General features: G+C 38.7%; 1 protein-coding gene across 1 annotated transcript; it reads right to left on the minus strand.

Moving 5' to 3' along the window:
- Positions 1 to 38,088: 38,088 nt before the first annotated feature.
- On the minus strand, positions 38,089 to 59,149 carry LOC102972402 (guanylate-binding protein 6). Its single transcript, XM_007073769.3, has 11 exons — positions 58,990 to 59,149; positions 50,897 to 51,113; positions 49,542 to 49,669; positions 46,953 to 47,062; positions 46,555 to 46,751; positions 44,454 to 44,699; positions 43,286 to 43,566; positions 42,370 to 42,582; positions 40,275 to 40,377; positions 39,760 to 39,953; positions 38,089 to 38,765 (listed from the first exon to the last, which is right to left on the minus strand). Exons 2-11 carry the CDS (start codon positions 51,084 to 51,086, stop codon positions 38,538 to 38,540), a joined length of 1,890 nt encoding a protein of 629 aa, XP_007073831.1. The 5' UTR covers positions 51,087 to 51,113; positions 58,990 to 59,149; the 3' UTR covers positions 38,089 to 38,537.
- Between the last annotated feature and the right edge of the window lie 12,940 nt (positions 59,150 to 72,089).

The raw sequence follows: 72,089 nt of genomic DNA on the forward strand, positions 1-72,089 counted from the left end.
AGAAAAGAGTTGACCAGCACCATTTCCCTCTCCCACCCCATAGCATAAACACATGGCCACCTGCATGAACCAGCGTGGCACCAACACTCACTACCTAACTGGCTAATACCATCACCCAGTCCATATTTATGTGATCTGCCTACTTCAGCCAGGCCTGCCTCAGTCCCAGCACTGCAGGTCCCCACCCCAAGGACCAAGGAAGCTTTGATAATTCCACATTTCCCTACCTACACGCATTGCTGATCCATGATTTCTAACCTGCCGTCTTGGTCCTGGCATCAGTGGCATATCTCTCAGAGAACCAGCATGCAAACTTTGCTAAAATTACACATCATCCCCCCTTAAATCTTGTGGATCTGCCTCCTCCAATATTCTCTTGGCCAGAGCCCATCCAAACTGGGGCTACAAGCCTGGCGGTTTGCAAGCAGTTGCAACAGAGGCCAGCATTGCCCTGCAGGACTCCTAACCCAAGAAAAGAGAAAGATAATCACACACACATCAATCAGACTGTAGCCCCAGCAGTGGGCTGGGGGAAGACAGCTGATCTGACTGCAGACTCTACCTACCACAGGAAGCTTCTCAGTGGACAACACAGGGAAAGCTCCTTGCAGTTTGGTACAACTGCATCACTGGCAAACTCCTGGTCTGACTCAACTCAAGCCCAAGGGAGCCTAAGATTGGTCCATTAACACCACAAGGACAAAAAACTGCCCCCAACAGGCAAAGAGAGTCACTGGAGACAACGGGACTGAAGGAAACAGTGGCTCAGCCACAATAGTAGGGCACCCAAAACACACATAGGAGATATCCCTGAAGTGCTAAATTCCAATAAATGAGAGACCTTGCATGGCATGGCACTACAGGACCTCCTCCTCATAAGGGCACTACTTTCAAGAACAGGAGACATAGCCAACTTTCTTAATACACAGAAACACACATAAAGAGTTACATAAAACGAGGAGACAGACTAATGTGTCCCAAATGAAAGAATAGGACAAAATCAGAGCAAGAGACCTAAGTCAAATGGAGATAAACAATATGCCTGATAGGAAATTTAAAGTAATCATCATAAAGATACCCACTGGACTTGAGAAAGTAGTGGAGGACATCAATGAGACCCTTAAAAAAGAGATTAAAAAGAATCAGAGATGAAGAACACAATGAATGAAATTAAAAATATGTTAGATGGAATAAATAACAGACTAGAGGAAGCAGAATAACAAATCAGCAACCTGGAGGACAAAGTAATGGAAAGTAGGCAAGCTGAGTAGGTGAGAGAAAAAAACTATGCAAAATGAGAACAGATTTAGGGAACTCAGCAACACTATTAGCCTAATAACATTTGCATTATAGGGATCCCAGAGGGAGAAGAGTGAGTAAAGGGACAGAATCTTTATTTGAAGAAATAGTAGCTGAAAACTTCCTGCATCTGGGGAAGGAAACAGATATCCATATCCAGGAGGCACAGAGACCCCTCAAAAAAATTAACGAAAGGAAGTCCACACCAAACACAGAGTAATTAAAATGGTAAAAAGTAGTGATAAAGAATTTTAAAAGCAGCAAGAAAAGAAGAAAACAGTTACATACAAGGGACCTTGTAAGGCTATCAGCAGATTTTTCAGTAGAAACTTTTCAGGTAAGGGATGTCATGACATAGTCAAAGTGTTGACAAGAAAAAAATTCTGCATCCAAGAATACTCTATCTAGTAGGGTATCATTTCAGAATATAAGGAGAAATAGAGTTTTCCAGACCAAAAAAAGTCAAAGGAATTCATGACCACTAAACCAGCCCTACAAGAAATGTTAAAGGGACTCTTTGAGTGGAAAGGAAAGATCATAAGTAAGAGTAAGAAAAGTAGGAAGCACAAGAGCAGAAAAAATAAGTATATCTGTAAAAAATAAGTAAATCTGTAAAAAGGGACTCATAAAATAAAAGGATGTAAAGTTTGACACCATATACCTATAACATAGGTGGGGAGGGGAGAGAAGTAGCAAATGGGTCCAAGCTTAAGCAATTATCAACTTAATATAGAGTCTATGTGCAGAAGATGTTATATACAAACCTAATGGTAACCAAAAATGAAAAACCAGTAAAAGATGTGCAAAAATAAAGGGAAAGGAATCCAAATATCTCATTAAAGATAGCCAATCTATGAGAAAAGAAAGCAAGAAAAGAAAGGAACAGAGAAGAACTACAAAAACAACCATAAGACAAGTAACAACATGGCAATAATTATGTACCTATCAACAATTATTTTGACTATAAATGGACTCAGCTCTCCAATCAAAAGATATAGGATGACAGAATGGATAAAAAAACAGGACCCATCTAAATACTGCCAACAAGAGACTCATTTCAGACCTAAAAACACATGCAGATTGAAAGGGAGGGGTTGGAGAAACATTTTTCATGCAAATGAATATAGGAAGAAAGCCAGGGTAGCAACACTGATAGACAAAATAGACTTTAAAATGAAGACTGTAACAAGAGACAGAGAAGGACACTATATAATCATAAAGGGGATACTCCAGTAAGAAGATATAGCAATTATAAGTATTTATGCACCCCAAATGGAAACACCCAAATACATAAAGCAGTTAATAACAAACATAAAAGAACTAATTAATAGTAATATAATAATAGTAGGGGACTTTAACACCCCACTTATATCAATGGACAGATCATCCAAACAGAAAATCAACAAGGAAATGGTAGCTTTGTATAATACATTGGATCAGGTGGGTTTAACAGGTATATTCAGAACATTCCATCCTAAAACAGCAGAATACATATTCTTTTCAAGTGCACATGGAACTTTCTCCAGAATAGATCACATATTAGTCCATAAAATAAATCTCAAAAAATTCAAAAAGATTGAAATCATATGATGCATCTTTTCTGACCACAAAACTAAGAAACTAGAAATTAACCACAAGAAAAAAAAATCTACAAAGAGCACAACTACATGGAGGTTAAATAACAGGCTACTTAACGATGACTGGGTCACCTACAACATACATGAAAGGGGAAATAAAAAATACATGGACAGAAGTGAAAGTGAAAACACAGTCCAAAATCTTTGGGATGCAGCAAAAGTGGTTCTAAAAGAGAAATTTACAGCAATACAGGCCTACCTCAAGAAGCAAGAAAAATCTCAAATAAACAACCTAATCTTATACCTAACAGAACTAGAAGAAGAATAAACAAAACCCAAAACCAATAGAAGGAAGGAAATAATAAAGATTAGAGCAGAGATAAAGAAAATAGAAACAAAGCAAAACAAAAAACAAACAAAAAAACCCAATAGAACATATCAATGAAACTAGGAACTGGTGCTTGAAAAGATCAGCAAAATTGATAAGCCTATAGCCAAAATCATCAAAAAACAAAAGAGGACTCAAACAAAATCAGGAATGAAAGATCAGAAATAATAAATGACACCACAGAAATACAAAGGATTATGAGAAAATATTATGAAAAACTATATGCCAACAAATTGGACAACCTAGACAAAATGGCTACATTTCTGGAAACATGTAACATCCCACAACTAAATCTGAAAAAAATAGAAAATTTGAACAGACCAGTTATCTGCAATGAAATTGAATCTGTAATCAAAAAACTCCTGACAAACAAAGTTTAGGACCACGTGGCTTCACAAGTGAATTCTACCAAACATTCAAAGAAGAGGTAATACCTATTCTTCTCAAACTATTCCAAAAAATAGAAAAGGAAGGAAAAACTTCCAAATTCATTCTATGAGGCCAGCATTATCCTGATACCAAATATATATATATATACATATACACACACATACACATACACGTACATACACACACATATGGAAAGGTAAAGGGGAAAGGAAAGGAAAGGAAAGGAAAAGAAAGGAAAAACTGTTGCCTCCTTTATGTCACAGTTAACAAATATAATTTGAACACTTTTGTGGTAAATATGAATGACTTAATGGCTCATCTAAAATTCAGATTCTTGAGATGATTAGGAAGATGGTGGCGCAGAAGGATGCTGGGCTCACCGCGTCCTACTGATCACTTAGATTCCACCTACACCTGCCTAAATAACCCAGAAAAATGCCAGAAGACAAGCAGAACGGAGTCTCCCGAGCCAAGTGCAGATGAGAGGCCCACAGAAGAGGGTAGGAAGGGTGGCGAGGCGGTGTGCACTCCACAGGACTGGCAGGAGGGAGCCGGGGCGGAGGGGGGGCCTGCCAGCCAAGCAGAGCCCCCGAGTCTGGCTGGCAAAAGCAGAGGGGCTGGACGGAGTGTGTTCTGACAGCAAGCGGGACTTGATATCTGGAAGGTTATAAGCTAACAGCTCTGCTCGGAGAATGGGAGGGCTGGAGGACAACGGGAGGGAGAGTTGTTGAGCCCCGGACGACAGGGCACAGCTTGGCGGGGAACAAAGGGGCTTGCCAGTGCCATCTCCCTCGCCCATCCCCCAGCCAAAATCCCAAAGGGAACCAGTTCCTGCCAGGGAACTTGCTTGCACCGTGCAAACACCCAACGCTGTGCTTCTGCGGATCCATCCCTCCTGCGGGTCTGACTCCCTCCCAGTGCCACAGGGCCCCTCCTGAAGCGGATCTCCGAAGGAAAAGCGAGCTGAGCCTGCCCCTCCCGCCCCCGTGTACCTTGCCGATCCACCCCAGATAATACGCCAGATCCCCAGCACCACAAGTCTGGCAGTGTGCAAGTAGCCCAGATGGGCCATGCCACACCACAGTGATTCCCGCCCCTAGGAGAGGGGAAGAGAAGGCGCACACCAGTCTGCCTGTGGCCCCAGCGGTGGGCTGGGGGCAGGCATCAGGTCTGACTGCGGCCCTGCCCACCAACACAAGTTATTCAAGACAGCACAGGGGAAGTGCCCCGCAGTTCCGCACCACTCCAGGGACTATCCAAAATGACAAAACGGAAGAATTCCCCTCAAAAAAACGTCCAGGAAATAACGACAGCTAACGAACTGATCAAAAATGATTTAAACAATATAACAGAAAGTGAATTTAGAATAATAGTCATAAAATTAATCGCTGGGCTTGAAAACAGTATAAAGGACAGTAGAGAATCTGTTGCTACAGAGATCAAGGGACTAAGGAACAGCCAGGAGGAGCTAAAAAATACCATTAATGAGCTGCAAAATAAAATGGAGATGACCACGGCTCGGATTGAAGAGGCAGAGGAGAGAATAGGTGAACTAGAAGATAAAATTATGGAAAAAGAAGAAGCTGAGAAAAAGAGAGATAAAAAAATCCAGGAGTATGAGGGGAAAATTAGAGAACTAAGTGATGCACTAAAGAGAAATAATCTATGCATAATTCGTATTCCAGAGGAGGAAGAGAGAGGGAAAGGTGCTGAAGGTGTACTTGAAGAAATAATAGCTGAGAACTTCCCTGATCTGGGGAAGGAAAAAGGTATTGAAATCCAAGAGGCACAGAGAACTCCCTTCAGACATAACTTGAATCGATCTTCTGCACGACATATCATAGTGAAACTGGCAAAATACAAGGATAAAGAGAAAATTCTGAAAGCAGCGAGGGATAAATGTGCTCTAACATATAAAGGGAGACCTATAAGACTCATGACCGATCTCTCTACTGAAACTTGGCAGGCCAGAAAGGAATGGCAGGAGATCTTCAATGTGATGAACAGAAAAAAAAAATATGCAGTCGAGAATCCTTTATCCAGCAAGTCTGTCATTTAGAATAGAAGGAGAGATAAAGGTCTTCCCAAACAAACAAAAACTGAAGGAATTTGTCACCACTAACCCAGCCCTACACGAGATCCTAAGGGGGATCCTGTGATATAAACTACCAGAGACATCACTACAAGCATGAAATCTACGGACATCACAATGACTCTAAACGCATATCTTTCTATAATAACACTGAATGTAAATGGATTAAATGTGCCAACCAAAAGACATAGGGTATCAGAATGGATAAAAAAACAAGACCCATCTATTTGCTGTCTACAAGAGACTCATTTTAGACCTGAGGACACCTTCAGATTGAGAGTGAGGGGATGGAGAACTATTTATCATGACTGGAAGTCAAAAGAAAGCTGGAGTAGCCATACTTATATCAGACAAACTAGACTTTAAATTAAAGGCTGTAACAAGAGATGAAGAAGGGCATTATATAATAATCACAGGGTCTATCCATCAGGAAGCGCTAACAATTATAAATGTCTATGTGCCAAATACAAGAGCCCCCAGATATATAAAACAATTACTCACAAACATAAGCAACCTTATTGATAAGAATGTGGTAATTGCAGGGGACTTTAACACTCCACTTACAGAAATGGATAGATCATCTAGGCACATAGTCAATAAAGAAACAAGGGCCCTGAATGATACATTGGATCAGATGGACTTGACAGATATCTTTAGAACTCTGCATCCCAAAGCAACAGAATATACTTTCTTCTCGAGTGCACATGGAACATTCTCCAAGATAGATCACATACTGGGTCACAAAACAGCCCTTCATAAGTATACAAGAATTGAAATCATACCATGCATACTTTCAGACCACAATGCTATGAAGCTTGAAATCAACCACAGGAAAACATCTAGAAAACCTCCAAAAGCATGGAGGTTAAAGAACACCCTACTAACGAATGAGTGGGTCAACCAGGCAATTAGAGAAGAAATTAAAAAATATATGGAAACAAACGAAAATGAAAATACAACAATCCAAATGCTTTGGGATGCAGCAAAGGCAGTCCTGAGAGGAAAATACATTGCAATCCAGTCCTATCTCAAGAAACAAGAAAAATCCCAGATACAAAATCTAACAGCACACCCAAAGGAAATAGAAGCAGAACAGCAAAGGCAGCCTAAACCCAGCAGAAGAAGAGAATAATAAAGATCAGAGCAGAAATAAACAATATAGAATCTAAAAAAACTGTAGAGCAAATCAACGAAACCAAGAGTTGGTTTTTTGAAAAAATAAACAAAATTGACAAACCTCTAGCCAGGCTTCTCAAAAAGAAAAGGGAGATGACCCAAATAGATAAAATCATGAATGAAAATGGAATTATTACAACCAATCCCTCAGAGATACAAACAATTATCAGGGAATACTATGAAAAATTATATGCCAACAAACTGGACAACCTGGAAGTAATGGACAAATTCCTAAACACCCACACTCTTCCAAAACTCAATCAGGAGGAAATAGAAAACTTGAACAGACCCATAACCAGCGAAGAAATTGAATCGGTTATCAAAAATCTCCCAACAAATAAGAGTCCAGGACCAGATGGCTTCCTAGGGGAGTTCTACCAGACATTTAAAGCAGAGATAATACCTATCCTTCTCAAGCTATTCCAAAAAATAGAAAGGGAAGGAAAACTTCCAGACTCATTCTATGAAGCCAGTATTACTTTGATTCCTAAACCAGACAGAGACCCAGTAAAAAAAGAGAACTACAGGCCAATATCCCTGATGAATATGGATGCAAAAATTCTCAATAAGATACTAGCAAATCGAATTCAACAGCATATAAAAAGAATTATTTACCATGGTCAAGTGGGATTCATTTCTGGGATGCAGGGCTGGTTCAACATTCGCAAATCAATCAACGTGATACATCACATTAATAAAAGAAAAGATAAGAACCATATGATCCTGTCAATCGATGCAGAAAAGGCCTTTGACAAAATCCAGCACCCTTTCTTAATAAAAACCCTTGAGAAAGTCGGGATAGAAGGAACATACTTAAAGATCATAAAAGCCTTTTATGAAAAGCCCACAGCTAACATCATCCTCAATGGGGAAAAACTGAGAGCTTTTTCCCTGAGATCAGGAACACGACAGGGATGTCCACTCTCACCACTGTTGTTTAACATCGTGTTGGAAGTTCTAGCATCAGCAATCAGACAACAAAAGGAAATCAAAGGCATCAAAATTGGCAAAGATGAAGTTAAGCTTTCACTTTATGCAGATGACATGATATTATACATGGAAAATCTGATAGACTCCACCAAAAGTCTGCTAGAACTGATACATGAATTCAGCAAAGTTGCAGGATACAAAATCAATGTACAGAAATCAGTTGCATTGTTATACACTAATAATGAAGCAACAGAAAGACAAATAAAGACACTGATCCCATTCACAATTGCACCAAGAAGTATAAAATACCTAGGGATAAATCTAACCAAAGATGTAAAAGATCTGTATGCTGAAAACTATAGAAAGTTTATGAAGGAAATTGAAGAAGATATAAAGAAATGGAAAAACATTCCGTGCTCATGGATTGGAAGAATAAATATTGTCAAAATGTCAATACTACCCAAAGCTATCTACACATTCGATGCAATCCCAATCAAAATTGCACGAGCATTCTTCTTGAAACTAGAAGAAGCAATGCTAAAATTCATATGGAACCACAAAAGGCCCCGAATAGCCAAAGTAATTTTGAAGAAGAAGACCAAAGCAGGAGGCATCACAATCCCAGACTTTAGGCTCTACTACAAAGCTGTCATCATCAAGACAGCATGGTATTGGCACAAAACAGACACATAGACCAATGGAATAGAATAGAAACCCCAGACCTAGACCCACAAACGTATGGCCAACTCATCTTTGACAAAGCAGGAAAGAACATCCAATGGAAAAAAGACAGTCTCTTTAACAAATGGTGCTGGGAGAACTGGACAGCAACATGCAGAAGGTTGAAACTAGACCACTTTCTCACACCATTCACAAAAATAAACTCAAAATGGATAAAGGACCTGAATGTGAGACAGGAAACCATCAAAACCTTAGAGGAGAAAGCAGGAAAAGACCTCTCTGACCTCAGCCGTAGCAATCTCTTACTCGACACATCCCCGAAGGCAAGGGAATTAAAAGCAAAAATGAACTACTGGGACCTTATGAAGATAAAAAGCTTCTACACAGCAAAGGAAACAACCAACAAAACTAAAAGGCAACCAACAGAATGGGAAAAGATATTTGCAAATGACATATCGGACAAAAGGCTAGTATCCAAAATCTATAAAGAGCTCACCAAACTCCACACCCGAAAAACAGATAACCCAGTGAAGAAATGGGCAGAAAACATGAATAGACACTTCTCTAAAGAAGACATCCGGATGGCCAACAGGCACATGAAAAGATGCTCAACGTCGCTCCTCATCAGGGAAATACAAATCAAAACCACACTCAGATATCACCCCACGCCAGTCAGAGTTGCCAAAATGAACAAATCAGGAGACTATAGATGCTGGAGAGGATGTGGAGAAACGGGAACCCTCGTGCACTGTTGGTGGGAATGCAAATTGGTGCAGCCACTCTGGAAAACAGTGTGGAGGTTCCTCAAAAAATTAAAAATAGACCTACCCTATGACCCAGCAATAGCACTGCTAGGAATTTACCCAAGGGATACAGGAGTACTGATGCATAGGGGCACTTGTACCCCAATGTTTATAGCAGCACTCTCAACAATAGCCAAATTATGGAAAGAGCCTAAATGTCCATCAACTGATGAATGGATAAAGAAATTGTGTTTTATATACACAATGGAGTACTACGTGGCAATGAGAAAGAATGAAATATGACCCTTTGTAGCAACGTGGATGGAAATGGACAGTGTTATGCTAAGTGAAATAAGCCATACAGAGAGGGACAGATACCATATGTTTTCACTCTTATGTGAATCCTGAGAAACTTGGCGGAAACCCATGAGGGAGGGGAAGGAAAAAAAAAAGGAGGTTAGAGTGGGAGAGAGCCAAAGCATAAGAGACTCTTAAAAACTGAGAACAAACTGAGGGTTGATGGGGGGTGAGAGGGAGAGGAGGGTTGGTGATGGGTATTGAGGAGGGCACCTTTTCGGATGAGCACTTGGTGTTGTATGGAAACCAATTTGACAATAAATTTGATATATTGAAAAAAATTCAGATTCTTATCCAAACTATCAGGAATACGGGCTAAGAAAATGACCAGCCTGTCAATAGAGTTTGAGGCTCAATGGAACTTTCAGAGAAACTGTGTGAGAACTCACCAATTCCCCCTGTCTCCTGACTTCCTGTTGGCCCGATTCATATTTAGTAAGTGATAAGGTCTAAAGTTTATCCTTCCCTTCTTTATGGATGTAAAATTCTGGTTCTGGTGTCAATTTCAGGACAAAATCTAATAGTTTATTTTCTATTAATATAAGTGACCTAAAAGGCAGTGTAGGGCAGGATTACTTTGAAATCAGACTAATGCAGAGAAATGAGCTGCTTTTTCTGGTGACCAATAAAGTCTATGTTGTCCCGAAACCAAAAGAGTTCTAGGAACAACTGAATGTTTTTGTGAACTTTGCAAACTGAATTTCTTGCCCATCCTGTAAACCCCTTTCCAGATAAATTAAAATTATTCATTGCATGCAGATGAACTTGGAAAAGTTGGTTAGAATAATTTAATTTGTAGTATGTACTTTTTGATTTTATTTTTTAAATATACTTAAAAAGCAATAAAGATAGATAAAACCCTAGAAGAATATGTATGCTAAAATTAACATGATTTCTAGGACATTGAAGAGATTGAAGTTTATTTTCATAGTTTTGTGTGCTTTATAAATTTATCTTGAATGAATGTCAATTATTTTTATCACAGAAGTACCTATGTATAATAATAAAATATCTTCCATTTTGAAAAATTATGTCATTGCAAGTATTATTTTCTGAGTAATTTCCATGTATCATGTATTACAAATCAATCAGTCATATGTTTTTTAGAGAAGTATCTAATAAACACTGACTACATCCCAAATCTCACACATTAGCACTCAACTGGGCACATTGAAGTTATTTATATTAAACTGGGTCAGACAGGAAAAGTCACCTGGAGCAAGAGATTGTAGTGGCCTCCATGGTTTAGATAGAACCTGGGTATTTGATACACTTGCAGAGACAAAAGAAAAGATACTTTATCCTTGCAAGCCAAGAAGGAGGCAAAACTTCATAACAATAGCAGTTCCGGACTGGAACAAATTATTCTTTTATCCATGTGATAAGTGAAATCGCACAGTTTCTGTATCATTCTTTTTTTAACTTTATGATAAATCTTGGATATTATTTCACAATCATTAAATAGTGTTTCTCTTTTTATTTTAGCGACTGAGGAGTGTTCTGTTCTACCCATGTCCCATAATTTACATTACCAGTACCTGATAGACGGATTTCAGAGTTCTTTTAGTCTTCTGCCATTACAATAGTGCTGCCACAAATATCCTAGTACATCTGTCATTTTCCACCAGGGCAGATTGTCTATGAGATAGAGTCCTTAAAAATGAATGGGTAAGAGGCACTAAGGAATCTACTCCTGAAATCAGTGTTGCACTATATGCTAACTAATTTGACTGTAAATTAAAATAAATAAATAAAAAACACTGAATTACACATTTTAAAAAAAGGAACTCTCTGCGTCAGAGGTTTTGTGCATTTAAAATTTTGATATGTGCTTGTACCAGCTTACACCATTGCTAACAAATATGAGAGATTGCCTGTTTCCCCAAACCCTTGACAACCTGATGTCCCAACGAATGTGTTATTTATTGCTGCTTTTAGAAGTAAAACAGATAACTCATAGTTTTAATTTGCACATTTCCTTATGACCCTTACATCTTTATTTTCTTCTACTATTTTTGCCCAGTTTTTCATGGGGTTGTTCTTTTTCTCACTGTTATCTGAAGGGCTCCCTTATAGCATGAAGAAATTATCTCCTTGTCTGATATAAATTGCGATTTTTTTTCCATCTTGCCGTTTGTCTTTTTGTTTGGCTTATATATTTTAATAAATAATTTCATTATTTTTATGTAGGTGGATTTATTAATTTTTTATTTTATGTCTTTCATGTGACATTTTAAAAGGGACTCCTTATTATAGTACTATTTTCTTTTAAGTTCAGATATATTATCTAAGTTTTTAGTTGAATTTTTCATGTTTCACTTTGATCCTTCTGAAATATATTTTGTAAAAGGAATATGGAAAGCTCTAACTTTATATTTTTTCATATTTTTTTCATAGTCCAAATACCATTTACTGAAAAATCCATATTCTTTCACTAATGTAAAACACCAAATTCATCATATACTGAATTTCAGTATGAATTTGAGTCTATTTTTAAGCTTTCAAGTCTGTTCTATTGATGCTTAATGTTTATTTATTTTTGAGAGAGACAGAGAGAGAGACAGAGTGTGAGCAGGGGAGGGACACAGAATCTGAAGCAGGCCCCAGGCTCCAAGCTGTCAGCACAGAGCCCAACACAGGGCTCAGTATCACAAACTGTGAGATCATGAACCTGAGCTTAACTGACTGAGCCACTCAGGCGCCCCTATTGATGTTTAAAATTAAATACCAATGTGGTAATGGTTGGGATGTTTTACTGTATGATTACAGTGAGTGCCCCCCACCCCCATTTTTTCCCCAGAATTTCATTGGATATTCTTGCTTTAAGTTTTTTTTTTCTTTGTGTGTGTGTGTGTGTGTGTGTGTGTGTGTGTGTGTGTGTGTTTAAGTGTGGTTAAGTAGGCTTCACACTCAGCACTAAGCCCAATGTGGGGCTAGAACTCACGACCATGAGATCAAGACCTGAGCTGAGATCAAGAGTCAGACACTTAACCCACTGAGCCGCTCAGGCACACCGCTTGCTTTTAGTTTATATATGTCTGCCTTAAAACAAATTTTTCTGCTTCCCAAAGTATCTTTCTGCCAGATTTATCTGAATCATATTAAATATATACATTGACTGTAAGGATTGACATTTTAATTTCTAACCCTCTTTTACAAATTTTTGTCTCTTTCAGTAACATTTTAATACTTCTTTATATGAACGCCTTATACTTGTTGATTTTATTCTACAGCACTTTGTTTTGATGATATTGCAAACTAGGCCTTTCTTTCATTACATCTTATAACTTGTTTCCCATTTATGTAAGTTAATTTTTTCAAAAAACATGCATTTTGTTTTCTGTATTACAGGTTCTGATATTCTTTAGAAATTACTTTTTATTTTTAAAACTTGTATTGAATGAAAGAGGCATAATATATGGTGTCAAAAGTGAGTCGCAGCATTATGCTGGGAAAGCAAAAAGAAGACTCATTTTATAATTTCCTTAACAGGAATTCCAAGCCTCTTTCGTTTATGGCCTGAGAATTCCCTTCCCTATTCCAAATAGCCTCCTGCTCCCACAGTGCCAGCTGCACCATGAACTGTGTAACTCTGGGCTTCCATTGCCTTGAATTGTTTCAGTGTCTTCTCTTTTAGTTGATTTATTTCCTTATTTACTCCTCAGATTTCATTTTAAATCCTACATTAAGCAGTTCTTCTTGGACTTATCAAAGAAGAAAAAGAATTCACTTCTGAAAACCCCTAATTATCAGGAGCATGGGTTTTGTATTTACCAGAGTCAACAACTAAGTATGTATGTCTATTTCTCTACACCTCAGAGTATTCTTTGATGAGTTTGTCTAATGTTTCCATACATTTGGACCTAGATAGTTAGAGTATCTGTGGTGTGACCCTTCCGAAGTTACCCTCAGCACCATCTCACAGCAGGTAGGGAGAGGTTGACCCAAGGCCAGTCCTGAGAACTAGCCTTATAAAGTGTTCCAGTCCAAATGATGCCCTTTGAGAGGTAATATAGATTCAGTGCTAATTAATTCTCAGTTCCGACTGAGGTACATCTCACATCTGAAAAATAATGGAATGCTGACCCTGTATGAAAAACCGGTTATCAAGCTTCCTGTTGAGCCAAAAAAGGATTTTTCCCTCCGTGCTATAATAGGAGACCCAGGCACAAATCTAGAAACAAATGCAGTAAATTTTAGAGCTGTCAGCATCTCAAATTTCATATCAGGTGAAATTTGATTCTTTCAATATTGGATGGATCTATTTTAGATCTCTTTGATGATTGTTAGCAAGAATGATATTCATGGTTTTCTAAAGATTATAGATAGAGAAAGCTAAGGCTCTATTTAACTGGGACAAAATGAGACCATCTTATAATACACCCCTACTCATTCTTCCTTTTTCCAAACCATGCTTTTTCTATGTTTCAGTGAGTCAGGATCATTCTAGAAAATCCCAGTTTGAAGATCAACTGGGCACAGGAGTCCCCAGTGCCATTCCTTAAGTTCAAAGATTCACTAGAAGGGCAGGGAACTCAGAAAAGTTACATGCTCAAAGTGACAGTTTATTACAGCAAAAGGCTATGAATTGAAACCAGCAAAAGCAAAAAGTGCATAGACTAGAGTCCAAGACAGAAACAGGCACAGATTTCTAATTGTCGTCTCACAGTAGCATTGTATAGACAGTATGCAATTCTCCCAGAAACATGCGAAAACCCAAGCCTTGGTGTTTAGTATTTTTGTTGTTGTGAGGGACAGTCATGTGTAGACGTGGGGAGCTCATGTAGCTGCTCTCAGTTACTCAGACTGAGGCCCCTTCAGAAGTCAAACTGATTCAGTGTAGCCTAGGACCCTTATCATAAATCACATTGTCAGCATAAGTTATCTGGTGGTTTATATGGGAGCCCAACATATGTACAAAACATTTTAATCAGGCAGAATATTCCAAGGGCTTTCATTTATTTTCTTCCAGGAGCCAGATAATGGCTACACCTTTCTTTGGAATGTGAGGGTCTCCCAGACCTACTGAGTTAACCTTCACTAGACAGGCTATAAGAATGAAGGCAATGTCGGGGCACCTGGGTAGCTCAGTCGGTTAGGTGTCCAACTTCAGCTCAGGTCGTGATCTCACAGTTAGTGGGTTTGAGCCCTGCGTTGGGCTCTGTGCAGACATCTCAGAGCCTGGAGTCTGCTTCAGATTCTGTGTCTCCCTCTGTCTCTACCCTATCCCACTCATTCTCTCTCTCTCTCAAAAATAAAGAAACATTAAAAAAAATTTTTTTAATGAAAGCAATGTCATGAGAAAGGTAAAATGAAGAATTTGATCATCTTATTGGAAGGACATGTCAATGTTTTATTATTGGCTTTTTAAAGTATAAATATTATTCTTTCTCTGAAATACCTGACTATCTAGGTATTAGTAAAATATGTAGTATATGTTTTTAAAATTAGGTCATTTGGGGTGCCTGGGTGGCTCAGTCAGTTAGGCGACCGACTTCAGCCCAGGTCATGATCTCACAGTTCATGAGTTCGAGCCCCGCATCCGCCTCTGTGCTGACAGCTTGGACCCTGGAGCCTGCTTCCGGTTCTGTGTCTCCCTCTCTCTGCACCTCCCCTGCTCATGCTCTGTCTCTCTCTGTCTCTCAAAAAATAAATAAATGTTAAAAAAATTTTTAAAAATAAAATAAAATTAGGTCATTTTAGGGGCACCTGGGGTGCTCACTCACTTGAGCATCCAACTCTTGATTTCAGCTCAGGTCATGATCCCAGGGTTGTGGGATCAAGCCCTGTATCACACTCCGTGCTGAGCATGGAGCCTGCTTAAGCTTCTCTCTTTCTCTCCCTCTGCTTCTCCCCTGCTTGTGTGTTCTCTCTCTCTCTCTCTCTCTCTCTCTCTCTCTCTCAAATTAACAAAATTAAAATTAAATTAGGTCATTTTATTTCATTGTGATGTTGTAGTTAATAACTTCCAATCTGATTAGCTATTTTTCTTGACATATAACAGGGGGAACATTTGATAGGGAAAAGAAATAGTAAACCTTGGGAAGTTATAGCACTGATTGTAATCTGGACTTTTTTTTCATGGCATAAATTGGTCCAAAATCATTTGGTCCAATGTTGGGTGTACTGAGATCATTATTAAAAATGTTTAAACTTTTGGATGTAATGGAAGCCAAAAATATACTTTTGCTAATTTCAGTTTATTTAGAGTAATGTAAAATAAGGAGAAATGACTCATCTCACCTAATACTATAAAAACAAAAGACCAAAAATGACCTCATTTACAGTGTTTTCCATGAGTCAATTTCATGCTTTATAGAAGTCAGTGACAGGTTAATCTCAAAAGCCCAGAGATTTGGACTAAAATTTTTGTGAATGTTCCTGGCGTAACTGAAGTTTTTCTGTAGATTATTTAAATAGGTTACTTCACTGAGACCCTATACTTAGGATTCCTACTTCCAACCCTACCACTCTTGTATGCTCCAACAGGCAGTTCTCATTGATCCCAAGGTTACAGTTTAGATGCCTTTTCCTCTAGGATGCTCGTTCTAGCCTGGACCCTAGTGGGACAGGAGTATGGGGAGAAGTGAATAGGTTTTTTTAAATTATAGGTTTTGTTGGTTGGTTTTATTTTAGAGAGAGAGAGAGAGCACACATATGCATGAGCAGGGAAGGGGCAGAAGGAGAGAGAGAGAGAGATTGAGATCTCAGGCAGGCTCCAAGCTCAGCATGGATCCTGACACAAGGCTCGATCCCACAACCCTGGGATCATGACCTGAGCCCAAAATCAAGAGCTGGACACTCAACTGACTGAATCACCCAGGCGCTCCTAAATGATAGTTTTATGAGCCTCATAAAAAGGCCATGGCTCTTGCACCTGACTTCTTATTTCTTCCGAAGATGCTTAAATCACAACTAATTCAAGTAATTTCAACAGCAGTTAAATATGTTCTAAGAGGAACATTAACTTTACAATTTGTCAATCTCATCTATATTGAGGTAAAACCGTTTGAGAACCCTGCCTTAGGATCAACATAGGAAGAGTGTTCTTAGGTGTTGATGCCACTTCTATATTCACATTTTCTGCCCATCAGACCCAGTAAACTGTTTCTATTTTTCTTAATTTTTTAAAAAGTTTATTTATTTATTTTGAGAGAGAGAGAGAGAAAGTTGGGGAGGGGCAGAGAGAGAGAATCCCAAGCAATCTCCACACTGTCAGTGCGAAACCTGTTGCAGGGCTCAAACCCATGAACCATGAGATCATGACCTGAGCCAAAATCAAGAGTTGGACACTGAACCAACTGAGCCACCCAACACACTCCTCTTAATATGTTTTTTTTTAACGTTTATTTATTTTTAAGAGAGAGAGAGAAACAGAGTACAAGTGGGGGAGGGGCAGAGAGAGAGGGAGACACAGAATCCGAAGCAGGCTCCAAGCTCTGAGCTGTTAGCACAGAGCCCAAAGCGAGGTTCCAACTCATGAACCGTGAGATCATGACCTGAGCCGAAGTTGGAAGTTTAACCGACTGAGCCACCCAGGTGCCCCTCTCAATATGTTTTATATGCATGGTGGCACCCTTTTTATCCCAAATTTTACTCATGGGCTTGGTAATATTCAGATATGCCAACCTGCAACACAAGCAGCAACACCAAGGCACAGTGCCCTAATCAGAATTTTCATGAAGGTTAGCTAACACCACATTTTGATAACAGTGGGCCGAGATATAAGCATCATGGTTATTTTTTTTCTGTTAATGAAGTTGAGAAGAATTTATTGAGTGCCTACTATGTTTCACATCTGTTCTTGTTGGTAGAAATCTAGCAGATGAAAAGCCAGATAAGCATTCTTATCCTACAGGTTTATATCTTAATATAAGAAGACAATAAATAAGTAAAGATATAGATGAACAAAATATTTAATATTGTGTTCAGGAATGAAAAAAAAGGTGGGATAAAAAGAGGAGGAACAAGATAAAAAAGTGAGATAAAAAGAGGAATACAGTATTTAATATTGCATTCAGGAATGAAACAAAAAAGGTGAGATTAAAAAGAGATAGGATAGTCAAGGAAGACCTCTTGGAGAACTACATTTGTGCAGAGCCTTGAAGAGAAGAAGCAGCAGGAAGCATTGCAGGCATAGGAGCAGGATTTATCAGTTCTTTTATTGAGAACCTGATAACTCTCAAAAGAAAAATTCAGGTGTTGTATGATTTATGAGCCTGAATTTCAGAAGAGTATTAAGGCAGGAAATATCAATGTTGAGAGGTATCACAATAAAACTGGCATTAAAAGTCCTAGGATTAGGAGCGCCTGGGTGGCTCAGTCAGTTAAGCATCTGACTTTTGATCTGACCTCAGGTCATGATCTCTAGGTTTATGAGTTCAAGCCCCACATCGAGCTCTGTGCTGATGGTGTGGAGCCTGCTTTGGATTCTGTCTCTCCTCCTCTCTAACCCTCCCTAACTTGTGTGTGTATTCCCTCTGTCTCTCAAACTAAATAAATAAACTAAAAAAATGTTTTTTAAAAAGTCCTAGGATTAGATGAGATCACTTCAAAGAGGATATAAACAGAGGAGAATAAAGATCCTGGGGCCAAGTCCCAGAAGAGTTTATAATTTAGATGCCTAGAAGAAAATTTAGAGCCTGGTAAAGAGACTGAAAAGAATATGGGAAGAAACCCTGAAGAATGTGGTACCACAGAAGCCAAGAAAGGAAAAGTAGTTGAGAGTAGCAGGGGTAAGTCACCTATGAAATATGATGCCAAGCAGGGGACCGAGATGGATGCAAAGAAACATCCATTTAATCAAAATGGAGGTCGTCGGTAAATATAACAAGAGCAGTATCATAGAGTGTTGGGGTTTAAAACCAGAGACCAGCCAACTAAAATAACTAGTGGGGGAAAAAAGTGAAAAGAGGAAATTGAGACAATATACTTTTGCCTCAAAGAGGAGTAAAAAGAAAAAAAAAGGATGGTAGTCATTCTATCTGGGGACAGAAGAAGCTAAGGTTGCAATTTTGCTGGTGAGAATTAGAATGAAAAGATTTGTTAAATAAGAAATTTAGAGTCTCTTACCTTAGGATTTCACCATCAAGGATTTTCCAAGAAGTTCATCAAGCAGGATTATCCAATATGATACAGTCTTACAATAAACACAGCCACCACAGGCTGAGAAATCTTGTAAAGAATCTTTTCGGCTTTCTAGTTCACAACAAACAGGTACTCAGTCTTCTTTTCCATCAGACACAGGGAGTCCAAATAGTGGATTTAGATATCACGGTAACCTGCACACTCAGAACAACCTCTCAGGAGAAATAAAATCACACATCCATTTTATGTCTCAAGGTTATATACACCAAAGCATATTTTATGTATTCAAAGCAGATGTACACCAGCTGAGGTCTGGTGGAACTTCTCTACTTTTCTATGGCACAAAACGTAGGCTAGTTGGTAAACAGCAGACCACTTCCCCTATTTTTCACCAATTCTCTGATGATGTCAGTGTTGAAATGCAGGGTATTATCAGTCTCCATTGATTGTTTTCCATAATAAAAATAAAATTGAAGCCATACTTATTATGTATTGAGTATCTACTCTGTGCTAAGGTCTACGATGTATTCCTTCCATACCTGACCTCACTGATATTTACAAGAACTTTGCAACTTAGGACATATTATACTCACTTTGCAAATGTAGATGAAGTTCAGGAAAGGCTGAGTGCCTTCCCCAAAGGTAGAGTGAATAAGTGGTAAACCCAGAATTTGGAAACTGGATTATCTGTTTCACTATGTCATGCTTTGCAGCCATTTCACTGGCAGAATAATCCTTTAAAACATTAATTACCCCATGTACTCTTTGATCCATAAACTACAGGGACTTTCTGTTGATTCTTCTATACCAACAGCATGCTCTCTAGTCAATAGTGTGACTATAAGGGCTCTATTTATTTCTGCAGAGTCAGCTCTCGTCCCACAAATTCAGTAGTTCCAGATTGGGTTCTTGCCTTGCATGGCTAGTCCCTCATCAGGAGCCCCAGTTCACTTCATGTTTTGTAAAAGTATTGTTTTCATTGTTTTATATATGATACTAGACTTTAAACTTGGTAAGTATATTCACTTTTGCCTTCTAAATTTTATTCTAGGTGTAATGATATTCTATTTAAAAAAATTAATTTAGAAATTACATATATAAAGAACAGTAACTGAATTACATTCTTACAGTAGATAGTTTTCAAAAAGTAGGCATGCCCTTCTACCATAACCAAAGTCAAGCAATGGATTATTACCAAAAACTCCAAAAAGCCTAGTCATGGCACCTCCCAAATTTCAACTCCTTCCCTTCTCCCACAAGGAAACTGGTAGGCAGAGTTTGATAATGATCTCTGCCTTCTAGTATTCAGACGCTTGCATAATCCTTTCCTGAGTGTGGGCTTAACTTAGTTACCTTTAATTCTATCCTAACAAACAGAATATAACAAAAGTGATGGAGTGTAACTTCCATGATTAGGTTACAAAGAACTGATTCCCGTATCACTAGTACTCTGTGTCTCGTCTTTTTGACTTGCTCATTTTGATGAAGCAGATTGCCCAGGTGGAGAGGCCCAAATGTCAAGGAATTGAGACTAGTGTCCAAGCATCAGCCAGTGTGGATCTGAGGCCTTCAGTCCAACAACACACGGTGAGATGAGTTTTACCAACAACCACATGAAATGAGCTTGGGATGGTAATCCTTCCCCATTTGAGCCTTGAAATGGCTACAGTTCCAGTCACACCCTGACTGCAGCTTGTTCTCACCTTGAAGCAGAGGACCAGACTAAACCATGCCTAGATTCCTGGCCTATAGAAACTCTGAAATGACAAATGATGTTTTGGGAGTGTGTAATGTGTAGTCATAGATAACTAATACAGAAACTGATCTGACTTCTATCACCATAGATTACTATTGTCCGTTTTTATTTTTACATCAATGGAATTTTACAGGATGATTTGTTTTATGTTGGCTTCTTCACCATTATGATTTATAATTTGTTCAAGTTGTTAGTTTTTTTGCCATAATTTATTCATGTGTTTTGCTGTATAGTATTCCATTTGATGAGTATACTGCAGTTGTGTATCCATTCTATTGATGATGAGAACTTGGGGTGGTGTTTATGGCACTCAGCACATGCATGAGGATTTTAGTTGGGCATATGTCTAAGACTGAAATTAGTTGATCCTGTGGTGTTCATTTCATGGTAGATAAAATCCAACAGTTTTTAAATATGAATGTTCCAATTTATACTCTCACCAGCAATGTATATAATTTCCGGTACTCCATATTCTCACCATTATGTAGAAATGCCAGGGTTTAGGGGCACCTGGGTGGCCTAGTCTGTTAAGCATCCAACTCTTAATTCGGCTCAGGTCATAATCTCATGGTTCATGACATTGAGCACCATGTTCAGCTCCGTGCTGGCAGTGCAGAGCCTGCTTGGGATTCTTTCTCTCACTCTCTTTCTGCCCCTCCTCTGCTTGTGTGCTTTCTGTCTCTCAAAGTAAGTAAATGAACTTAAAAAAAATTTTTTAATTGAATCATAAACTATGTACTTTCTAGTATCTAGTGTATTTTTTCAGTATTATGTTTGTGAGGTTAGTCTATCTTTTGTGTGTAACTGTAGATCATTTGTTCTCATTGCCATATAGTATGACATTCTATGAACCACCATATGTATTGATACACGTGTTCATGGACATTTGAGCATCGTCTAGTTTTTTGACTATTATAAACAAAACTTTGTGAACATTCTTTACATATCTTCTCATTCATTTATGTGCACATCCTCTTGGGTATATACAAAAAGGATTGCTGTAAAGACGTACCTACCGCATTAGCAGATACTGTCAAACATTTTCATAGTTGTGTTAATTCCTGTTTGCACTGGCAGTGAAGAGCATTGTGTGTGCTCTGTAGCCTTATCCATCCTTCTCTTTCATTTGGCAGATGTGTATTGGTAACACACTGTGATTTTAATGCCTCTTATAATTTGAGCATCTTTTCATATGTTTATTGGCTGACTGATATCCTTGTTATTTCATTATAAAAATGATATCATTTAGTATGTACCTGTTTTTAATATTTCTTTTTTCACACAATAATTGTTTTGAGACCTGGTGTGTTAGTAAATGTATTCTTGAACAGTTGCTTAAATAGATATGCATATAACTTTTGGATTTGATTGAAATCCACTTGAAGACTTTTAGGTTGTTTTCATTTTTTTAACATTTCTTTTTTACTTTATTTTTTAAATGTTTATTTATTTGTGAGAGAGAGAACATAGGGGAGGGGCAGAGAGAGAGAGGGATACAGACGATCCAAAGCAGGCTCTGCACAAGAGCCCAGTGCAGGGCTCAAACCCACCAACCATGAGATCATGACCGGAGCCTAAGTCCCATGCTTAAACCAACTGACCCCCCCCCCACCAGGCGCCCCATTTTTTTAACATTTCTTAGAACATCCCTACTTTGGGGCAGCACTCAATCTGTAGCTTATCCTCCAGTGCTAAGAGCCAATCTCATGCATGGTAGCCAGTCTCTAGGTCATTCTGTCTTGACATATGAGACATAGTAAAGAACTTAGAAGAGTCCAATAGTATGTGGCATAGACTTCCATTCCCTTCCCTAGGAATTCACTTTCAGAGCTGTTTTTTTGTTTGCTAGTTCATGGTGGACTTCTTCACTCTACTAAGATCATTTATTGGAATAAAAACCCATTTATGTAATTCAAACATTCTGCCTTTAATTACACAGACTCCCAAAAGGGAAGGCATATCAAAGAGTCATTCCCTTTATTTTCCTGTAATGTTCATGTGGTTTCAAGGGCTAGCTAGCTAAGACCATGCTGGGTCATTGTCTGATTCTTTTCAGTATATTTTTTTGTGATACTGGGGGGAGCCGACTTCTTACCTTTTAGATGGTAATTCAATCAGAGATTAGAGCTGTTTATAGCACATCCTATAACCCCGCTGCTAAATGCAAGACTATCCATAAAGCTCATGTGAATGTAGTAGATGCTACTGAAAATGAGGAAGGACATCTTTTTTCCCTAAGATTGTTTGCTCATCACATCTTGGAAGGGAACCGTGCCATGTGCATTTTACTCACTGAAGCCCAGCCCCTTTCTATCTTGCTGGCTCTGTTTTCCTCTGCCTATTCTATTCTTTTGTTTACTCTCTATCTTGCTTTTAGGAACAATTAAAATTTAACACCATTTTGTATTCCTTAGATTTCACATTCTTGTATTCGCCCCCTTTGCTCCAGTAGGCGTGTCTATGAATTTTTACAAATACGCACATTTGCCTATCAAGGGGGTCGGGTGTTAAAATAATAACTCTTTGTGTTATCTTTTTATGTTACCCCAGGATCTACTCTGCTATAAGAAAGAAGGAGGCTGTGTGTGGAAAACTCAGAGTTCAAACAGTGCCCAGATACCATTGCTTTGGAAACTCTGTAGCAAAATATATCACAGGAACAGAGAGCCGTGCAGCTTCAATTGAATATGCATTTTGAATTGCAGCACTCTGGGGTTTTAGTGGAGTTCTGAGCCAAGCAGCAGTTGCATAGTCCATGATTTTTTTCTGGCCAGTGAAATGCAGGTGGGGCCTAGTGGAAGAATGTGGTGTCTTAAGAGGGTTCAAAAACATATTAGGGATGGTGGTTTAACTGAACATTTCTAATACGTTTTACTGTGGATTTAGATTATCATAAATAGGCTCTTGTTTTGCTCATACAGGAAGGCACCTGATTTCCTGGAAATAAGTCTGTTATAAAAGTAGCTCTTCATTACTTTCGATTGCAATCTAAACTCTGTTTATAGGAAATGCCATTGTACATGAGAAAGAATGAAACCTAGCCATTTGCAGCAACGTGGATGGAACTGGCGGGTATTATGCTAAGTGAAATAAGTCAGGCAGAGAAAGACAGATACCATATGTTTTCACTCATGTGTGGATCCTGAGAAACTTAACAGAAGACCAGGGGGGAGGGGAAGGGGGAAAAAAAACGTTACAGAGAGGGAAGGAGGCAAACCATAAGAGACTCTTAAACACTGAGAACAAACTGAGGGTTGATGGTGGGTGGGGGAGGGGAAAGTGGGTGATGGGCATTGAGGAGGGCACCTGCTGGGATGAGCACTGGCTGTTGTATGGAAACCAATTTGACAATAAATTATATATATGTATATGTATGTGTGTGTATATATATACACACACATACATATACATTTATTTATTTATTTATTTATTTATTTATTTATTTATTTATTTCAATTCCATTGCAAAGGGCCTTGAATGACCAGAGATTATTTTTGCGGGTAGAAAACCTTTATATTAGATCATTTAAAAACCCAATTACTGCACCTTAAACGTACACAATGTTTTATGTCCATTATATCTTACTAAGGCTGAGAAACAAATTAATGATTGGAATTGTGCCCAGTTTGGAGGGAGCAAGGGGGAAAATGTTACATTTTAAGAGTTCCAACACCTCTTGTTGCTTTTAAAGCAAGTGTATGGCACTTAGCTTTTTAAATCTTTTATAAACAGGCTAGCAATTTTACAAAGCCTATTTTTAGGGGTGGTAGCATGGCCAGGAATCACCATTTTGGGCAGTCTCCAGTTCACTCTCACCCAGTCATTACAGTGAGTTTTGTAAAAGAGATAAGTCATGTCACTTTTCTGCACGATCATAAAAGCTTGCGGTCGCCATACTGGGACTACAAGATCCTATAATCTGGCTGCTGCTGTCTCTTCTTCCCATTACATATTATCTGAGCTTCGGCGCGTGGACCTCATTTAGGTACTGAATACACCCAACGCTTCTGCAATTAGGAATTTTGCACACAAACCTTCCTTCTGCCCGGAAATAACTCCCCTCATTTCTTCCCTAATTGCACTCTTATTAAAAATTCATCTTAACTCTCATTTCATCAGGGTAAGATGGCTGACTGACTAATCTAAATTAGCTCTCCTGTCCACACTTACTTGTGGCGCCCTGTATTATTCCTTTACAGTGCTTCTCAGAAATTCGATTATGTTTGTTTGCATAACTTGTTTTAATGTCTTATTTCTGAACTAAAACATGCATGAGCACAGGAACCACCACTATTATGCTAACCACAGAATCCTCAGTGCCTTCCACAGCGCCCAGCACAAGGTCCGCGGTCAGTGCATTTTTGTCAGTGGGGACTATGCAATGAGCTTTGCTGTCTGAATTGTAACCTTGTAAAAAAATATGAGAAATCCACGGGCAATACACAAAACATGAATTGATGAAGGTGAGCTCTAGTTAGTGTTGGATGTGTTGCTCTCATCATCACGATCACTATAATCAGGCTTGCGTTTGATGGTCCTGTGACTCAAAAAACAAACAAACAAAACAAAAAGACACTCTCTCCCAAAGACAAGTGTACAAAACTCAGGCAGTTTAGGGTTTTTGCTTAGCTTTCTTTTGCATTAATACTGTGAGTTCGGCATTTTATTCCGAGTTCAATGATTTGCTTAACATCGTTCTGAATAAAAATAAAAGGACAAAAAACTGAAAAATGTTAATAAAGTAGGGCACACTTCCTTACCCACTGATAAAGCAACAAAAACAAAGACCTGAGGAAGTACAGCAGGAGTCCGGTTGGATCATGTCACTTTTATTTTCTCCATAGAGAGTCAGGCAATTTAAACATATTTTAAGGCAAAGAAGACCTTTCCTCAGACATCGTCAAGTGGCCCCTCCCTCCATGTTTTTCTCCAGCCCTATCGCTGCTTAGACCTTTGAACACCTGTTACGAGATGGGACTGTGATTGAATAGAAATGGTTTTAATTATTCCAATTCAGTAGCTCCCAACAGTGGTGATTTTGTCCCCAGGTGACATTTGGCAATGTCTGGAGAAACATTTCATTGTCACACTGGGTTGAGTTAGCCTCCTTCTCAGGAGAATTTTGCTTGACTAAATGGGAGCTACTCTGCCCACAGTAGATGGCTCACAGATGTCTGACCCTTTGCTTCAGGGAAGGACCAACTCTGGTGCTATTTGTCTGAGATCCTACGGGGCCAGCCTGAAGCCAGCTTCCACCTGACACTGCACCACCCTCTTTTAGTTTTTATTTTCTTGTCCTCTCCTTCCCTAAGGCCACTTCTGAAAGCATTCCTCTCAATAAGTCACCTGTACAAGAATCTGTCGCTGAGGCTCTGCTTCTAGGGAATCTGACCTAAGGCATTAAAATCCTACTTTGTGGTTTATTATATGCAAACTTCGTGGAGGTTCCTAGTGTTCCTCAAAAGAATGAGTATTCTGTTGTTGGATGCAGGTTTCTAAGTTAATTTATTAGGCCAAATTTGTTCACCGTGTTTTAAAAACATTCTCTAACTTTACTGATGTTTTTGGTCTGTTATTTTTTTTTCCCCTGAATTACTCAGATGCATTAACATTGTTTTTGCATTTCCTAGTATGGAAATTTAAAACTTTCTCTGTTCTTTGATTGATTACATTATAAATGACATATTCATACTTAAATTAACGAACTCAAAATTTTCTCCTTTACTTCCCTCCAAAGCAATTCAGAGATTTTAGAACACTTGATTTATATCCCCGCACTTCCGGAGTTATTTTGTTAATTCCATCTTCTCTTTTGTAATCCCAGAGTACGTTATTGTAGATGCTTCATGCAGTCAGTGTTAATTGATTGCTTCATGTATCTACTTCTGTCTTGGATCTTCCTTTGCTGTTGCATTTCAGACTTTCTGTTTGGGATCTCTTCACTTCTGCCTAAAGTAAAATATCTAGAACTTCCTTCAGAATCCATCTGCTAATAGTAAACTCTCCTCCAAATATGAATTTTGCACACAGTTTTGAAAATTATTTTTTCCTCATACATTTATGTTAACAATTATTTTTTCTCTACCTTGCACTTTCTCTCTTGCACTGTTGTTTGGATTCCACTCATGCTACTGAGAAGTAAGCTTTCATTCTGTCTTGCTTTGAAGTAAATATGCATTTCCTCTGTAGATATTTTAAAGACATTCTTATTTGGATACTATAATTTTCCTCTGATTGCCCAGGTCTAGATTTACTACTTTTTTCTATTTTGATTCAATCTTTCATTTCCACATGGATGATTTTTAAAGTTCTGGAAAATTCTCTAACATTGTATCTTCAAATATTTCCTCTATGCCATTTCTCTTTCCTGAGATGCGACTTCTGACTACATGTTGGTTGGACCCCCTTGCTCTATCCTATTACCAGCCGGTCTTTCACCCTAAATTGCTTTTTCTGATATATATTTCAGGTCAATCAATTTCTCTTCATTTGGGTCTAATCTACTTCTAAGCCCATGTTTTGAGTTTTTCAGAAAGAATTATCCTAATTTTTGTTTTGGAATTTCTATAAGCTCATTTTCAAATATGTTATGTAATCTTGTAGTTCATCATTTCCTGCAGATATTTTAAAGTTTGTCTTCTATTTCTTTAAGCATAGGGAACTTAAAGGTTTTTTTTAATACACTTTTGATGATTCTGTGTCTAAAGGCTATGAGGGTGTCTATTTGCTCTCTTTTGTTTTTGCTTCTTCTTATTCATAGTGCATCTTTGTATTGTGTACTTAGTTATGTTAACTCTGAGCTGCTTTCTTTTTTCCCCATATCAATATTTTATGGGATTCTTTGAGTCTTAATGAGGATTTTACCAGGTTCTTCCAGGAACATATTGGTTCTCTTGTCCAGTCCTACTTTAAAACAAGTTATTTCATCATAATTTTTATATGAATGTATGTTTTTATTTCTCTTGAGTAAATATCTATGAATTGAATTGCTGGGTGATAGGGTAAGTATATGTTCAGTTTAATAAAAACTGTCATAAAGTTTTCCAAGTAGTGTAACATATTATACTCCCACCAACAATATATGATAGTCCTATAACTGTCACCAAATACTCACTAACATTTGGTAGTCTTTTCGTTTTAGCCATTTTGATGGGTACATAGTGCTGGCTCATTGCCATTTAACTTACATAAATATGTTAAACATTTTTTCATGTTCTTATTGGCGATTCATTTATCTTCTTTTGTGGAGTATCTGTTCAAGAATTTTGCCCATGATTTTTAATTTTTAAAAAAATTTAGTTGCCCATGATTTTATTTTTTAGAGAAATTTTAGGTTCACAGAAATGTTGAGTGGAAAGTACATATACTTTGTACCCAAGGACAAAGACTCCTTCCTTCACCAATCTTTAGTGAGGGTCCCTCTGAGCTCTTCTCTCTCCTCAACGAGGCCTTGACCTTGGTCCCTGTCTTTGGCTTGCCTAGCCCAACTTTAATAAGAATCCTTCCAGGTTAGTTTATTAAGATTCCCCCCTTCCTTGCTATCTGATCAGATTCTTCATCACCTGTTCTCCTTGGCATAGATTGAATACTTGTGTTCTCCTAAGAAAGAACTGGGTATCAAGAAAGGAGGTGCTGCTTTAAAAAATACCTAAAAATTTGGCAGCAGGTTTGGAACTGGTTAATGGATAGAGGCTGGAAGAATTTTGAAGTATATGCTAGAAGACGCCAATATTGCCATGAAGAGAACTGGAAAGGCGATTCTGATGAGAACCCAGATAGAAATGAGGAGCATGCTATCGGAAGCTGGAGGAAGGATGATCTTTTCCATAAAGTGATAAACTCACTGCGTTAAGTTCATGTTCTGCCATTTTGTAGAAGCTAATTGGATGTTTAACTGAAGAGATTTCTAAGAAAAATATTGAAGGATTGCCTTGGTTCCTTCTGACTGCCTATAGTAAAATATAGAAGAGAAAAAGTAGTTGCAGACATAATTGTTAAGCAAAACGAACCAGAACTTAAAGATTTGGAAAATTCTCAGGCTTTTCTTATTACAAAAAATAAGAAAGTGTGCTCAGAAGAGAACAGAAAGGGTGTGGTAGCAGATGGACCATTTGATAAGGAGATCACTGTGGGTATGAACCACAGATTTAATCAGCCATCTCAACAAAAGGCGAGAATGGAAATGGGATTATACCAGCAGGAACACTGCTAGCTGGAACTAAAGGAAACAGAAAACAGTATGAAATTAAGAAGACCGTCAGACCTCTTAGACCCAACAGAATGACCACAGAGCTCTTCTGCTAATGTGTGCTATTCTTTCAGGTAAGAGAAGAACGACCCTGAATGCAATTCAGAGATTAGCAGTATTGCCACTCTCACCACAGCCCCAGAGCACATGACCCTTGGGGGGGGGGGGATGGGGAGCAGAGCTGCCTCCACCCCGATTTCAAAGGGTGGTAACAATACCTAGTGGAGGATCTGTAGAGGTATCACCCTCTCTCCATAGAAATACAGGCACATGACCCCTGCCAGGCTGAGATGCAGCCATGCAATCCCCACCATGCCGAGTTGTGGAGGCAGGACCACCGTCCCAATGGATCCAGAAGCAGAGTATCAAGAAAGAGCATTATTCTTGAGTCTTAAGATGTCATAGAGTTTCCCATAGACTTGCTTGGGCTCCTCACACCTTTCTACTTTCCTAATTTTCCCTTTTGGAACAGAATGTGTATTTTTACCCTGTCCCACCATTGTATTTTGGAAGCTTATAACTTGTCTGGTCCCACAGGTTCATAGCTGGAGATTTTTTGCCTCAGAATGAATCTCAACTTCAAATTTCACTCATATCTGGCTTAGATGATATTTAGACAAGACTTTGGACTTTAGAGTTTATGCTAGAATGAGTTAAGACTTTTGAGACTATTGGGATGAAATGAATGTATTTTGCACATGAGAAGGACATAAGTTTGGGGTAGCCAGAGGTAAAATGCTATGGACTGGGGGCACCTGGGTGGCTCGGTTGAGTGAGTGGCCAACTCTGGATTTCCGCTCAGGTTATGATCCCAGGGTTGTGAAATCAAGGCCCAAGCTGGGATCTGTCACTGAGCGTGGAGCCTGCTTGGGATTCTCTATCACCCTCTCCTTCTGCCCCTCCCCACTCCAAAAACCCCCAAAATATAAAATAAGGCTATGGACTGAATGTGTTTCCCCAAAATTCATATGTTGAAGCCTAAATCTCCAATGTGATAGTATTTGGAGGCAGGGCCTTTTGGAGGTAATTAGGTCATGAAGGTAGAGCCTTCATGAATGGAATTAATGCACTTACAAAAACTAGATGAAACATAATCTCTCTCTGCTCTCTGCCATGTGAACATAGAATGAAAAAACAGCTATCTGCAAACTAGGCACTGGGCTTTCACCAGACACAGGATCTGCTGGCACCTTGATTGAACTTCCCAGCCTTCACAACTATGAGAAATAAATTTCTGTTGTTTAAGCTTCATCTATGGTATTTTTGTTATAGCAGCCTGAAGTGGCTAAGACTCTTAACATCTAAGTCTTTGCTGTCTTTAGCAAGAATTCTATTAAGCCAGTTTAGCAAGAATCTCCCAACCCTCATCACTTAGTACTTTTTCATTCACAGGACCTGTCACTCTGTCAGCTATATATTCCTAGCTGGCTTTGCTATATTTGGAATTGGGCTCATTATTTCTCCTCTGATCCAACAGCCTTGACCCCTATTGCAATAGTCTTGAATAAAGCCCTCCTTACCATTATAACAAGTGTCAGAATAATGTTTCTTTTACATTCTGTTGCTGCAACTCAGATAAAATCAACTTCATTATAGCCCCAAAACTCTCACCTGAGACTCCAAGTACACACCTGTTAGACCTTTGTCTTCATTCCTGACTGATTGATCAGGGACCCTTTGGTGAGTCTGACTCCTGATCCAGTGCTGTAGATGATAGTCCATTAAAGCACAGTGAGGACAGATTTTGATTCTTAAGAGTCTGAGTGTACTCTTGAACCTGGGTTAGAATCCCAGCCTTCTTTTTTACCATGGATTTTGAAAATGGTAGCTTTGCAGTTGACTGAAAACCCCCCTTCTTGAATCTCTGCTGATTACTAGCATCATAGAGGAGCCCTGGAACAAAAAGTTCCAAGATCACTGATTTGGACCTTGAGACCCCCCTTGGTCCTTCCCAAATACAGTCCCCTAGATCCCATCCTCCAATGTGTCCATATCCTCACTCCCCCTTTTCCTTACCCTCTCAGAATGCTCTCCTGCCCTTCAGTTTCCTTTGACAACTTAATTTGCTGGATCTCCACCTTCTGTACATGATGCTCAAACCACTCTCACAACCTACTCCCAACAAAGACCAAACTGAAGAAATAACTTTTAAACCTTGGTCTTGGTTAAAGATCTTCCTAGTTCCCAAAAACAGAGAGAAATCTATTGAACAATTGAGGGGCTCTTGTGTGCTTACTAAGATTCTCCAACTTTTATCAACTTACCCACTTTTTTATGGGACCTAGAGATGCCACTCCTTGGTTTAAGAAAGCTAAATGAAAGACCTTCAAAGATCTTAAGGGATCTCAAACTACTACTGAGTCCAGACAGAGAGTAAAAAATCAAGGAAAAAGTATTTGAAGCCCATTCTGAGTTTTATCTTATTAAAAATGATTGGTCATGTATTCAAAATTATAAACAACTAAAGAATGAAATTGTGGCAAATTACCACCACCAATTAGAAACTACTTGGAAAAAGCACTCAGGGCTTGAACTTAATTACCAAACAGGCTTTGCTCTACCACGGGCTTTTGGAATGACTTAAGATGTGTGCTTCATAACACTACCAAAAAAAAAAAAAAATTCTCCTGATATAATGCTGAGATATCTGAATTTCAGACATTAGCCCAGCACTGTGAGAATATCATTTTTAAGAAAATATGAAATACACAATCCAAGCTCATGGCTTTACAATGAAAACAGCTAGAAAAAAAGACAAGACCCAAAAATATAGGCCTCTGTTGACCAGGATATTTGCTGGTATTGTAAAGAAAAAGGCCATTGGGTTTGGAAAGGAGGGAAAAGACCCAAATTCTTTTTTTCACAAGAGGAATGCAAACTCAGCTCTGAGAAAGCAGACATTCCATACTCTTAATTGCCGCTAAATCCACGAGATTATGTTTCCATCATGAATTGAAGGGCACCTATCACACTTCTCATTATTACTGGGGTAATGCATTCCCCCCTTAGCACTGCCTCATTTCCCTCCCTCTTCCTGAAAGTCACCAAACATTGCCATCTTTGAAAATTTGCCTCACAATTTGCCCCTTAGTCCCTCACTATCTCTATAGGATCTCTTAAGGCTCAACACAACTTTCTTCTTAGCCTAACTATCCCAATAGCTTCATGAAATTGAATTCATTGTAACCTTGAAAGACCCCCTGTTCATCTCCCTCACACCTGTGTCCCCTGATGGCTTTGTCTGACTCCTCTTTATCCATCTTATTGAAGATTTAAATCAGTTAGTGGGCAGGGTTTCTCCTTTTTTTGGCAAGGAATTCTGATATCAGGCATTCATGGGGTATGGAACCCCACAATAGAACACTATAATAGTTAGATCCATTCGTGCTGCTCCCCAAGATTCCCCTATATAATTTATAACAGAGGGGCTTGAGGGACTTGGCCAATGATTCAGGGATTACTAAATAACAGACTTCTCGTTCCTACTTCTAGACCGTGCAACACTTCCATTTTGGCTGTTAAAAGATCTGGACTCGATTTTTTTTTTAACGTTTTATTTTATTTTTTGAGAGAGCACGAGCACAGTAGGGGCAGAGAAGGAGACACAGCATCTAAAGCAGGCTCCAGGCTCTGAGCTGTCAGCACAGAGCCCGATGTAGGGGCTTGAACCCATGAATGTGAGATCATGACCTGAGCCGAAGTTGGACACTCAACCAACTGAGTCACCCAGGTGCCCCTGAACTCTATTAATATGTCACTCCAAAACTCCTACGTACTCCCTCCTTCAATCCACCCTTGTTAGACTTTTCCCTTCACACTCCAGCCCCTCTGCTCTCTACAGTCACTCAAGATTTAGGCACCCTCTTTCCACTGAGGGCTCTTGAAGGACCCCAAAAACAACTATCTGAGGCTGAGAAAACTAACAGCAAACAATGGATATTTTAACCAATTAGATGAATTCTAGATACACCCAGCTGCTTAGTGTCTCCTTAGTCCCTCTCCTAAAATTTAGTTCACAGTCTCTGTAAGATTACATATCAAGGTAAAGCTTGCAATTCTCCTTCACCAACTTGCACCTCATTTCATAAATTTTGACGTTATATTTTTATTTTCTTTTTTTTAACTTTTTATTTTAATCACCCGGTGCTCATCACCACAACTGCACTCCTTAATCCCATCACCTATTTCACCCAAGCCCCACACACTTCACCTCTGGTAACCATCAGTTCTCTATAGTTAAGAGACTTTTTCTTGGTTTGTCTCTTTTTCTTTTTCCCTTGGCTTATTTTTTTTTCTTGAATTCCACATATGAGTGAAATCATATGGTATTTGTCCTTCTCTGACTGACATATTTCACTTAGTATAATACTCTCTAACTTCATCCATGTTATTGCAAATGGCAAAATTTCATTCTTTTTTATGGCTGAATAATATTTGTGTGTGTGTGTGTGTGTGTGTGTGTGTGTGTCACATCTTTTTTTATCCATTAATCAACTGATGTACATGTGAGCTGCTTTCATATCTTGGCTATTGTAAATAAAGCTCCTGTAAACATAGAAGTGCATGTATCCTTTTGAATTAGTGTTTTTGTTTTTTTGGGGGAGGGGGAGTAAACAACCAGTAGTGTGATTTCTGGATCATAGGCTGGTTTCATTTTTAACTTTTTCAGGAGCCTCCATACTGTTTTCCACAAGGGCTGCACTAGTTTTCATTCCCACCAACAGTGCATAAGTTTGCTTTTTCTCCACATCCTTGCCAACACCTGTTGTTTCTGGTATTGTTGATTTTAGTCATTCTGACTAGGTAGGTATAAGGTGATATCTCCTTATAGTTTTGATTTGCATTTCCTTGATGATAAGTGATGATGAGCATCTTTTCATGTGTCTGTTGGCTATCTGTATGTCTTCTCTGGAGAAATGCCTGTTCATGTCTTCTGCCCATTTTTTAACTGGATTATTTATTTTTTGGGTATTGAGTTTCATAAGTTCTTTATATATTTTGGAGACTAACCCTTTATCAGATATGTCATTTGCAAATATCTACTCCCATTTCATTGGTTGTCTTTCAGTTATATTGATCATTTCCTTTGCTGTGCAGAGGCTTTTTATTTTGATGTAGTGCCAATAGTGTCTGGTTTTGTCTCCTGTGCCTCAGGGGACCCCTCTAGAAAAAAAGTTGCTATGGCCAATATCAGAGAAATTGTTTTATTTCCTGGTTGACCCATTCATTGTTTAGTAGCATGTTATTTAACATTCATGTATTTGTGCTATTTTCATATTTTTTCTTGTGGTTGACTTCTAGTTTCACAATGTTGTGGCCAGAAAAGATACATAACATGACTTTGCTCTTCTTGAATTTGTTGAGGCTTGTGTTGTTGTTTAATATGTGATCCTATTCTGGAGAATGTTCCATGTGCTCTTGCAAAAATGTGTATGCTGCTATTTTAGGATGGGATGTCTTGAATTTATCTGTTAAATACATCTGGACCCGTGTGTCATTCAACGCCATTGTTTCCTTGTTGATTTTCTGTGTAGATGATCTGTCCATTGATGTAAGTGGGGTGTTAAAGTCCCCTACTGTTACGGTATTGTTATCAATTTCTTTATGTTTATTAGTTGGTTTGTTGGGTGCATAAATATTTATAATTGTTATATCCTCTTGTTGGATTGTCCCCTTTACAATTATTTAGCATCCTTCTTTGTCTCTTATTACAATCTTTGTTTTAAAGTCTGTTTTGTCCGATACAAGTATTACTACCCTGGCTTTCTTTTCACATTCATTTGTATGTTAAATGTTTCTCCATCTCTTCACTTTCAATCTGCAGGTGTTTTTAGACCTAAAAGGAATCTCTTGTAGGTAGCATATAGATGAGTCTTGTTTTTTATCCATTCTTTCACCCTATGTCTTTTTATTGGAGCATTTAGTGCATTTATATTCGAAGTAATTATTGATATATATTTATTGCTATTTTATTACTTGCTTTGTACTTGTTTTCTGAAGATTTTCTCTAATCCTTTTTCGTCTTTCCCTCTTCCATGGTTTACTGGTGTTCTTTAGTGATATATTTGGATTTATGTCTCTTTATTCTTTGCATTTTTGTTAGAATTGTGGTTACCATTAGGTTTGTGTATAACATCTACATACAGCAGTATATATTAAGTTGATGGTTGTTTAAGTTTCAACCCATTCTTTACTCCTCTCCTCCCCATGTTTTAGGTATATTGTGTCATATTTTATATTCTTTTATTTTTAGTTTTTTGATTTTTTATAGAAATATTCATTTTTACTGCTTTTGTGTTTCCTACTTTCATACTATCACTTTTGGTCTTTCCTCTCCACTCAAATAGTCTCCTTTAATATTTCTTGCAGGGTTGATTTAATAGTCATATACTCCTTTAGCTTTTGTTTGGGAAATGCTTTATCTCTCCTTCTGTTCCGAATGATAGCCTTGCTGGATAGAATATTCTTGGCTGCAGGTTTTTCCCATTCAGCGCTTTGTATGTATCATGCCACTCCTTTCTGACTTGGAAAGTTTCTGCTGAAAAATTCACTGATAGCCTTATGGGGGAGGGGGAGGGCGTTCCTTTTTATGTAATTGTCTTCTTTTGTCTTGCTGATTTTAATATTTTTTCTTTATCCCCCGTATTTTGCCATTTTAATTATGATATGTTTTGCTATGGATTTGCTTTTGTTGATTTTATTGGGGGTTATCTTTGTCTCGTGTGTGGATATGTTCCCTTCCCCAGATTAGGGAAGTTTTCAGCTATTATTTATTCAAATAAATTCTCTGCCCCCTTTTCTCTCTCTTCTTCTGGGAGTTGTATAATACGAACATTAATACATTGGATGGAATCACTGAGTTTCTTAAGTCTGTACTCATTTTGCATAATTCTCTTTTCTCTCCTTTGTTCAGCTTGGTTACTTTGCATTACTGTCCTCTAGGTCATCAATTCATCCTTTGCTTCTTCCAGGCTGCTGTTCATCCTATGAAGTGTGTTTCTCATTTTGTTTATTAAACCCGTTATCTCTGCTGTATTATTCCTTATCTCTGTGTTAGTAGTCTCGCTGGTGTCCTCTTTTCTCAAGCCCAGTGAGTGTCCTTATGATCATTGCTTTAAATTCTCCATCAGGCATGTTACTTGTATCTATTTTGCTTAGATCTCTGGTTGTGGCCTTGTCCTGTTCTTTCATCTGGGACAAATTACTCTGCCTAAATCTCTGTATCTGTTTCTGTGTAGGAAACTCAGCTACATCCCCTATTCTTGAGGGTGATAGCTCTATAAAGAAGAGGTTCTGTAGTGCCCCACAGTGTAGTGTCTCCTGTTCCTCTGGGCCTGGCAGTCTGGGAGTGTCTCTAATGTGTGCTACGTGCACTCTACTGTTGTGTTCTGGCTGATTTATCCTTCAGGTCAGTCATCTGTAGAGGCTCTCTTTGCCTATTATGGGTAGTGTTTAGTCCCTGGCCTGAATGTGATGCAATTTAACTAGGTGTGCTCTGGTCTGCTTGTGAAACAAGACTTACCATGGCCACTGAGACCAAACGGTGTTGACATGGGTTTCAGCCAGTCTTCTGGGGAAGGGGGCCTGCCTCACTGGGACTGAAGCAAGCATGGCTGGGAAGGACAGCTCTTTTGGAGCATGGGGGGTCGGGACTTGGTGTAAGCAAGTTAGGTAAGAGTGTTGGTGCTATGCTGGTTCCCTCAGGTGGCTCTGTGTCTGTGCTGAGGGGCAGGGGAGGGAAATGGCACCTGCCAGTTCTTTGGTTCCCTGAGGGGTATCTTTGTGAATACTGCCTCTCTGGGATATGCTCTGAGATGAGTAACTAACCTCCCCACCATATGTCCCAGGCTCTCTTCAGATCACTGTTTTCACAATATATGTTTATGGGATGTTTGCCCTGCTTTTTCTCCAAGAGTAGCCCCAATGTCCTCCAAGGTCTCCCAGAGTCAAGCACGCCAACATTTAAAACTCCAGGCTTTGAGCCCCTACTCATTGCAATAATTCATAACATTTGGGCCCTCTTACTTTCCAAGCCAATTGCCTTGGGAATTTGTTTTCTTGTTTACTCCCCTGTGTGCTAGTCTGTCTCTTACCTGTCTCCAAGATCGCAGCTCCCTCCTTACCGCAGTGGCCATGAGCCAGTTCTCTCCCAGGCTCCATCTCCATACTTACTACCTTCTTCACTGTGACCTCTTCTCTACCTTTAGTATGAGACTTTCTTCTGCCAGTCTTTAGGTCTACTTCAGGTTATTTAGGATGATGTGATAGTTATCTAGAATTCATGGAACAAGGCGAGCCCCAGGTCCTCCTACTCTACCACCATCTTCCCCACACTCTCTTTGTTTTCATTTTGTTTAGAACATTTTTAAATTCCTTTTGAGACTTGTTTGACCTATGTATGATATAGAAATGTGTTGTTTAACATCCAGGAATTTTAGGATTTTCCAGCTATCTTTATGTTATTGGTTTCTAGTCTAATTCCATTGTGATCTGAGACATACATGGTAATGTTTCTATTCCTTTAAATTTGTTAAGGTGTGCTTTATGGCCCATCATGTGGTCTACTGTGATGAATGTTGCGTGTGAGCTTGAGAAAAATGTTTATTCTGCTGTTTTTGATGAAATATTCTATTAATGTAGATTACATCACGTTAGCTCAAAATTTTAAAAATTATCATAATATACCCCTGTGAACAGAACAAAGGAGCAAAATGATTGTCCAAATGATGCACAAAAAGCCTTTTACAAGATTAAATACCCAAACTATTTTTAAAAAAACATGTAAATGAGGAATAGAAGAAAAAAGGGGTGCCTGGGTGGCTTTAATTGGTTAGCCGTCTGACTTCAGCTCAGGTCATGATCTCACAGCTCATGAATCTGAGCCCCATATCAGGCTCTGTGCTGACAGGTGGGAGGCATGATCTCACAGCTCAGGAGTTTGAGCCCCAGATTGGGCTCTGTGCTGACAGGTGGGAGGCTGGAGCCTGCTTCAGATTCTGTGTCTCCCTCTCTCTCTCTCTGCCCCTCCCCTGCTCATGCTCCGTCTCTCTCTGTCTCTCAAAAATGAATAAACCTTAAAAAAAAATTATAAAATGGCGATTCAGGATTTCTGTATAAAAGTCAAAAAATAGAGTATATAATGAAAAGCCTCTGTCTCTTCCACCCTGATGCCACTCAGTTCTCCTTAGAAGGAACGAATGACACGGGTTTCTAAAAAATTTCCCAGAGCTATTCTATGTGTACATAGGTATGACTACACATAATACATTTTTTATGGTGAACACATTATATGCATTCTCTCATACCTTACTTCTTTACAATATATTTTCAAGATTTTTCTATGTTTGTACAAATAGAGCTCCACTATCAATTTATTTATTGACTACATAGTATCTAGTATCCCAGGGTATACACATGTTAAGTTTATACTACCACTTTGTATAGATAGATATTTAATCTAATTTAGCAATCTTTTGCCATTTAAGATGATGCCTCAGTGGATTTTGCACATGTAGATTTCCTAAATCTATAAATCCTAAATCTGGTGTCCTCCATTCTTTGCCTAAGTCCAGTGAGTATCCTTATTATCATTGCTTTAAATTCTCCATCAACAATGACCATTGCTTTAATTCTCAATGATATAGCTATATCAAAATGTACATGCATTTATTCTGTCTAATGCAGGCCAGTCATCACCATCCTCTCGTGGGTACTTTTTATATTTGAAACTTTGCTGAATAAAAGTGAAAAGCATATACACTAAAAATAGGCCAGAGTATATAGCCACATTCTTTAATTTCTTTAAGAGGAGAGCTAATTCTTTTTAAAAATTGAGCTCACTGTTCTCACAACAGTATCAAGAACTCTAACAGGAGAAGCAAATATTGAAATAATCTCACTGCCAAATCTGTCTAAGGCTTGTGTAAACCAGGAAGCTTCATTATTTTTAGTCGTGTCAATCGTATGTTTCAACTGCCTTATCTCCTCATCCATCTCTTCAGATTTCTTTCTAAATCCTTCTTTGAGCAGATCTTCTTGGACCTAAATAAAAGGCGAGAAGGAAAACTTTTAAAATTATCATTTTTTTTTAAGATTTGCACTTGGTATTTGAAAATTTGGTCAAACTATGTTTTACTCATAAAGTTCTTTCTTACTCAAGCATGAAAGGAGAATTTTTCAATGAGGAATATCTCCCTGGCTTGGACCTGAGCATTGAGAGGAAGCATAGTTTAAAGCCTTTCTAAAATTCACATACCACTAAGGTTTTGCTAGGATGCTAAACCTGACACAAAGACAAATGTAACATTTTTCAGCCAAAAAATGCCAATTGATAGGTGGCCTTGGTCTGATTGCACTAGTTCTCAGTCCCACTTGGGTTGGTATGGTCACCCAAATAGTAGAAATGAAGGGAACTTACAAGCTGTTCTAGAAATCTGTTATAAATATGTTCTGATGGACAATAAGTGATTTCCTCCCTATGCCATTTGATAAATTGGGTAGACTATCCACACTTGGAGACAATAGAGTAATTTTAGAAGCTGTCACTTCCCTGCATTTTTAAGTCTTTACATTTCTGATAGTTTTATGTCAGCATATATCTACCTCAGGGTCTTTGGGTAGCAGTAGGGTTTCCGATAATTGTCAGTGATCTTGGTAAAGCAGTTGCTACTCATATTAAATCATATGGTTGAATATATGTTTAATCAAGCCTCATGAGATCATTTTAAAACCCCCAAATGCTATTTGTAGAGTTTGGAGGGGCCATACTCATCCTGAACTCTCTAGAGTCTATATATAGAGTGGAATTCAAAGGCTTCTATAGAAAAGGAGGGGGAAAAGGAGGGGAGGAGATGGAAGAGGGGAAGGAGAGGGAGAGGGAGAAGAAGAAGAATTCAAAGGTTTCAGGATTTTAATAAGTCACAAGCAATTAATGGCAATGATGCTTCCTTCCATAAGCTCACTGTAACCTTCACCCATCCTTTCCTGAGGTACCAGGAGGACCATCAAGCAGCACCAAGGCCATGGGCAGACGTACCTTCAGCTTATGCTCCAACATCATGTTCTGTTCTTTTATTATGTTTTCTGTCTCTCTCTCCATCTTCTCTTTCAGTTGAGCTATGTTCTCCTGGAGACTCCTCTGTTGTGCTTCAATCTGCTGTTCCTGCTCCAGTAGTTTCTGTCTTAGCACCTCCTGTTCCTTCTCAGCTGCTTCCTTGCTGGCCCTCTCCGCTGCCCCAGGAAAGTTCCAAGAGGGAAGAAAATTAGGTGAAGACTGATCTCTACCCTCTTGAACTCAGAGACAAAACAAAGTTGGAAGGGAAGACAGAAAATCTCTGCGTTCCTCGTGTCCACACCATCGGGAGCACATTTCAGAATATTAGGGTAAAGGCCCTACTGGCTGACATACAAACACAACTCTCCTTGTTGTTTATAGATTTAGCAGAGTTGTTCCACAGAAGGAGAGGAAGCTCCTTGTTTCATGAAGGCTTTGCACTCACACCTGACAGAGGGACCTACCCAAGCCATTGTGAGCCAAGCCCGGCCCCGTACCTGCTATGGCCTTCTCCCCATCGGTAAGGGCTTTATCTGCCTGCCAGATGGATTTCTCTATCGAAGCCTGTGATTGTAGAAAATTCTGGAGGACCTCATTTGCCTGAGGAACCAAGAAGGAGACAAGAACTTAGATTTCCACTACAGAGATAAGTGCTGCAAAAACAAGTACGTATGTCCATGTCATTTTTGCTTCATGCTTAAAATTCTATGGTGGCTCCCTACAGTGTTCAAGCTCCATAGTGTGACCAGAGACTCTCCATATCTCCTGCTTCCTGTCTCCTTCCAGTGTCTACCCCCCGTGCTGCTCCCTTCTACCCACTCTAGGTTCCAGCCAGTCAGAACTATGTTCAGTTCTGTAAATCCATAATCTCTGCTGCTTTTATAGGTTTGCCTTCTCACTGGGAAATGTTGCCTCTAATTTGTACTGTTGATCTCCTCTGTTGTTTGCTGGCTTTAACTTTAGGCAAGTTATTTTAACCTGCCTGTGCCTCTCAGTTCAGATCTATAGAATATTGACAATAAATGTAGATGTTTCTTTAGGTTGTTTGAAGGATTAAGCTAAAGAGTCTAGGAAAACAGTTTTACATGATTGCTATGAGAAATAATAGTCTAGGAGCACCTGGGTGGCCCAGTCAGTTAAGCATCTGACTTTGGCTCAAGTCATGATTTAATGGTTTGTGGGTTTGAGCTCAACATTGGGCTCTGTGCTGATGGTACAGAGCCTGCTTGGGATTCTCTCTGTCTCCTTCTGTCTCTCTGCCCCTTCCTTTTTCTCTGTCTGTCTGTCTCTCAAAATAAATAAATAAGCTTTAAAAAAAAGAAATAACAGTCTAATATATATTAGTTGCATTATTATTATCATTATTTTTAAATTATTATTGTTTGTTACCACAACCTATGTAGCCCATTTGCACTTATTTATTTGTTTGTTTGTTTATTACTCTTTTTTTTAATTTGAGTGTGGTTGACACACAATGTTACCTTAGTTCCCAGTGTAGAGCATAGTGATTTGACAGGTTTATCCTTATGCTGTGTTCACCAAAAGTGTAGCTACCTTCAGCCTTGCTACATCGTTGTTACAATATCTACAATATCATTGACTGTACTCCTTATTCTGTGCCTTTCATCCTCATGACTGATTCACTCCATAACTGGAAGCCTGGACCTCCCACTCCCCTTTGCCCATTTTGCTTATCCCTTTATCCCCCTCCCATCTGGCAACCATCAGTTTGTTGTATGTGTTTACAGATGTGATTCTGCTTTTTAATAGTTAGCCACCTTTTTTTTTTTAATTTTTTTTTTTTAACGTTTATTTATTTTTGAGACAGAGAGAGACAGAGCATGAACAGGGGAGGGTCAGAGAGAGGGAGACACAGAATCTGAAACAGGCTCCAGGCTCTGAGCTGTCAGCACAGAGCCCGACGCGGGGCTTGAACTCACGGACCGCGAGATCCTGACCTGAGCCGAAGTCGGCCGCTCAACCGACTAAGCCACCCAGGCGCCCCTGATTCTGCTTTTTGTTTGTTTATTCATTTGTGGGCTTTTTTTTTAAGATTCCACTTATGAGCAAAATCATATGGTATTTGTCTTTCTCAGTCTGACTTATTTCACCTAGCATAATATCCCTTAGGTCCATCTATGTTGTCTCAAATGGCATGATCTCATACTTTTTATGGCTGTATAAGATTAAGTTGCATGTAGCCCATTTCCATAGGTTCATATGGGTTATAACTTTGTATGCAATTATCTGTGTATTTGACTTTCTCTCTTACTTTTGATCATACTTAAGTACAAAGAGTCTGACTTTACCTTGTAAATTGTCAGCACTTAGCATATTCAATGTCATGTTGTTAAATGAAGAAATGAGTAATTTCTATCTCGTGTGGATTCCAGAAATCCATACTCATTTCTTGGGAATGGGCATTTCCACTCTCTTCAGGAGTATATAACACATAGTGGACCTTAAAAGCTAAATCTGTCATGATATCCCCATGCTGTCTTATCACCCACAACTGGTGCTATCCTTTCAGATTTTCAGGAGACCCCTGTGACTCTATTCTGTAGGCTCCCCCATGTTCCCCTTATTCCTCACCTTCACTCCTTTCCTGGGAACTTGTGAATAATTCCATTCAATACTTTCCTTTGCTTGCCTGTAGAGCTTGTACCCTCCAGGAACAGAAAAAGTTCCTATGGAAATATTTTCCATTAGGGCCTTTGAAAGCTGATCAAGCATAGACTGGCAGTATTTAACTGATGCTTCTTCATTCTGCTGCAAGAAATGTTGCTTCTTATCCTTTATGATTTCCTACAAGGGAAATGTAGAGAGATGTCACCAGAAGAAAGGAATGGAAAAGATAAGATTCCAAAGAATCTGGTAGAAGGATTGATCTAACTGTGGTCCGTGAGAAAAGCATTCTGTTGGCGAAGGACATGGAATAAAACAGGAATCACAAGACTTGATTTACTGACAACCTTGAATACTCCCTGCAAGACTATGGGAAAGTTTCTTAACCTCCATGGTTCTGAAATGTTGGAGTTGTGTTACCTAATCTCTATGGTTCCTTGCAGCTGTAGCATTTAATGATTTTATCTTCAATGATACAGTGATACAACAAGGAGCAATGTAAGTTGAAAATGGCCTAGAATGAGGATCTGATAAGAGAAAGTTTGCTTCCTGACAAGGGGATTGTGTTCACAGAAAGCATCCATGCCCAGGAATGACTTTTGGGTCTTCTGGGCAGGCTTGGAATCCATAGAAGTATTCAGATCAGGAGGATATGTGTACTGATAATTGCTTCAGAAATCAGAGAGATTTCTAGATGAACTACCTCAGGTTCCAGAGAAAAAAAGAAAGAAGAAAATGTAGTCCTTTGAAACTCTCTTTCTCATGAGAATCCAGATTTTTTTTATCCTTGAGTAAGAGATGAGCCATGGGGTCAGTAAAGGTATTTCTAGACTTCATTCTTCAAAGGGAAAGGACCCACAGAGTAAAAACTAAGACAAATTACCACAAGAGTCTTCTGGAACTCCTGATTTTCATCCTTGAAGGAACGCTCCATGAACACCCTAATGGCTTCCCTCTCACAGTCTGCATGCACATCCAGCAGCTCCTGGAGCGTGTCTGTGGGGAACCTCACTCGCTGGGCCATCTGTTCGCTGTAGTGGTCGGCTGCCTTCTGCACGGCCACTGAGTTCTCAAGCTGGGCTAGAGTTGTCACTGCATTCTCCAAACAAGGCACTGCCCCAGTATTGATGGTATCCACATAGGTCACCACCAGAGTTCTCAACCCTGAATGAGCCAGGATATTGAAGGGATAAATATCAAATTATCACTCCACAGGATCCCAGATTCTGAGACTACATTTCTGAAGTCATGCACATGCACACACATCCCCCCACCTTCCCCCACAGGAGCCCTGCCTCCTTCTATCTTCACCTTTGTTTTCCTATTGACTCTTAATTTTTATGGTTTTCCAGGCCACACAGCCAAAAAAATTTAAAAATATACCTTCATCTAACATATTAAAAGGGTATCTGGAAAACATACTTTACCATTAAAAATTAAAAACAAAATAAATTATATAGGTAGATAGATGAGGCAAGGTAAGTCAGATTATATTTGTTCCTAATTCTGAAGCTTCCAATGGATTTTCACTGATTTGTGGTGATGCTCTAAGTAACAAATAACACTTATCAGATTGGACTTCCCTTGAGGAAAAAAAAAAAACCCATACAGTATATTCTGTTTGTTTTTTGTTTTTGTTTTGTTTTTAACTAGGCTTCATGACCACATGGAGCCCAACGTGGGGCTTGAACTCACAACCCTGAGATCAAGACCTCAGCTGGGATCAAGAGTTAGACATTTAGTTGACTGAGGCACCCAGGTGCCCAATACATTCTGTTTTTATACCTAGTTATTGATTTTTTTTATCAGTGAAGGATTCTTTCAAATAAGTGGATGCCATAGATATCAGTGACCAAGTGTGCAATTTTGGAGAGGGGTTTATAGAGCCCCAAAAGTGAGATAATGATAAGATACACACATCTCTTCATAGAGTGTGAATGTGTGTATATCCAGAATTCCATAAAGAATCAAACAAAAATGCCGAAAAACACATTATATAATATATTCAACATATATTAAGCCCCATAGAAATGGTGGAAAAGGAGACTCACGATTCCCGGTGATCATGACTCCCTCTCTGAGAATCTTGGTCCTTGCCTGGGTGAAGATGTAAGAACAAAAATTGTTTGCTTGTTTCTGGAATTTAGGATCCAGTTGATTCTCAGGTATATTCTCAATATTGGCTAGGAGTTTTGTGTCATTTGTTGGCCGGTCAAAGACAAAACATTTCCGTTTTGGAAAGAAATGCCTGATGCACTCTCTGGGTAGATTGGATGCTTGGATTCTGGGATTCTTGCCTGAGGGATAAGAACAACAGAGATTACTGTGGGAACAGTCTTGATGCAAGGGAGCTAAAGGGTTTTTTTTTGTTGTTTTTTTGGGTTGAGAGAGAGAGAGAGAGAGAGAGAGTACGTGCGTGCAAGTGGAAGAGGGGAAGAGAGAGAGAGAATAATAAGCAGGCCCCAGTTCAGCACGGAGCCTGATGCAGGGCTCAATCCCACAACCCTGGGATCATGATCTGAGCTGAAATCAAGAGTTGGATGCTCAACCAACTGAGCCACCCGGGTGCCTCAAGGGAGCTGAAGGTTTTTATGACAGGGATTTCAATTCTTTGCTTACAACAAAGAATTGTTTATGTCTTCTATGCTTACAACACCTTTAACATAGACATTCAATACTTCCTTGTACAGCAAACTCACACTAATGATATAATGCTGGAGAGAAATTTGGGGAGACATCTGATCCAGGTGAAAGAAGCCCATTGCTGGTAACTCCAGACCTGAAAATGGTAGTGCAGTTGTTTATTAGGTGTTTACTGAATGAGTGGTTAAAAGAATGAAAGGTCAAGTGGAACGTTTTGGTCTAATGTAGAAATTGAGCTGTGGGACCAAGAGCCACGTACAAGGGATAATGGAGCAATGTTAGGAACAAAAGTATTGGGCATATTAGGACACTCTGGTTATTTAAGGAAAACTCATTTGATGCTAAAAATAATTCGTACAATGTTAGCTTTTTTTTTTTTAAAGCAAAAACTTCTGAAGAATACATGTAACTAAAATGCAATTTTAGGATGTCAACACTACTCTACAAACTTCTTGAGGTAAAGGACCACACTCGATTTAACAGCCTGGCTCTTCTGCCTAGGCAATCTCTCATTAAATGTTTTGGGAAAGTATAAGTAGAAAAATGAAAGGGGCGCCTGGGTGGCTCAGTCAGTTGGGAGATCCGACTTCGGCTCAGGTCATGATCTCGTGGTTTGTGAGTTCCAGCCCTACATCGGGCTCTGTGCTGACAGCTCAGAGCCTGGATCTTCCTTCAGATTCTGTCTCCCTCTCTCTGCCCCTCCCCCACTCATGCTCTGTCTGTGTCTCTCAAAAATGAATAAACATTTAAAAAAATTAAAAAGAAAAGAAAAACAAAAGCAAGAATGGATATCAGAATTGATATTTTTCTCAAGATTTAATGAGATATATACATCATTATAAATGTAACCTATTCAAGTAATTTATCATTTCAAAATTATATCATGGATAAATATGTGGGAATTAAGAGAAAACTATGACATAGAAAGTAAGATGAATGTTCTGATAATTATCAGAAATATTGAAAAGGCATAGACTGAAAAGACAAACTTCTTCAGGTTTATTTAGAACACATAGTCATTTTTATATGTGATATATTCATACAGACATTAGAAAATTATATCCTTCTTTGAGAAGATTAATATCTGTGTGAAGTATATTTTTTATGGAAATATGTTGTGTATATGGTGACACATTGATTTTCCTTGTAATTTCACACATAGAAACTATCTAGTCAGTTGTATTCTTCAACACAGAAAAACAGAAGCCAAAATAAGGTACATGTATCTGGTCTTTGGAAAGTTTAAGCACCCGTTGTAATCTGGTAGCTAAATTAGCAATTGATTAAAGAACAAATCAGTGTTGAATAATCTCACCCTAGCCTAGGCTCTGCTTTTCTTAAGTGAACTTAAACTCCAGTCCCTGGAGCTTTTCGACCCATCTTCAAGTCACCATTTCTATAGACTCCATTCTGGTCTTGAACACAAGTGCAACCCCAAAGATAATGGTCTGTGTTTAAGAACTCCCACCCTCTGTTGGACTACCCACTACCCAGGCCATGCTCTGATACCTGGAATCAGCTTCAAGGCATTCTCCAGGTACTCATCTTCTGTGATAGGATCATCATTTAACTTCAGCTCCAGGGTGAAATCCCGCACAGTCCAGATGAAGTCTGGAAAGAAACTCACAAACTCTGTGGAATCTTCTGTTCCATCCTCTTTTGGAGAGGACTTTGTCCTGATTAGTTCTGTAAGCTCTGTCACATAACTAGGGCTCAGTTAAGGAAGAAGAAGTTCGTACCCCAAATTCCCACATTTCTCTAACAAAAAATTATTATGAACACTTCCTTTTGCCCTGGGTCCCCTCGGGTTCACCAGAGGCAACGAAGTGGCAGGGAAGGAGAAACTAACTTGATCTCCTTTCCCATAAACCTAATGAAACATGGCGCTTTGTTTCATTAAAGGATACTGCAGCTGCTCCAGGGCCTGGTGATTGATGGTGCCCAAGCTGTTGTAGACAAAAGTGCTGCACAGAAGCACAGCCAGGGCAAAGATCCAGGAATCATTCTTAGGGTCACCCTGCAAAGCACATTCGAGCAAGAGTTTTAGGACTTTGCTCATTAGAAATTCATTCAGACACTTATTTTGTCAGTCTCTCATTTATTATTTCAGCTAACATACTTGTCATGCAAAGAAATAACTTTGAAAACAGACATAAATACAGATATCAACTTTGACAATTATAGAGACATTCCTTGTGATTGTGACCTTTTTCATATATACAAAGATTCTAATCTTCACAGAGCTTTCTTTTCCCTCAATTGGAGAAAATAAAGGAACATATATAGAAAAACTAGCACGTTACCTGGTATGCAATTAAGTATTCAATTCATTTATTCATTTTATATATAGCTATATAAAATACACCATAATTGCCATAACTGGGGATTCAAATTATATTCGGTTAAATTCAACAAATGTTTATCGGGAGCTACTGAATGTTTCCCATTGTTATTATATTTAAAAGCAAACTTGAAAATGGCAACGGTTACTTTCAAGATGACTATTTCAAAGTGGTGACAAACAGCCGTAACAATGAATGTAACAAAGATGACAATATAAAAAGTTTTAGTAACCTTACATCTTAGTAAGGTATGTAAGTGGTATAACCTATAGCTGCAATATTAAATGAAAATTTAGAATTTTATCAAGGAAGAGCAGAGCTATGAAAGTTGGAGAAAGAGTATACATTATGAAGGCTCACCGGAAGTCTTGAGCTGAGTGTTCAAGAATTGGTAGAATACAGACACGAAGAAACACAGAATCAGTTTGTTCTCAGCAGGTCTGATTCTGCTTTTTGTTTGGTAATTTGTGTGTGTGTGTGTGTGTGTGTGTGTGTGTGTGTGTGTGTGGTTTGGTTTCCATATATGAGTGAAATCATATGGTATTTGTCTTTCTCAGCCTTATTTCACTTAGCATTATTCTCTCTAGGTCGATCCATTTTGTTGCAAATGGCACAATCTTATCCTTTTATGTCTATGTAATATTCCATTGTGTATATATATCACATCTTCCTTATCTCTCTGTCTATTAATGGGTTCTTACATCGTTCTGTATCTTGGCTATTGTAAATAATGCTATAATAAACACTGTTTTCATCTTTTTGGGGGGGTAAATACATGGTAGTAGAATTATTGAAACGTATTTCTACTTTTAACTTTTTGAGAAACCTCCATACTGTTTTCCACAAATAAAATAACTAATAAAAAATAAATAAACACAGAATTTCTAAGTCTACTTTGGGCAGAAATGGAGGGCTACAGAAATTTAGATACCATTTCCAAGTAAGTCTCAAAGTAAGGCACAAAAGGAGAAATTATTCATTTCACCCTTTGGTAGAAAACTAAAATACCAAAAATCCATCTGACAAATGTCTGTTATAGAGCAAACACATGCTTCTATAGAACCAGCATATTCAGAGGTATCTCAAAGAATTCTAGAATGCTCTTTGGGTAGTTCACAACAGGAAATGTAAACCTGACTCTTAACTCCAGACCTCAAATACACATTTCATCTGGAAGATACATCAGAAATATTTCCTGGGGCTCCTGGGTGGCTCAGCAGGTTCAGTGTCCGACTTGGGCTCAGGGCATGATCTCACGGTTCATGAGTTCCAACACTAGGTCAGGTTCTGTGCTGACAGCTCAGAGCCTGGAGCCTGCTTCAGGTTCTGTGTCTCCCTCTCTCTGTGTTATCTCTCTCAAAAATAAATAAACATTAAAAAAAAGAAAGAAAGAAATATTTCATCTCTTGGGAGGGAACTGATGTTTCTCCCTCTTTCCTGCCAAGGCACCCTTATGCTTAATAGTCTGTGGTGCAAACTATGGTGTGCTGCCCGGATCACCTTATAACATCGAAGGACTTGTTCTCCCAGCTAGTGGGAGTGCTGATGGAAGACAGCTCCCAAATGCCACTCCTTTTAATTAGAAAGGCTTCTAAAACACTCTTTTAGTGATTTATCAGCACCCTTGTCATAACTCAAAAGAGCCATCGCAGCCACATAACTCCCATGGAACTGACAGAAGTTAGTAATTGCTAACTAATTAGTAATTAGTTAGTAAACTAGTTAGTAATTGCTAAAATTGCTGTGCAACTTTTTCCTGTCTCCAACTTGCTTCTTTCTCAATCATATTTTATTAAATCTGACGGCATATTTGGGGTCTTCTCAACTGGACTGAAGATGCTTTGAGAGCAGGACCTTTACTGTGGTGACAAATATCTATAGTTCTAAGCCAAGAGGCTGCCATTCAGCTATTCAATAATTATTCCTTAAATGTAATCAAATAATTCACCCAGTGCCAAGAAATAAAATATTTTATCTAATATACCATAATATCTTACCTAGAAGTGAGATTCTAACAAACCAGCATGCCTCATTTACTATACTTGAATTTCTAGATTTTGCAAATAGATCACAGCAGTTAAATTACAAAATATCATGAAGGGGTCAAGAGCAAATCCAGAATAAAAAAGATTTATGTATGACACTCTGCCTTACCTTTTCCACATCACCCAGGCCCTCAGTATCCAGAAGGACCAGGGTGTGGTTTGGCTTGGAGGGGTGAGGCACACACCACATCCAGATGCCCTTGGTTTTAGACTGCACTGTAGAGCCCAGAGGGAAACCTGCAAGGGGAGGGCAGAAGGCAACATACAGTGACAGGAGAGGATCTAAACAGCCAAAGGGTCACAAAGTCAGACTTTCTGTAATGTAAGTGCCCCAGCATATAAGATGGCTCTTTCTCAAGTTCCTCAAGAATGTCCTACTTTGTGTGACATTCTGTTTCAAGGAGGAGGGGATGTTAACTATGAGAATGATGCCAGTCAAGTGCTCACAACAGAGACAGAGGCATTCATGAATCAGCAAAGAGTGGAGATCATTGATAACCATAACAGGAGCATTTTGAAAGAATGGTGAGATGCAAAGCCAGAGAGCAGTGGATTAAAGAGAAACATGGGAGAATAAAAAGTGGAAAAAGGAAATTGAGATCATATTTTTTGCCAAAGTGATTAAAAAAGAGGTGAGGGGAGGAGGTTTGGTAGCTACAATGGGGTGTGAAATCTAGGAAAGATTTTTAAGATGATGGATGTTGCAGTATCATGGAGCACAACAGTCAAGAAAGAATTCTTGAGAAGTTTTATGGTGCATCTTAGTAAGTTCATTCATGTAGCATGGGGACAGGACCCAGGGACAGAAAGAGCCACATTTTTGCGGTGTGAACTTGGTGGTTATATGCTCAGTGTTCACGAGGGAAGGGACATGCAGGAAGTATTAGATCATAAATGTTTCTTTGAATTTCTACTCATAAAACTACTTTCACAAGATTTTCTGGGGCTTGTCATTCAGTTCAATATTAACTATGGGTGAGATGAACAGGCAGGCATGAAACCCTTTAAGAATGTAGCAGCCAGTACATATTTGATACTTATTGAAACTAGGTAGGCTGTAGGTCAGCCTTCTGAGCTAACCATGAACATTTTTCTGATTCCACCTCTCCTCAATAGATATTCAAACATGTTTATATGTTGATGGGAATATCCCATAAAAAAGCAAATATGTTTCAAGAGAGAAAGGAGATACAATTATAAGAGCCCAGTATTTGGTCAGGTAAAAGAAGGTAGGATCCTGAGCATTACCAGGAGAGATTTTCCTTAACAGCAGTAAAACAGTATAATAACAGATTATTATAAGAATAATTATAATAAGAGTAATTTAGTGGTGAGAATTAGAATTGGAAGTTTGGTTTATTGAGAGGAGTTTGCTTCTCCTTTCTTGTGACCGGGGAAGAAAAATAAGGATCTGAGATATAGCTAGAGTTAATCAATTTGCCCCAGACTCAATACAACACTCACCTCTGTTCTGTCCTGCAAGACGATTCATCAAGTAGGATTTGCCTGTACGATACAGTCCTACAATGGCCACCACCACTACTGGTTGAGAAATCTGTTCAAGAATCTGTGTAGCTCTCTGGTTCACTGACAGCTGCATATTGTTGTTTTCTACCAGACAAATGGGGGCCATCATATTGGGTCCAGATGCCATGGCAACCTGCCTACCTGGAAAAGTCTCCTAGTAGAAATAAGATTTCAGAGTCATTTTCTGACTTTGAGTTACCAAAAGCATCCATCAATATAGGAGTAGGTGAAACTTCTGTACTTTCTATGGGACAAAATGTAACCTACAATTAGCATTAGTGATGAAACATAGGGTATACTCCAAAGTTTTGCTTCAATAGTAATAATAGAATTCAAGCCATTGTTACTATGCACTGAAGGCCTACAATATACCAACCCCTGTGACACATACCCAGCCTCATTGATACTTCCGAGAACCTACAAGTTAGCAATTATTGTGCCCACTTTGCAAATAAGATAAATATGTCTCACAAAAGCTGAGTAAGTCATACAGCCAGGATCAAGCCTAGACAATTGAGCAAAATGGCAAGCTAGGAAGCTCTAAGTTCTTATTTCCCTAAGGAGATATCAAAAATAATCAAAATATTGGCTAGAATAACTTTATAGTAGTTCTGTGAAAACAGTGAAAGATCTAAAGCAACCAAGCAAACACCCAATCAAGAAAATGCCACATTAAAAATGGTAGGAAATTCTGTGGTGTTTTTGCTTGCCCTTCGCCCACACTGTCCCCGGTGTGGTATAGTCTTGGTCTGGAAGGGGTGGTAACCCAGTTCCCAATTTTCTCCCTTGACCCAGAGAGAACAGAGCAGACTTTGTTCACAGTGTTCTAATCTGTCTGGGGGCTACCTCCTCAGGTCTCTGGTTCATCTCACATGGATCTCAGGCAGGGGCAGAGGATGGGGATGTAGTGGTATAACTTGGATGTCAGATGGAAAGAAGCATTGGCATTGATTTCATAGGCATTGCTCACGAAAGCTGCAGAGAGATGGATCTGCAGTTGCCTGGGGCAAGAGATCACCCGTGAAGACATAAAACAGACCATTTTAGGCAACAGTTCAGTTCATATCTCCCTCCTTTAGACTGGATGGAACAGAACACACTGAGTTTATAATGTTCTAATCTGTTCCAAGCTGCCTGAAGGACTGGTCTTTGTTTCACCTAATTGGGATCTCTGGCAAGGAGAAGCAATGGGCATTGCTAGGGAAAGCTGCTGGAGATTCACCTGCGGACCCCTCTGGCAAGATATTATGAGTGTGTGATATTGCGATGTATAATAAGAAGTATATATTTGGTCTTTGTCCCTGCTTTTGACACACAACTTCCAAAACACTTTTAATTTCCCAGGTGATGAAGTATCTTTTGTTATAATATTTGGTCTTTTGTCTTTGGTTCCTAAAATAGTCCCAGAGTAAAGAAGGTGAAAGAAGTTGTCTTTTGTCATACATAACGAGCACCTTTCAACCACACCCAAGGTTATGTTAATGAGGTAACTTTGGAGATACCCTGGAAAACCACAAAGGCTGGTTGCTCGGGTAACAAAGCATGTGACTAGAAAGTTAGAAATTTCAGCCTCACCTCCCAGGGGAGGGGAAAGGAGGCCTGAAGGTTGAGCTAATCACGGGAGGCTGATGATTTAATCAATTGTGGCTATTTAGTGAAGACTCCATTAAAAAACCCTAGCTGAAGGTGTTTAAGGGCTTCTAGGTTGGTGAACATGTGCAGATGCTCAGAGAGTGGTGTTCCCAGAGGGAGCATGGATGTTTCACACCCTTGATACCTTGCCCTATGCAGCTTTTTTGTCTTGTTCTTCCTGGGTTGTATCTTTTTTCTTTTTCCTTCTTTCCTTCCTTTCTTCCTTCCGTCTTTTTTTCTTTTCTTTCATTTTTCCTTCCTTCCTTCCTTCCTTCCTTCCTTCCTTCCTTCCTTCCTTCCTCTCTCTCTCTCTCTCTCTCTCTCTCTCTCTCTCTCTCTCTCTCTTTCTAAACCAGTAAACTATTGAGTAAACTCTTTTTCCTGGGCTCTATAAGCTATTTTACCAAATTATTGAGCCTGGGGTAGGGATGGCAAACATAGCCAGTCAGAGCACATGTTACACCCTGGACTTGCGATTGTCATCTGAAGTAGGGCCAGTCTTGAGACCTTAACCTGTAGGGCATGCACTGACCTCAGTTTGTATCACAGTTGCTTGGTGTGGAAAATTGCCCATACATGTGGTGACCAGAAGTGAAGTAGTGAGAATAGTGTTGAGAGGAGAAGTAGAATTGTTTCCTTTTCAGAGTGGAGACAAACAATAGACCATAAAAGGCCCCAAGGGGAGATTCTGAGGGAAACTGAGACATTTAAAAGCAGCATGTATCTGAGAAAATTGAAAAAAGCCACACTAAAGCTCAGGGAAGATGCACGCTCAGAAAAGACCTAAAAAGACTTTAAGATTTCTCCCTAGGTTATTCCTAAGGCTCAAGACCAAGACCCCGCTAATTAGCAAAAGATTTCCTTGGCACAAAACCAATATGCAAAAAATGGAGAAGGTAGCTTCTTCTAGAAATGACCAGTTTTCAACAGCAACAACAAAAATCACAAGGCATATGGAGAAACAGGAAAATATGGCCCATTCGAAGAAAGTGATTTAAATAAATGTGGCAGAAAACATCCCTGAAGAAACACAAGCATTGCATGTGTTCTAGGCAAAGACTAAAGTAATTTTCTTAAATATGCTCAAAAGGCTAAAGGAAACCACAAAGAACTAAGGTAAATCAGGAAAATGAGATGTAAACAAAATTGGTCCAGTCACAGTGGCATAAAGATAGACACACAGACCAATAGAATAGAACAAAGAGACCAGAAGTAAACTCTCCCATATATGGTCAAATGATTTTTGACAGGCATGCTGAGATCATCCAGTGGGGAAAGCACAGTCTTTTCAACAAATGGTGCTGGGTAAATGTGATATTCACACACAAAAGAATGAAGTTGGATCATTTCTTTAACACCACATATAAAATTTAACTCAAAATATATCAAAGACTTAAACATAAGAGCTAAGATTATAAAAACTCTTAGAAGAAAACACAGGAGAAAACCTTCATGACACTGGATTTGACAATGATTTTTTGGATATGACACCAAAGGGATGATCAAAATATGAAAACATGGTAAATAGGACTTTATCAAAATTAATAACTTTTGTGCATCAAAGGACGCCATCAACAGAGTAACAAGGCAACCACAGAGTAAGAGAGAATAACCGCATGTCACATATCTGATAAAGGATTAATATCCAGAAGCTGTAGGAACTCTTACAACTCAATAATAACAACAAAAATAATGCAGTTCAAAAATGGGCAAAGGACTCAGACATTTCTGCAGAGAAGATATACAAATAGCCAATAGATACATGAAAAGATCTCAACATCACTAATCATGGGAATGCAAATCATACCACAATAAAGGACAATTTCACACCCATTAAGGTGGCTGTTATTTAACAAAATGAGAACAAAAACAAACAAACAACCAAAAACCCATCAAACAACAAGTGCTGGCCAGGATACAGAGAAATTGGAACACTTGTGCATTCCTGGTAGGAATGTAAAATGGTTACAACCACTGTGGAAAACCCTTTGGTGGTTCCCCTAAAAGTTGAACATAGAATTACCATCTGAACTGGCAATTCCACTTCAGAGTGTATGGACAAAGGTATTAAAAGCAGGGACTTAAGCAGATATTTGTACACCAATGTTCATAGCAGCAGTATTCACAATAACCAAAAGGTGAAAATGTCCATCAAGGGATGGATGGATGAACAAAATGTGGCATATACATACAATGGAATATTTTTCAGCTGTAAAAAGAATGAAATTCTGATACATGTAGCAACACTGATGAACCTTGAAGACGTTATTCTAGGTGAAATAAGCCAGACACAAAGGACAAGTACTATATGATCCCACTAACAAGAGGTACCTAAAATAGTCAAATGCATAAAGACAGAAAGTAGAATAGTGTTTACCATGAGCCTAAGGGAGAGGGTATGGGGAGTTACTGCTTAAAGGGTACTGAGTTTCCATTTGAGGTGATAAAAATATCTGGAAATGGGTAGTGGTAACAGTTGCACAACAATGAGAATGTATTTATTGTCACTGAACAATACTCTTAAAATGGTAAAATTGGGAAATTTTATGTTAAATATGTTTGTATCACAATTTTAAAGTTTTTAAAAAGCAACACTGGACAGTCTATTTTTCTGTCCATGCTACTGCAGCCACTTACTGGACAGAATATTCTTCCTCAAAGACATTGATTATCCTGTAAAGTCCTTTATCTGTAACCTATGGTAGCTTTCTCATCATCATCACATAACAAAATGTGCTCTCCAATGCTTTCGTGTGACCCATGTGCTCATCTTTTGTCTACAGATTGACAAGTGTTGGGAGTGGAATGAGGTCAGTCTAGAGAGTGTAGCCTCCCTTTCAATAAGGGAAGGCAGGAGAAGGTCCTGAATCTTAAGAGATACAGGCCGAAGTCCTTAGCTGAGAGGGCCAGGTTTTCTGCAAATTACTCCTATGAATAAGCATAAAAATAAAAATGTAAATGTAATTTTATATTATATAGGGAGACATATATGTATATGAGAGATAAAGCAAATCTAGCAAAATGTCACCAGTGGATAAATCTAGGTGAAAGATATATGGGATTCTCTTGTAATTGTTTTTCAAGGTAAAGTTTAATATAAAAAATTAAATATTAAAAGTACAATTTAATCTCCTAGCATATTTTTGATTGCATTATAGTCAATTTTTTTTAATGACATTGTAGAATTGTATAAAATGTCTGGACATAAGAGGCTCCATTTTGAAGCTCCATTTTCTTTTCCAAATAATGAACTCTCTAATTGGGCCAGAGTGGCAATAGTTTTCAAGCAATTGCTCATAAAATTTCAATAGAGCAACTGGCATTTAGATCATATGAGGATAGTAAAGTTAATACATACCAGGGACAGTTTCATGTGATAGCACCAATAACCTTATGAACAAGATAGTAATCAGAAGCAGCTTAACCAGTCAGCCTCAAATTAGGGTTTTTTTTTCCCTCTTCTCTTCTTTATCTAAATCGTATAATTACCCCTTCCTCCTTTCCTGTAAAAACCCCTTGCTTTTCCCACATGAGCAGGACACCTTTCTGGTCAGTTTAGAATCTGTGTTCCCCAAAAATGAACTATTGGGACCTCATCAAGATAAAAAGCTTCTGTGCTACAAAGGAAACAATCAACAAAACTAAGAGGCAACCAATGGAAGGGGAGAAGATAGTTGCAAATGACATGTTGGATAAAGGGTTAGTATCCAAAATCTATAAAGAACTTACCAAACTCAACACTGGAAAAACAAATAATCCAGTGAAGAAATGGGCAGAAGACATGAACAGACACTTTTCCAAAGACATCCAGATGGCTAACAGACACATGAAAAGATGCTCAACATCACTCATCATCAGAGAAATACAAATCAAAACCACATTGAGATACCACCTCACACCTGTCAGAATGGCTAAAATTAACAACTCAGGAAACAACAGATGCTGGTGAGGATGTGGAGAAATGGGAACCCTCTTGCACTGTTGTTGGGAATGCAAACTGGTACAGCTGCTCTGGAAAACAGTGCGGAGGTTCCTCAAAAAATTAAAAATAGAACTACCCTACGACCCAGCAATAGCACTACTAGAAATTTATCCAAAGGATATAGGAGTATTGATTCATAGGGGCGCATGTACCCCAATGTTTATAGCAGTGCTTTCAACAATAGCCAAATCATGGAAAGAGTCTAAATGTCCATCAACTGATGAATGGATAAAGAAGATGTGGTTTATATATACAATGGAATACTACTTGGCAATGAGAAAGAATGAAATCCTGCCATTTGCAGCAACATGGATGGAACTGGAGGGTATTATGCTAAGTGAAATAAGTCAGTCAGAGAAAGAGATATCATAATTTTCACTCATATGTGGAACTTGAGAAACTTAACAGAAGACCATGGGGGAGGGGAACGGGAAAAGTAGTTACAAACAGAGAGAGAAACAAACCATAAGAGACTCTTAAATACAGAGAACAAACTGAGGATTGATGGGGGGGGTGTAGGGCAGGAGAGAGGGGAAAATGGGTGATACGTATTAAGGAGGACACCTGTTGGGGTGAGCACTGGGTGTTGTATGTAAGCAATGAATCACGGGAATCTACTTCCAAAACCAAGAGCACAATCTACTCCCAAAACCAAATACACACTCAATGTTAGCTAACTTGACAATAAATTATATTAAAAAAAAAAAAAGAAAAGAAACTGTGCTCCCTAAATTGCAATTCTGAGACTGCAAATAAAGGCCTTTGTTCTTTTTCAATTTTACCTCCTTTTCTCAGTTGATAATATCTAGATATTTTTCATAATCAGAATGTGTAAGCATGCTATGATGAATATTCAAATGTCTCAAATATTCAGTTTTATATTAATATGTCACATATTCAAAATGCATCTAACACCAACTCTGTCATATACTACTTATGGGCCCTTAAACAAGGAGCCTCACCTAGCTATACCTAAGTTTTTAAAGACAATTATAGGGGTAATGGGAATACAATTATAGGTCCAATCTAGAGGATATTTTGATAATTAAACTAGATGCCATAAGCCTTTATCTTAGCATAGCATGCAGCACAAAATAGGACTTGAGTGTACATTTGCTGAATAAATGGAGATTATAACAATTGCATTGAGCAATTTGGTCCATTGGGCTATGCATTTCGACATGCTCTGTAAACTATAGATTACTAAGAAACAAGGCCACCATATAAATTTTTTGTCGGATCAAAACAGTAAGCAAGTTCAAACTGGCTGCCCTGTACCACTTCCTTTTGTCTGCTTCTTCAGTGTGGGGAGCAGAGAATGTGGAAGTAAAATGCCCGCCTCAAATAGCTCCATTCTAACGACTGAAACTTACAGTCCCCTCTTTCGAGTGAAGATTAGAGGAAGCTGAGGAAGATGTGATGGGAACTATTGAACAACATTATGAAAACAGGTTTGTGGGTTCTTGGCTGTGAATGAGCCACAGAACTTGTAATTTCAAATGAACAGCCATTGGATCCTGTTCAGGACTGGTTTTCAAAATTCGATGTACATGAAGAATCATCCGAAGAAATTGTTAAACCCAGATTCTAGGGGAACCTGAGTGGCTCAATTGGTTAAGCATCTGACTCTTGCTTTCGGCTCAGGTCATGATCTCACAATTCATGGATTGGAGCCCCAAATCAGGCTCTGTGCTGACAGCACAGAGCCTGCTTGAGATTCTCAGTCTCCCTTTCTCTCTACCCTTCTCCCCCCACCCCACCTGCCCCTCAAAATAAATCATTAAAAAAGTACCATTACAACCAGATTCTACACATTTACCAAACGGTACAGGTGACTCTGATGTTCCTGTGAAAAATAAGCCAACAAACATCAGAGGGCAACAGAGACAGACAGACTTGACAGGATAGTTATTTTTAACTAATAAAGACCAGTGATGTAGGAACTGAATTTATTTCTACATGGAGACTAAACAGAACTCTCAATCTCAAGCTTTTTTACGTATGACTAATAGAAAGATTAAAGAGAAACTATCTTTTTTAGATTATCATTGCCTAGAAGCTCCTTGATGGGCACTGTCTTGTCCTATGGATTCTAATGCCTGTTACAGAGCCTGATAAAAGTAAACTAGGGAGGCTCCCATGGGGGCTTGGCCCACTCTACTTGCAGCTGCCCTGGCTGACATTGTTCTGGAAGCAGCACATCCAGGGAGACACGGTGTGCCTGGCTGTCACTTTGCAGCTGCTACTGTTTCAAACGGAGAAGCTAAGCTACCCCAACCCTAAAGCCAGCCACAGACCCCTATGGGCCAGACAAAAGGCAACCTGCCCTTCCTGCTCATTCCTCCCTTATCACTTTGAACCAGAAATCAGATCCTGAGTTCAAGACAACGTTGCACGTGAAAGAAGATGTGCATACCTGCTCTTCAGCACTACGGTCCAAGAAGAGTTCTCAGCTGCTCGTTGCTTGCTCACTTGATCCTTCACCTTTCTGTCCCTCCTTTATAAAAGCTTGAAAAAACTGAGGAAGTTAGACATTGCTACTGTTTTAATCATGTGTTAAAACTGAAATTGAAAGTAAAAGCGATTCAGGCACCCTGAATTAGTAGCCTCGGGCGTGAATATGGATGTTTGGTGCATGATGTGATGGGGTTAGGGAAAACCCCACAGTTACTCAACAGTCAGGCTTTTTAGTAAACACACTCCATCAACTTCCTTTTGTCTTCCCCATCTTGGAGTGTTTTCCTGGCCTCTGTTCTCCATATGTCTCTCTCTTTTGGCTTAAGTTTCCTTAGCACACAGGAAAAACAGAAAATTCATGACACAAATGTCAGCAAAGCTGTATAAAACAAGAATATTTCAACTGTTTTTCTCTTAGTGGGAATTCCTGGGTTCTTTTGTTAGTGGAGAGCTTTTAACATTTTAAATATGTTCCCCAAGATATAGTGTCCATGCAAAATGAACAAACCTTTTAGAATTTCTTTTATTTTCTTGACTAATATATTTTTAATTTTACTTATTTTTTTAAATTTTAGTGCCAGTGTAGTAAACATACAGTGTTATGTTAGTTTTGATGTAGTGATTCGTCAGTTCCATATGTTACTCAGTGGTCGTCCCAATAAGTGTATTCTTTATCCCCATCACCTATTTTACACAATCCCCACCCACCTCCCCTCTGGTAACCATCAGTTCGGTCTCTATAGTTAAGAGTCTGTTTTTTGGTTTGTCTCTTTTTTTCTTTTTTTGTTCCTTTTCTTTCTTAAATTCCACATATGAGTGAAATCATGTGGTATTTGTCATTTTCTGGCTTATTTCACTTAGCATTATAACCTCTAGGTGCTTACATGTTGTTGAAAATGGCAAGGTTTCGGGGCGCCTGGGTGGCTCAGTCGGTTGAGCGACCGACTTCGGCTCAGGTCATGATCTCGCGGTCCGTGAGTTCAAGCCCCGCGTCGGGCTCTGTGCTGACAGCTCAGAGCCTGGAGCCTGTTTCAGATTCTGTGTCTCCCTCTCTCTGTGACCCTCCCCCGTTCATGCTCTGTCTCTCTCTGTCTCCAAAATAAATAAACGTTAAAAAAAAAATTAAAAAAAAAAAAAAAGAAAATGGCAAGGTTTCATTTTTAATGGCCAAAGAATATTCCATTATATATATATCACATCTTCTTTATCCATTCATCTATCCATGGACACTTGGGATGCTTCCATAGTATGGCTACTGCAAATAATACTGCAATAAACATAGGGGTGCGTATATCCTTTTGAATTAGTATTCTCGTATTCTTTGGGTAAATACCCACTGGTGTAATTATTGGATCATATGGTAATTCTAGTTTTAACCTTTTAAAAAAATTTTTTTAAGTTTTTGTAGTGTTTATTTTTGAGAGAGAGACAGAGTGCAAACGGGGAAGGGGCAGAGAGAGAGAGGGAGACACAGAATCTGAAGCAGGCTCCAGGCTCTGAGCTGTCAGCACAGAGCTGGACACAGAGCTCGAACTCACAAACCATGAGATCATGACCTGAGCTGAAGTTAGACACTCAAGTGAACCACCCAGGCACCCCTTTTTCAAAATTTTTTTAATGTTTATTTTTGAGAGAGAAGACAGAGCATGAGTGGGGGAGGAGCAGAGAGAGAGGGAGACACAGAATCCAAACCAGGCTCCAGACTCCAAGCTGTCAGCGCAGAGCCCGAGGTGGGATTCAAACTCACAAACTGTGAGATCATGACCTGAGGCAAAGTTGGACATTTAACCAACTGAGCCACCCAGGCACCCCTCTAGTTTTAACTTTTTAAGGAATGTCCATACTTTTTTCCAGAGTGGACGCACCAGTTTGCATTCCCACCAACAGTGCACGAGGGTTCCTTTTTCTCCATGTCCTTGCTGATAGTTGCTTCTTTTTTTTTTTTTTTTTTTAGCTATTCTGACAGGTGTGAGGTGATAACTCATGTGGTTTGATTTGCATTTCCCTGATGATGAGTGATGTTGAGCATCTTTCCATGTGTCTATTGGCCATCTGTGTATCTTCTTTGGAGAAATGTCTGGCCATGTCATCTGCCTATTTTTTAATTGGATTATGTTTTTGGGGTGTTGAGTTGTATAAGTTATATATTTTGGATACTCTTTAGAGTATTTGCAATATTTTCTCCCATTCAGTAGTTGTCTTTTAGTTATGTTTTTTGTTTCTTTTTTTGTGCAGAAGCTTTTTATTTTGATATACTCCCAATACTGTCTTTTTGCTTTTGTTTCCCTTGCATTAGGAGAGACATATAGAAACTGATACAGCCAATGTCAGAGATATTACTGACTGTGCTCTCTTCTAGGATTTTTATGCTTTCAGGTCTCACATTTAGGTCCTTAAATCCATTTTGAGTTTATTTTTGTGTATGGTATAAGAAAGTAGTCCAGTTTCATTCTTTTGCATGTTGCTGTCCAGTTTTCCCAGCACCATTTGTTGAAGGGACTGCCTTTTTCCCATTGCATTTTCTTACCTCTGTTGAAGATCAATTGACCATATAATAGTGGGTTTATTTCTGGGCTCTCTATTCTGTTCTATTGATGTAAGTGTCTTCCTTTTTTGTGCCAGTACCATACTGTTTTGATTACTACAGTTTTGAAATATAACTTGAAATCTAGAATTGTGATACCTCCAGTTTTTTTTTTTTTTTCAAGGTTGCCTTGGCTATTCAGGGTCTTTTATGGTTCCATAAAAATTTTAGGATCGTTTGTTCTAGGACTGTGAAAAATGCTGTTGGTATTTTGATAGAGATTGCATTAAATATGTAGATTGCTTTGGGTGGTATGACATTTTAACAACAATTTGTTTTCCAATCCATAAGCATGGAATTTTTTCCCATTTTTTTTGGTCTTCAATTTCTTTCATCTATGTTTTATAGTTTTCAGAGCACAGATCTTTCACCTCCTTCGTTAAGTGTATTCCTAGGTATTTTATTCTTTTTGGTGCAATTGTAAGTGGGATTGTTTTTTTTTTTTTTAATTTTTCTTTTTGCTGCTTCATTATTTTTTTTTTAATTTTTTTTTTTTAACGTTTATTTATTTTTGAGACAGATAGAGACAGAGCATGAACGGGGGAGGGTCAGAGAGAAGGAGACACAGAATCTGAAACAGGCTCCAGGCTCTGAGCTGTCAGCACAGAGCCCGATGCGGGGCTCGAACTCACGGACCGTGAAATCATGACCTGAGCCGAAGTCGGCTGCTTAACCGACTGAGCCACCCAGGCGCCCCTTTGCTGCTTCATTATAAGTCTATAGAAATGCAACGGATTACAGATTTATTTCATATCCTGTGATATGACTGAATTTATTTATCAGTTGTAGTAGTTTTTGGGTGAAGTCTTTTGGGTTTTCTATATATAATATCATATCATCTGTAAAAAGTTAAAGCTTTACTTCTTCCTTAGCAGTCTGGATGCCTTTTATTTCTTTCTCTTGTCTGATTGCTGTGGCTAGGACTTCCAGTACTGTGTTAAGTAAGAAGTCAACATCCTTGTCTTGTTCCTGACTTTGGGAAGAAATCTCTCAAGTTTTACCATGGAGTGTGATGGTAGCTGTGGATTTTTCATACAAGGCCCTTATTATGTTGAGGTATGCTCCCTCTAAACCTACTTTGTTGAGAGTTTTATCATGAACAGATGTACTCTATCAAACACTTTTTCTGCATCTACTGAAATGATTATATGATTCTTATCCTTTCTCTTATTGATATGATGTATCACATTGATTGATTTGCAAATATTCAACCATCCTTGAAACCCAGGAACAAATCCCACTTGATCGTGATGAATGATTTTTTTTAAGGTATTATAGGCTGTGGTTTGATAATATTTTATTCAGGATTTTTGCATCTATCTTCATCAGAGATATTGGCCTGTAGTTCTCTTTTTTTGTGGTGTCTTTATCTGGATTTGGTATCAGGGTAATGCTGGCCACATGGAATGAATGTGAAAGTTTTCCTTCCTCTTCTATTTTTTGGAATAGTTTGGGAAGAATTGCTATTAACTCTTCTTTCAGTGTTTGGTAGATTTCACCTGTGAAGCCATTTGGTCCTGGACTTTTGTTTGTTGGGAGTTTTTTGATTATTGATTCAATTTCATTGCGGACAATCTGTTCATATCTTCTATTTCTTCCTAATTTGGTTGTGGGACATTATGTATTGCTAGGAATTTATCCATTTCTTCTAGATTGTCCAATTTTTAGCATATAATTTTTCATAATATTCTGTTGCAATTGTTTGTATTTCTGTGGTTTCAGTTGTTGTTTGTCCTTTTATTTCAGATTTTGCTTATTTGAGTCAAAAATTTGATGAGTCTGGCTATTTATCAATCTTGTTGATCTTTTCAAAGAAAAAGCTCCTGGTTTCATTGATATATTCTCTCTCTCTCTTTTTTGTCTCTATTTCATTTATTTCTGCTCTAATCTTTATCATTTCCTTCCTTCTACTGGTTTTGGATTTCATTTGTTGTTCTTTTTCCATGTCCCTTAGGTGTAAGATTAGATTGTTTATTTGAGATTTTTCTTCCTTCTTGAGGTAGGCCTCTATTGCTATAAATTTCCCTCTTAGAACAAATTTTGCTGCATCCTAAAGATTTTGGACTGTTGTGTTTTTGTTTTCATTTCTCTCCATGCATCCTGTCTCTTCTTTGATTTCTTGGTATAGTAGCATGTTAGTTAACCTCCATGTGTTTGTGCTGTCTCCAGACTTTTTCTTGTCATTGATTTCTAATTTCATATTGTTGTGGTCAGAAAAGATGCATGGTCTGACTTTGATCTTTTTGAGTGTTGAGATTTGCTTTATAGCCTATTATGTGTCCTATTCTGGAGAATATTCTGTGTGCACTGGAAAAGAATGTGTATTATGCTGTTTTAAGATGGAATGTTCTGAATATATCTGTTAAATCCATCTGGTCCAATGTGTTATTAAACTATTTCCTTGTTGATTTTGTTTGGATGATCTGTCCATTGATGTAAGTGGTGTATTAAAGTCCCCTACTATTATTATATTACTATTAATTAGTTCCTTTATGTTTGTTATTAACTGCTTTATGTACTTGGGTGCTGCTCCCATTTAGGGTGCATAAATACTTATAATTGCTATATCTTCTTATTGGAGTGTCCCCTTTATGATTGTATAGTGTCTTTCTCTGTCTCTTGTTACAGTCTTCATTTTAAAGTCTATTTTGTCTGCTATCAGTATTGCTATCCTGACTTTCTTCTTACATTTATTTGCATGAAAAATGTTTCTCCATCCCCTCCCTTTCAATCTGCATGTGTTTTAGGTCTGAAATGAATCTCTTGTTGGCAGCATTTAGATGGGTCTTGTTTTTTGATCCATTCTGTCATCCTGTATCTTTTGATTGGAGAGTCGAGTCCATTTATATTTAAAATAACTATTGATAGGTATGTAATTATTGTCATTTTGTTATTTATCTTATGGTTGTTTTTGTAGTTCCTCTCTGTTTCTTTCTTCCCTTGCTCTCTTTTCTCATGATAAGTTAGCGTTCTTTAATGAGATACTTTATCTTTATTTTTTTCATATCTGGTTTTTCATTTTCAGTTACCATTAGGTTTGCATATAACAACTTCAGCACATAGAGTCTATCTATATTAAGTTGGTAATTGCTTAAGGTTGGACCCATTCACTACTCCTCTCCCCTCCTCACCCATGTTTTAGGTGTATGGTATCATACTTTATATCCTTTTATTTTCTGAGTCCCTTGACTGATTTTTACAGATATACTTATTTTTGCTGCTTTTGTGCTTCCTACTTTTCTTACTCTTACTTATGATCTTTCATCTCCACTCAAAGAGTCCTTTTGACATTCTTGTAGGGTTGGTTTAGTGGTCATGAATTCCTTTAACTTTTGTTTGTCTGGAAAACTCTTTGTTTCTCCTTCTATTCTGAATGATACCTTTCTAGATAGAGTATTCTTGGTTGTAGATTTTTCCCTTTTCACCACATTGAATATATCATACCACTTCCTTCTGGCCTGCAAAGTTTCTACTGAAAAATCTGCTGGTAGCCTTATGAGATTTCTTGTATGTAACTGTTTTCTTCTTTTCTTGCTGCTCTTAAAATTCTTTCTTTATCACTACTTAGTGCCATCTTAATTACTATGCGTCTTGGTGTGGACCTCCTTTGGTTGATTTTGTTGGGGGATCTCTGTGGATCCTGGATCTGGATTTCCGTTTTCTTCCCTAGATTTGGGAAGTTTTCCGCTATTCTCTTTTTAAATAAAGTTTCTGCCCCCCGTTTTGTCTCTTCTGCTTCTGGGATCCCTATAATGTAAATATTATTACATTTGATGGAATTTCTGAGTTCCCTAAGTCTATTCTTATTTTGCATATTTTTTTTTCCCACTCAACTGCTCAGGGATTCAATTACTTTCCATTGCTCTGTCTTCCAGGTCACTGATTGGTCCTTCTGCTTCCTCTAGTCCACTATTTATTCCATCTAGTATATTTTTAATTTCATTTATTGTATTCTTCATCTCTGATTTGTTCTTTTTTATCTCTATGTTAAAGGTCTCACTCATTCTTTTCTTAAGTCCAGTGAGTTTCTTTATGATCATTACTTTAAATTCTCCATCAGGCATATTACTTATCTGTTTCATTTAGGTATCTTGCTGTGATTCTGTCCTGTTCTTTTGTTTGGGACATATTCCTCTGTCTCCCCATCCTGTGTAACTCTCTGTGTCTGTTTCTGTGTGTTAGGAAAGTCAGCTATATCTCCTATTCTTGCAAGTAGTGGTCTTACGAAGAAAGGGCCACTACTGCAGGGCAACATCCCCTGTTTATCAGAGCCTGGCACTTCAGGGGTGTCTCTTATGTGTATTGCATGTGTCATGCTGTTGTGGCTGAGCCACTTTGTTGTGTGGTCCAGTCATCTGCACTGGGTCTCTTTGCCTGTTGTGGGCACTGTTGGTCCCTGTGGTGTTAGTGGGCCAGTCTGAGGACACTCTGGGCTTGAGTTGAGTCAGACCAGGTGTCTGCCAGAGATGCCGTAGCACCAAACTGCAAGGTGCTTTCCTTATGTTATACCCTGAGAAATTTCCATTGGTGGGTGGGGCCTGCAATCAGATCACCTGTTTACCCACAGCCCACCGCTGAGGCCTCAGTCTGACTGCTGTGTGTGATTATCTTTCCCTTTCTCCAGGGCAGAAGTCACTTTGGAGTGGTGCTGGCTCCTATTGGGGCAGCATGCACACTGCCAGGCTATGGCTCTGGTTTGGATGGGCTTTGGCCAAGAGCATATTAGAGGGGCAAGTTCACAAAGTGCGGGGGCTGGGAATACAGTTTTAACAAGATTTGCGTGCTTGTTCTCCACTAGAGGGGATCTGCCACCACTAGGATCAAGACCTAGCACAGCACTTGGGTGGGTAGATGCAGTGTTGTCAAGATTTGCACAGTCTTCTGGGGAAGGGGACCTGCGTCTCCGGGACTGAGGCGGGCCTGTCAGGAAGGGGCAGATCCACCAAAATGCAGGGTGGGGGAAGGGAGGGGAGGACACCTGGGTGCACTGTTACCAAGTTAGGTGGGAGTATGAGCTCTGCCTGGTTCCCACAGGTGGCCATGTTTTATGCTGAGTGGCAGGGGAGGGAAATTGTGCCTGCCTGCTCTTTTGTTCCTGGAGGAGTCTGCCAGTGATCTCTGTCCCTCTAGGACATGCTCTGAGATTAGTAAACACCCCTCCCTCCTGTAGACCTCAAGCACTTTCAAGCTGCTGTTTCTATGCTGTACCTCAGTGGGGTTGTTTAGTGTGCTGTCTCTTCAAGGGCCAGGACTTAGCTCCCTCTGGCCCTCTTGGCTCCCAGAGCTGAGTCTGCTGATTTTTAAAAGTCCTACTGGTTGTTAAGAACTCAGGAAATTCAGCCCCTCTGGTTTTCAAAGCCAAACAGTATGGGGATTTGTCTTCCCCATGTGGGCTTCCCAGTGTGATAATCTGTTTCTCTCTCCTACCCATTGCCTGCCAGCCTTCAGGTCATTTTCAGGGTTATTTACCCATGTAGTGGCTGTTATCTAACTGTATCCATTGGACAAGGTGAGCTTAGGGTCCTCCTACCTGGCTATCTTCCCAGAAATCCCTAGAATTGCTATAAAGAAGGAGGAAAGTTTACTCAACCCCAATTAGGACAGTTGCCTGGGATACACAATCTTTTTTTTTTCCTTTGATTTGTTTAATGTTTATTTATTTTTTTAAAGAGGGCACGAGCTATGGGGGAGGGGCAGAGAGAGAGAGAGAGAGAGGGAGACAGAGAATCCGAAGCAGGCTTTGTGCTCTCAGTGCAAAGCCCGATGTGGGGCTTGAACTCAGGAACCGGTGAGATCATGACCTGAGCCAAAGTCAGATGCTCAGCCGACTAAGCCACCCAGGCGCCCCTGGGATACACAGTCTCCATAAAGAACAAGGTATGCTTGTAGAGGAACATTTGGTGCAGGGTTGTATATACATTTATACATATATATATAAATATTTATACATTTTTTACATAAGATGTTACAAATGTTACAAACTAGTACACATTTCAGGAAGTTGCAGACCTTGAGTTTCTGGTATATGCAGGACCGTATGACTTAATCTAATGGGAACTAGGGAAGTTTTTCTCATCTTTTGTGTTCAGAATGCTCCTTTCTGGTTATTTTCTTTAATGAAGCAAATGTATAATGTGTGCGTGGAGCAGAAATAGAGCCCATGTTTTGAGGTTTTGCTGAGTCATTTGGGCCTTGGTAGATGTTAAAGTATAGCTTCCCTAGGAAGCCAAGGAGCAGGGCCTGTGAACATTGAAAGTTGAAAATTACTTTTTCAGTAGATAAGGAAAGAAATGGAACAAGTGCATAGCAGGAAAGAGAGAGGTGCAGGGGGAAGTTCCTGCGGAAGCCAGGCTGTGTAAGGATAGGGGAGTCTTGTCCTTCTCCTCCACTTAACTCACCATCCTCCTCGTCTATGAAACTTTTCCGTAAGAGACCAGACAGTAAATATTTTAGGATTTGCCAGACATTGGGTCTTTGTCACAAAGATTCAGTGAGAGCATCCATAGACAGTAGGTAAACCAATGGGTGTGGCTATATTCCACTCAGACTTTATTTATCAAGGTAGGCAATGGGACAGTTTTGGCCTGTGGGCCATGGTTTGTTCACCCTTGGTTTAGACAAATGTGGTGTACTACATGCTAGAGGTTGGCATGGAGTGATCACTCCACGTATCATTGTCTTATAAACAAGTTCCAGTTCCAGAATCTCAATCTAAGTGTCTCATCCTATGGATATTTGGGTCAAGTGGTATATAATAATTCTTATTGTTTTGGAGCAGAGATCTAGAAAAGGAGTTTATTAACTCCATCTGTGTGAGCACCATCCAAGTGAGCGCCTGCCTGGATCCTAGGCCATGCATTTACATGTCTACACAACTAATTGCCTAACTCCCAAAAAATAGCATTGCCAGTAGTTCCTAGATAGGCCGAAGAGAAAAAAGTGGTGCTGGAACATAGTCAGTGGTAATAAGGAAGAGGCTGGTTTGGTTGGGGAGGTGGGGACAACCACCCAGGTCTATAGGCTTCTGTGAGTGAGTGAGGAAGCCTAACACTTGGGTATATATCAAGGTAACTTCAGCCATCCCGAGGGGGCTGGGCATTGGTGAAGGTTATGCAGACATTTCAGGGGTTTTTCTGCCCACATTTGCCAGGCATGCCCTTTTCCCAAGCACCGATTAAGAGACAGATTTTCATGGGTACAGTACAAGGTCATACTTAAGATAGAAAGGCTTGTAGGCACTGCCATCATGTGGTTACTCAAAATCGTAATTTATCCAGTAACGCATGAATGAGTGAACTTTCCTGTCAAAAGTGCTTTATGGATATCAATATAGAATTTATAGAAATTTGATTATAACAAAGTAGACATCCACATATACAAACACATCCTACATATGCAGTGATAATATTGCCTGTAAATGCTTCCTAACATAAATATTGGCTATAATGTAGGTTCTTTTAATGTTAATTGAAATGAGCAAAGTAGTAAGGTCTTAAGTGCCTGTGGAAAGAATGTGTTTCTACTTGGGTTCTCCCTTCTGGAAATGCATGTAGTTTATTTGGGAAGTGGTGACACGAAGCCAGAGGAAGGGAGAAGGAGAAAAGGGAGAGTAAGACTGGAATTGGGAAAGTCAGAAAGATAAATTATTGAGCGGATTACCGTTGTGGGAAACTAGAGATCAGTCCCAATGTGGATATTCTGAAGAACCACATAGAATGCATCTCAGAATTGTCCCCTTGAAGGGCACTGTGGGGATTTATCCAACAGCCTATGTATCCCATTTGACTGAGAGCTGCCATAGGGGTCTTAAACACCTGCTAAACTTACAGGCCATGATTATGCAAAATGGGCTGCCTTTCACAGCTTGAAGAAAAAGCCTGAAGAGGAGAAATATGCTTGAGTTGGGACAGAGCAGTGTGCTGACACGAACCATGACTGCACTGCTCCCTGGAGTCTGAGAATAGAGGCAAGAGACAGGAAGAACAGACAATAAACATTAGAAATAACTGAAGCCCAGGAATTGGGAAATATGGTGATCTAGCCTGTATAATGTTTCAGACAAAGCCTAGTGCCAAATGCAATTTAAAATTCTGGACTAAGAGAAAGTTTAATCCTTTTTAAAAGCAATAAAACATTTGGCAAACTGGCAGTGAATGACGTTACTAGGCCAAATTTCCAGGGAAAGTGGGAACTCAAAGAGTTAGGTGGAGCTTTGAAGCTGCTTTTTCCTAGTGTACTTGGCAAAGGAGGAAATGTACCATCAGTCTTGAAAGCATTATGAGATGAGGGGCCAGAGTTCAAAAGCCAGTGCTTGCTTGAAGCAGAGTCTATGAGGAAGTAATATAAGCATGATGACTATACTTAACAATACTGTTTTGTATATTTGTATATTTGAAAGTTGCTAAGATAATAGATCTTAAAGGTTCTCGTTACAAGAAATAACAATTAAAACTGTGTAGTGATAAATATTAACTAGGCTCATTGTGATGATCATTTTGCAATATATATGCATATCAAATCATTATGTTGTACACACACATACATATATATGTTACATTACATATATGTTGTTATATGTTATATATATATATATATATATATATATATATATATATATATATTATTCCTCAATAAAAAAGTAGTTGAAAAGTAGTTTGATAATTTTACTTTATTTCTAATACAATCCTCACAGGAAGTTTTTAAGAAATTAAATAGAAATGAAGAGAAAAATAACCAAGTTTAAAGAATGCAGTGAGCAAGCATGCACACACACATGCACACACACAAATGGAGACTAACAAAGTTGAAATATCGATATATTGAATACAGATTACAGTGGTTACCATAGGCTTTCCCTGTTTAAATAAATAAAAGACAAACTTTAAAATATTTGCAATAGCAAACTATGTAAAGTGCATAGCATTTCAAAAGGAATGGAGATTTCTTTAAATGAAAATGGAATAGCTGGAATTGAAACTGAAAGATGACCGGGTGGCTCAGTCGGTTAAGCTTCTGACTCTTGGTTTTGGCTCAGATCATGATCTCACAGTTTGTGAGTTTGAACCCACATCAGATTATATGCTACCATCATAAAGCCTGTTTGGGATTCTCTTTCTCCCTCTCTCTCTCTCTACCCCTCCCCCACTTGTGCTTTCTCTCTATCTCTCAAGATAAATAAATAAACTTAAAAAAACACCAACATTATTATTAAAAGCAGAATAAAGACATCTGAGGAAAGGATTGAAGAATTGGTATACTGAAAAGATATTGGTATCTGAAAGATAGTTCAGAATAAAATATCATGAGTGTGCAGCACAAAACAAAATAAATAAATAAAAAGGAAGAAGAAGATATGGATGAGAAATGAAGAGTAGTCAGGGAAGATAAAGCAAGAAAACCTAAACTATGTTGAATGGGTATTCCAGAACAAAAGAGAAACGAATGCAGGCTGAAAGAAATATTGGCTGATGTTTTCCAGAGATGTTGAAAGATTCAAGACCAATTATTCAAACAGAATAATTTCCAAATATCCCCACATAGACACACCCCCGTAAAGATGCAGAACCACAAGGACAAAGGGAAATCTCAAAATTAGGTGGTAAGATAGAACAACTAAAAATAAAATCAACAGGGATATAGAGGACTTGACATCACTATCAACCCACTAGACCTCATAGGCTTCCATAGCTCACTGTCCCTGACCACAGTGGAATGAATACACTCTATCCTAAAACACACATAAAACATTCTCCAAAAGGCCATATGCTAGGCCATAAAACCTCAATAAAAAGGACTTGAATCATGTAAAGTATATTCCCCAACCACAGTGGAATTAAATTCAAAATCAATAATATATGGAAATTTGGAGATCTACAAATATGTGGAAATTAAACATACTCCTAAATAATGAATTAGTCAAAGAAGTTGCAAGGGAAAATAGAAAATAGTCTGAGAAGAATAAAAACAAAAACACAACATGACCTCCCAAAATGGATGGATGCAGCAAAAACAGAGTTTAGAGGGAAATTTAGATCACATATGAGGCCATAAAACAAGTCTTAACAAATTTAGGAAGATTAAAATCATACCACGTATCTTTTCCCACCACAGTGGTATGAAACTAAAAATCAGTAACAGGGAGAAACTGTAAAATTCACAATTCTGTAGATATTAAACAACGTACTTCTGAAGAGCTAATAGGTCAAGGAAAAAGTCAAAAGGGATATCAGAAAATATTTTGAGACAAAATGAAAATAAAACATCAAAAATTATCAGATGCATCAAGAGCAGTACCAAGTTGGAAGTTTATAGCCATAAACACTCAGATTAACAAGAAAGAAAGATCTCAAAAATGATCTAATTTTACACCCGAAGGAACTAGAAAAAGAGCAACCTAAGCCTGAAATTAGCAGAAGAAGGAAATAATAAATGTTAGAGCAAAAATAAACAAACAAAATAGAGACTAGAACAAGTCA

Source organism: Panthera tigris, chromosome C1, assembly GCF_018350195.1.
Source record: "Panthera tigris isolate Pti1 chromosome C1, P.tigris_Pti1_mat1.1, whole genome shotgun sequence".
NCBI lineage: Eukaryota > Metazoa > Chordata > Mammalia > Carnivora > Felidae > Panthera > Panthera tigris.

What these genes read in the sequence shown, in the direction of transcription:
- LOC102972402 (XM_007073769.3), bottom strand. Translation starts at nt 51,086, where the DNA reads ATGGCATCTGGACCCAATATGATGGCCCCCATTTGTCTGGTAGAAAAC. An exon ending in CAGGCCCTGGAGCAGCTGCA is followed by an intron (nt 46,752 to 46,952) that starts GTATCCTTTAAT and finishes ACTGAGCCCTAG; the next exon opens with TTATGTGACAGAGCTTACAG. An exon ending in AGTTCCAGAAGACTCTTGTG is followed by an intron (nt 42,583 to 43,285) that starts GTAATTTGTCTT and finishes TTTCCCTTGTAG; the next exon opens with GAAATCATAAAGGATAAGAA.